The sequence below is a fragment of the Salmo salar genome, chromosome ssa26 (genome assembly GCF_905237065.1).
Source record: "Salmo salar chromosome ssa26, Ssal_v3.1, whole genome shotgun sequence".
NCBI lineage: Eukaryota > Metazoa > Chordata > Actinopteri > Salmoniformes > Salmonidae > Salmo > Salmo salar.
The window spans coordinates 4655417-4727505 of NC_059467.1; the positions used below are offsets into that span (position 1 = coordinate 4655417).

General features: G+C 41.7%; 1 long non-coding RNA gene across 2 annotated transcripts; it reads left to right on the forward strand.

The window, feature by feature from the left end:
• Positions 1–3111: 3111 nt before the first annotated feature.
• On the forward strand, positions 3112–55337 carry LOC106587050 (uncharacterized). 2 transcript variants are annotated; one of them, XR_001324350.2, is made up of 5 exons: positions 3112–3212; positions 5987–6102; positions 6226–6467; positions 54697–54792; positions 54986–55337. It is a non-coding gene; the product is annotated as an uncharacterized lncRNA (long non-coding RNA). The 2 variants fall into 2 exon arrangements; XR_001324351.2 differs by lacking the exons at positions 54697–54792; positions 54986–55337 and adding an exon at positions 6717–6958.
• The last annotated feature ends 16752 nt before the right edge of the window (positions 55338–72089 follow it).

Here is a 72089-nt window from a genome sequence, read left to right on the forward strand (position 1 = left end):
GACCATTTTGTCATGGTAATTAGGCTTCTCCAAGCTCTGATGCTGCTGATGGTCATTAGTAGCCTACCAAACTTGATAACTAAAGTGGCCAAATAACTACTTAAAATTAAGCACAGTAAATCCGCTTTCCACCGGGTGTAGAGCCTAACTGGCATACATATGCAGAGCGTAAGTTTGAAGTTTGGGGAAGATAATTTTCACCATAAAAATGCACCTTTATAAATAAAAGCATTACATGCATAATCGCATTTGCGGTCACATTTGACAATGGTGTTTTCCCACTAATGGAACATTCACGCTTATAGCCTACTGCCGCGTTTGCATTTCTGCACTTATAATGTGAAGAAATATCCTAATAGTTTATCAACATTTCAAGCTAAACATTCTGATCTGTTGTGTCAGCCTCATTGCGTAAAAACGTATTTTTTTTATGTTAGTGGTTGTATTAATTTGGGATCTAGCGCATTCCACAACTGTCCCAGACTATGTTTGGAATATTTATTTCTCACACAGAATAGGTCAACTTTTGTACTATGCCAGATAGTAGATTGACATAGACTAGTGATTTTGCTATTCGTTACCCCTAATCATCTTGTTGGCTGTCAAAAACTAAATCTGGACACTTCTTCCAATATCTTCAATATGCGCCTCGGAATTGGATAAAGACAAGCACAGTTGCGTCCCCAATGTGTCTGTTTTCACTTGTAGCCTGTGAGAAAGAACCGATCACGTGACAGAGATCCATGTGACAGAGACAAAGATCCATGAGTGAGGGGTGCAGACTTAGAATGTATTAAAAATGCAAACATATTGCCCAATGTTTGTATCACAACTTAAGTTAGATAAATAACTCTAAATTAATCTTATTGGAGTACCTGTTTCTTTGTTAACCGCTCAACACAGAATAGCCACTTGTGCGCACTCCCACAAATTGCATGGAGAAATATCCTTTATATTTTATTCAATTGTATTCTTCCTACTATAATATAATGCCATATGCCAGATCAGTACCTAACATAAGGTCAACTCAAGAGTATGCTATTCTGTTCTTCTGAAATAGACTACATTTTCTTCATATTATGTTTGTTTAGACCTGTCTAAAATAAATAATGGATTTATTTCGAAGTTCTAGGTCTAGGCTATATTACATGGATTCATTAGACTTTTTAAAATGTAGACATTTCAACGGTCTGCATCAGTAGCTTGTAGGCTGTGTGTGAAAGCCAGAAGATGCTAAATGTGTTTATGTTAATAAACGGTCATTTACCGTGAGACCAGCAGTTATTTGCTTGACAATAACCAGCTGATGAAATTTCGTGACCGCCACAGCCCTACACACACACACAGACTTATTTACTATTGCTAATACTGCACAAACAGTAAACACTTGCCACCCCAATCCCCCTTCCCTGATACATGCGCAAATATCATACCACTTATCCAAAAATGTTTATTCTATTGAGCCATTTACTTTATGTTTGTATTCTTGTATTTTCTTACTGTTGTTGCATTGTCGAGATGGAACCTGCAAATTAGCATTTCCTTGGAGGGTGCATAACATGTCCATAATAAAGCACTTCTCTGCCTTTTTAACAACACTATCAACAAGGTGGGTCCTACAGGCTTTAGTTTTGTCACACCTGGACTACTGTTCAGTCATGTGTTCAGAGGGACCTCTGAAAATTACAATTGGCTCAGAACAGGGCAGCACGGCTGGTCCTTAAATGTACATGGAGAGCTAACAATAATATGCATGTAAATCTCTCATGGCTCATAGTGGAGGAGAGATTGACTTCATCATTACTTGTTTTTGTAAGAAGTATTGACATGCTTAATGCACCGAAGTGTACTAGAACACAGCTCGGACACCCATGCATACCCCACAAGACATGCCACCAAATGTCTGTTCACAGTCCCCAAGTCTAGAACAGACTATGGGAGGCACACAGTACTACTGTACCTAATGCCATGGCTACATGGAACTCTATTCTACATCAGGTAACTGATGCAAAAAAACAGACAAAAATACACCTTATGGAACAGCGGGGACTGCGAAGAGAGACAGGCACAGACACATATGACACGCACTCTACACACACATGCACATGGATGTTGTATTGTAAATATGTGGTGGTGGTGTGGTGACCTGAGAGAACACACTGAATGTGTTGGGTAAGGTGTTATGAAATGTAATGTTATGTAGTATTTTTAACTGTATGTAACTGTCTCATGTTGCTGGACCCCAGGAAGAGTAGCTGCTGCCTTTGTGGCAGCTAATGGGGATCCATAATACATACAAAATGTGAATCCTGTACATGCGACTAATAAAACTAAGTTGGTTTGTGACTAACGTGGGAGATAATGTCTTAGCGTAGAGGTGATGGGTATGAATATTATGAATATCGAATAAGCGCGTGAGGATTTACTACTGAGGGACGGTGCTTTCAATGCTTCATAAAGTTTAATGCAGTGGAATATATGCGCGTTTGCATTTTAATACTCATGAATTGGCCTTTCTCCGATACCTGCAAGCTGTATCCCTACAACAGAGAGACGGATCGATGCACTAGCCCCAGTGATCATAAGTCTGAAACAGTGCTTAAAAGGGCACTTCCTGATTTGACCTCGTTTTAGATTTGGTTAATTAAGAAATGCCAGCAGCCATGGCTGAATTCAAACGTGAGTTGGTTTCGGGATGTGGGTGTGTTGCGTGTGCAGGAGGGAAGAGTTAGACAAATTATTTTGCCATTAGTTAAACCAAAGTTGCTTTAACACAAAAATAAGACAGTGCATTGTATCATATTTCTCAAATTCTCCTCACGAGAAACCACATAAGCTCATGTCTTACTCAGATCAGAGATTTCTAAATCTAATTTAATCTCTCCTGTATATGTCTACATGAATTAAACAATGAGATTAGAGCAAATAAAACTCAACATGAGTGTTGACTCCAAGGATTTTGATGCTCCTTCTCAAACATGTCAGTTTGCACAATAGTCTCACCGCTGAATTTTGTTACCAATAATTTTTAGGCCCAACCAGCGCCAACCAACCAGTACCACAACGTACGGGCGTGAGTATTTGAATTTCAGTGACAGTTCGAGAGCCAGTCACTGCAGTCTTTTTAAAAAAAAGTCAAGCCTCTCCGCAATAGCAGTGATTTCAACGAGAAGACGTCAACGTAGAATACTAATGACTTGAAAAGAACCGAGGTACCTCACAATTTTACAGCAAACATTTGATGTTTAGACACTGTTAGACCTGTGCAAATTGTTTGCTTTAAAATATTATTTATTAGCTAGTTACTGTCTCGTGAAATGTTGGTTGCCATACTAAATCTAATTTACCTAGCTGCTACCAGAGATTAAACATTTTATCAGGCTAACGTTAGCTAGCCGACTGAGTTGTTTAGAATAGTTAGGTTTTTTGCTAACTAGCTAGCTAACTTGCTAAATCAAACTGAGTAGTTAGCTAGACATGCTAACATAGTTATATCTAAACTAAGATGAGGTGAAGAATCTACCTAACATTCCATTTTGTTAAGGTAGCTAGTTTTCTAATACATAACTAGCGGGTTGAAAATATTGGTATAACATTAGCTTGTGAGACAAACACAGCTAACGTTACCTAGCATGTGACGTTGCCATGGTTTTGACGTCAGTGCAGGCTGGAGCAAGTTTTGCTACAGTATGCCAGAGGTAGCTAGGATTAACAATGCATGAATGCAACATTCTACCTATAAATGCATCAACGGGATTGTGTTTCGGAGTAATAGCCATGTCACGTTGTCGATGTCATTTCTTGACAGAAGGCTGTTGTAGTTTACAGCCGATTTAATTGATAAAGTTAAAACAAAGTGCATGTCTAGTTCTCTTGCGTCTATGCGGAGCAATGCTGGTAAAATAACCGGATACATTGTCTTGTTACCTCGAATTGTGAAATGTATAATTAACAAGTGTCCATTTAGTGTTAAGTTTAACTTCCAGTGCATATAGAAACTGTTTAGACAGTTTGACTTTTTCCACATTGTTACATTGCAGCCTTATTCTAAAATGTATTAAATCGTAATTTTTTCCCCAATTAGTCTACACACAATACCCCATAATGACAAAGCAAAAACACGTTGACATTTTTGCAAATGTATTTATTTTTTGTTGAAATATCACATTTACATAAGTATTCAGAACCTTTACTCAGTACTTTGTTGAAACTCCTTTGGCAGCCTCGAGTCTTAGGTATGATGATACATGTTTGGCGCACCTGTATTTGGTGAGTTTCTCCCCTGCAGATCCTCTCAAGCGCTGTCAGGTTGGATGGGGAGCGTTGCTGCACAGCCATTTTCAGGTCTCTCCAGAGATGTTCCATCGGGTTCAAGTCTAGGCTCTGGCTGGGCCACTCAAGGACATTTAGAGACTTGTCCCAAAGCCACTCCTGCGTTGTCTTGGCTGTGTGCTTAGGGTCGTAGTCCTGTTGGAAGGCGAACCTTCGCCCCAGTCCAAGGTCCTGAGCAGGTTCACTAGTATCTCTGTACTTTGCTCTGTTCATCTTTCCCTCAATCCTGACTAGTCTCCCAGTCCCTTCTGCTGAAAAACATCCCACAGCATGATGCTGCCACCACCATAGGGATGGTGCCAGGTTTCCTCCCGACATGACGCTTGGCTGCCCGGCCAAATCCTGTTTTCATCAGACCAGAGAATCTTGTTGCCATTGGTCTGAGTCCTTTAGGTACCTTTTGGCTAACTCCAAGCGGCTGTCATGTGCCTTTTACTGAGGAGTGGCTTCTGTCTGGCAAATTTACCATAAAGACCTGATTGGTGGAGTGTTGCAGAGATGGTTGTCCTTCTGGAAGGTTCTCCCATTGGGTTCCGATTGCTCAGTTTGGCCGGGCGGCCAGCTTTAGGAAGTCTTCCATTTAAGAATGATGGAGGCCACTGTGTTTTTGGGGACCTTCAAAGCTGCAGATATTTTTTGGTACCCTTCCCCAGATCTGTGCCTCGACACAATCCTATCTTAAAGTTCTACAGACATTTCCTTCTTTCTCATGGCATAAGTTTTGCTCTGACATGCACTGTCAACTGTGGGACCTTATATAAAGATGTTTGTGCCTTTCCAAATCAATTGAATTTACCACAGGTGGACTCCAATCAAGTTGTAGAAACATCTCAAGAATGATCAATGGAAACAGGATGCACCTGAGCTCAATTTCGAGTCTCATAGCAAAGTCTAAGGACGACGCAGAGAGTCAGGAAGCAGGTGCAGAGTTTAATAATAAGGAACATAGAGAGTTACAAAACAAGAGACGTGTCCGGACATGAACACAGAACCAATACTGACTGAGGTTGGCAAGGGCTATATGAAAGGAGAGTAATCAGGGTGGTGATGAAGTCCAGGTGTGCTTAATGATATGTAACAGGACTGGTGGTTAGTAGACTGGCAACGTTGAGTGCCGGAGGGATGGAGCAGGACTAAGCGTGGCACAAATGGTCTGAACACTTATGTAAATAAGGTATTTCAGTTTTATATTTTTAATACATGTGCAAACATTTCTAAAAACTTGTTTTTGCTTTGTCATTATGGGCTATTGTGTGTAGATTGAATACATTTTTTTTATGTAATCCATTTTAAAATAAGGCTGTAACGTTACAAAATGTGGAAAAGGTCAAGGGGTCTGAATACTTTCCCAGATGCACTGTATGTGTATAGGCTAGTTCTTATGATAGACATGTACAATACATGAGCAGCCAAACTAATGGGACTGCGAGGTAAAGTTAGGTAGAGAGGAGGAGCAGGAAAGCTTTTTTTTTACTCTTATGAATAATTTTGAAGCATAGAGGTGTTTTATGAGGACAATAAAAATGATTATACTCAATATTTTTGTACTCAATATTTTTGTACTGATAAGTATTTTAGAAAACTATGACAACCTTTTCTTAGGTATACTCTTAGGTGTGTGTGTGTGTGTGTGTGTGTGTGTGTGTGTGTGTAGGCCAGCAGAGGCGGAAGTATTATGACCTGATGAGTGGCTTCTACACGGCCCAGACTGTGCCCGCAGGAATGCCCTGACCGAGTGGTTTCAACCCCCAGCTCTCACAACCTGACAAGGTACGATCACCAAGGGCTCATCACAACCATCCAACTGCATGTAGTATTTGTAATTTACCTTTATGGTCTCTCCTGCTTGAGACTCTTTTGTGTAATGTATCTCTATTAAATCTCTTCTCACAGTTTCTGTGCAGTCTTCAGATATCTGGCAAAGGCTTTCCTCTGAGATATAGCTGGCTTGGCTGCCAGGATACTGGCACATCCCCGGGAGCATCACCCCCTGCTCTGTGGACATGAGCTTCATTGAGCAGCCTCTAGACATGCCCCCTCCTTACACCTCAGCTTCCTCCCTAGTAGGAGGAACCGCCTACACCCATCGCTCCGGGACTCTATTCTCACAACACTCGGGGCTACGCTGTTGCAAGGTGAGTCTGTCATGTCACCGCACATGAAGTTCTCTCAGGAAATACATTTCAATTGAAACACCCTATTGGTGTGACATTTTTTGGGGTCTTTTGAAAGATATTTAAAAAAAATATAACATGAGAATATGGCATAACAGTAGTCTTGAAAACCCAACACTAGGCAAGTGACTAGGGTCTGGTTTCAATGACGGACTCTTTTGGCAATTTCGATAAGGGAAAATAAATTGTTCCGGGTTGGGTCCTTTTCAGACAGACAACTCTACCCAACAAATCACGAGGCAGGCAATGCCAGAACGTTACAATTCGAAACCAATGTTTGAAGGCATAACCTTTGCAGTGGTTTTAGTGAAGGTAGTTGATACAAACTAGCCACTTGCTAAATGTACTCATTAAAGGGCGACTGCACTTCCTGATTTGGTCTCATTTTTATCAATGCTCATTAACCTCCCTGGGCGAGTGTCCCACCCTAGTCAACAGCCAGTGGAATCGCGTGGCGCGAAATACAAATGCTATAACTTCAATTTCTCAAACATGACTATTTTACACCATTTTAAAGACAAGACTCTCATTAACCTGTTGGGGGTAGGGGGCAGTATTTACACGGCCGGATAAAAAACGTACCCGATTTAATCTGGTTATTACTACTGCCCAGAAACTAGAATATGCATATAATTATTGGCTTTGGATAGAAAACACCCTAAAGTTTCTAAAACTGTTTGAATGGTATCTGTGAGTATAACAGAACTCATATGGCAGGCAAAAACCTGAGAAGATTCCTTACAGGAAGTGGCCTGTCTGACCATTCCTTGAGCTTCTTGACTCTGTTTATTGAAGACTGAGGATCTTTGCTGTAACGTGACACTTCCTACGGCTCCCATAGGCTCTCAGAAGGCGGGAAAAATCTGAATGATGTAATTCCAGCCCCAGGCTGAAACACATTTGCGCTTTTGGCAAGTGGCCGATCAGAGGACAATGGGCTTAGGCGTGTGCAAGAGTCGACCCCATGATTTATTTTCTTTCGTCTTTTTACCTAAACGCAGATTCCCGGTCAGAATATTATCGCTTTTTTACGAGAAAAATGGCATAAAAATGGATTTTAAACAGCGGTTGACATGCTTCGAAGTACGGTAATGGAATATTTAGAATTTTTTTGTCACAAAATGCGTCGTGCTCGTCACCCTTCTTTACCATTCGGATTGTGTCTTGAACGCATGAACAAAACGCCGCTATTTGGATATAACTATGGATTATTTTGAACCAAACCAACATTTGTTAATGAAGTAGAAGTCCTGGGAGTGCATTCTGACGAAGAACACCAAAGATAATAACATTTTTCTTATAGTAAATCTGACTTTGGTGAGTGCTAAACTTGCTGGGTGTCTAAATAGCTGGCTCTGTGATGCCGGGCTATCTACTGAGAATATTGCAAAATGTGCTTTCACCGAAAAGCTATTTTAAAATCGGACATATCGAGTGCATAGAGGAGTTCTGTATCTATAATTCTTAAAATAATTGTTATGCTTTTTGTGAACGTTTATCGTGACTAATTTAGTACATTTTTTGTAAATTCACCGGAAGTTTGCGGGGGGTATGCTAGTTCTGAACGTCACATGCTAATGTAAAAAGCTGTTTTTTGATATAAATATGAACTTGATTGAACAAAACATGCATGTATTGTATAACATAATGTCCTAGGTGTGTCATCTGATGAAGATCATCAAAGGTTAGTGCTGCATTTAGCTGTGGTTTGGATTTATGTGACATTATATGCTAGCTTGAAAAATGGGTGTCTGATTATTTCTGGCTGGGTACTCTGCTGACATAATCTAATGTTTTGCTTTCGTTGTAAAGCCTTTTTGAAATCGGACAGTGTGGTTAGATTAACGAGAGTCTTGTCTTTAAAATGGTGTAAAATAGTCATATGTTTGAGAAATTGAAGTAATAGCATTTCTAAGGTATTTGAATATCGCGCCACGGGATTCCACTGGCTGTTACGTAGGTGGGACGATTTTGTCCCGCCGACCCTAGAGAGGTTAATCTAACCACGATTTCAAAAAGGCTTTACAGCGAAAGCAAAACATTAGATTATGTCAGCAGAGTACCCTGCCAAAAATAATCATACAGCCATTTTCAAAGCAAGCATATATGTCACAAAAACCAAAACCACAGCTAAATGCAGCACTAACCTTTGATCTTCATCAGATGACACTCCTAGGACATAATGTTTTGTTCAATCAAGTTCAGATTTATATAAAAACCAGCTTTTCACATTAGCATGTGATGTTCAGAACTAGCATACCCACCAAAAACCTCCGGTGAATTTACTAAATTACTCATGATAAACGTTGACAAAATACACAACAATTATTTTAAGAATTATAGATACAGAACTCCTTTATGCAATCACTATGTCCGATTTTAAAAAAGCTTTTCGGCAAAAACACATTTTGCAATATTTTGAGTACATAGCTCGGCCATCACGGCTAGCTATTTTGACACCCACCAAGTTTGGGACTCAGAATTACTATTAGAAAAATTGGATTACCTTTGCTGTTCTTCGTCAGAATGCACTCCCAGGACTTCTACTTCAACAACCAATGTTGATTTGGTTCCAAATAATCCATAGTTATATTGAAATGGCTCCGTTTTGTTTGTGCGTTCAGGTCACTATCTGAAGGATGACGCGCAAGCGCATTTCGTGACAAAAAAATTCAAAATATTCCATTACCGTACTTAGAAGCATGTCAAACGCTGTTTAAAATCAGTTTTTATGCTATGTTTATCGTAAAATAGCGATAATATTCCAACCAGGCAACGTTGTATTCATTCAAAGGCTGAAAGAATTTTTTTTAGAATTCTCGTGAATGCGCATCTCAGTCTCGCTGTCCCCAGGCTGACCACTCACAAACAGAGCTGTTGTACTTTGCCCAGAGACAGCAGACAACCCATTCCACTTTCTGGCGGTTTTAGACAGCCAATGGGAGCCTTAGAAAGTGTCACGTTACAGCACAGATGCTGTATTTTCGATAGAGATGCAACAGAAGGACAACAAATTGTCAGACAGGGCACTTCCTGTATGGAATCTTCTCAGGTTTTGGCCTGCCATATGAGTTCTGTTATACTCACAGACACCATTCAAACGGTTTTAGAATCTTTAGGGTGTTTGCTATCCAAATCTACTAATTATATGCATATTCTCGTTTCTGGGCAAGAGAAGTAACCCGTTTAAATCGGGTACGTTTTTCTATCCGGCCGTGCAAATACTGCCCCCTAGCCCCAACAGGTTAAGAAATGCTAGCGGCCATTTCTAAAGGCAAATGAGAGTTGTCTTGGGATTGTGGTTTGATGTGGGTGTGTCTTTGGCATTCAATCAACACAAACAAGTGTATTCATGTAAATTAAGCTTTGCTTTGGAGAGAACAAAGTTTTGAAGTTCAGGACTTCTCCCATCCTTACTGACTCGCTATCTCAAGATGGTCAGCTAATTCAGTTCTATGTGTAGGTTAAAGCAGCTTGCTAGCATAGCTTGCTGATAACTACAGCTGGCTATCGAATCTAGCTAATATTTCTCTGCCAAATCAGTTATAACAAGAGACCGTGTCTGGAATGTGTTTCATAAGACACTTGTTCTACAACGCCTTGCTACGAAAGTAGCTTTCAACTTAGTTTCAAAGTTTCATCATGTCATGTAAACACGTTACCGATATAAACTGCGAGTTGAATGCCCACATGCCCTTCTGTTAGCTCAGCTGTCCTACAACACAATATTCTATAATTGGCTAGTTTAATCTCAAATCAAATGTATTTGTCACATGCTTCGTAAACAACAGGTGTAGGCTAACAGTGGGATGCTTACTTACGGGCCCTTCCCAAAAATGCAGAGAATAACATGAGGAATAAATGCACAATGAGTAACGATAACTTGGCTATATACACGGGGTACCGAGTCGATGTGCAGAGGTACGAGCTAATTGAGGTAGATACTTTATGGGCTCCCGAGTGGCGCAGCGGCACTGCATCTCAGTGCTAGAGGCATCACTACAGACCCTGGTTTGATTCCAGGCTGTATCACAAGGGCGGGGTCACAAAAAGCGTTGTCAGGTTTAAGGGTTTGGCCGGGGAAGGCAGTCATTGTAAATAAGGATTTGTTCTTAATTAGGGATAGGCGTTCTACTAGCGGGACCAGTTGACAACATCCGGTGAAATTGGAGGGTGCGCAATTCAAATAAATAATCATAATATTAAACATTCATGAACATACAAGTATCTTATATAATTTAAAGGCTTAAATTATTGTTAACCTAACTGCGTTGTCAGATTTACAATAGGCTTTACAGCGAAAGCATACCAAGCGATTGTCTGAGGACGGCGCCCCACATCAACATATTTTTCAACCAGCACAGGCTACATTAAATCACAAATAGCGATGTAATAAATCACTTACTTTTGAAGATCTTTCTCTGTTTGCAATCCCAAGGGTCCCAGCTACAACATGTATGATCATTTTGTTAGATAAAATCCTTCTTTATATCCTAAAAAGTCTAGTTAAATAAAAAAAACATAGGTAGGACTAAAGTGACAAGGCAACAGGATAGATGATAAACAGTAGCAGCAGTGTATGTGATGAGTCAAAAGAGTTAGTGCAAAAAGGGTCAACGCAGATAGTTAAATAGTTAGTCCAGGTAGCTATTGGTTAAGTCTTATGGCTTGGGGGTAGAAGCTGTTCTGGGTCCTGTTGTTTCCAGACTTGGTGCATCGGTTTCCACTTGCCGTGCGGTAGCAGAGAGAACAGTCTATGACCTGGGTGGCTAGTTTTTACAGCATTCCGCCTGGCATAGTGGATGGCAGGGATCCCAGACCCAGTGATGTACTGGGCCATTCACACTACCCTCTGTAGTGCCTTGCGGTTGGATGCCAAGCAGTTGCCATACCAAGCGGTTATGCAGCTAGTCAAGATGCTCTCAGTGGTTGCAGCTGTATAACTGAGGGCCCATGACTAATCTTTTCAGCCTCCTGAGGCGGGTGAGGCGTTGTCATGCCTTCTTCATGGCTGTGTTGGTTTGTGTGGACCATGATAATTCCTTAGTGATGTAGACACCGAGGAACTTCAAACTCTCGACCCGCTCCACTTCAGCCCCTGTCGATGTGGATGGGGGTGTGCTCAGCCCTCCATTTCCTGTAGTCTACGATCAGCACCTTTTGTCTTGCTGATGTTTAGGGAGAGATTGTTGTCCTGGCATCACACTGCCAAGTCACTGACCTCATCCTTATAGGTTGTCTCATCGTCGGTGATCAAGCCAACCACCGCCGTGTCACCTGAACTTAATGAGGGTGTGCGGCCGCGCAGTTGTGGGTGAACAGGGGTACAGGAGGGGATTAAGTACACACCCCTGAGGGGCTTCCGTGTTGAGGGTCTGCGTAGCGGATGTGTTGAAGCCTACTCATCACTTGGGGGCAACACGGCAGGAAGTCCAGTATCCAGTTGCAGAGGGAGGTTTTCAGTCCCAGGGTGCTAAGCTTAGTGATGAGCTTGGATGGCACTATGGCGTTAAACACTGAGCTATAGTCAATGAACAGCATTCTCACGTAGGTGTTCCTCTTGTCCAGGTGGGAGAGGGCAGTGTGGAGTGCAATAGAGAATGTGTCATCTGTGGCTCTGTTGTGGCTGTTGTGTCTCTGTTGTGGCGGTATGCAAATTGGAGTGGGCCCAGGGTGTCTGGGATAATGGTGTTAAAATGAGCCATGACCAGCCTTTGAAATAACTTCATGGCTACAGATGTGAGTGCTATGGAGCGATAGTAATTTAGACAGGTTACCTAAGCATTCTTGGGCACAGGAACTATGGTGGTCTGCATGAAACATGTACACTGACAATTCCTGTTAGAATTTTTGCTTTTAAGCAAGAATCAGGAGAATATAGTTATGGTCAGATTTGCCAAATGGAGGGGGTGAGGAAAAGCTTTGTGTGCGTTTCTGTGTGGAATAAAGGTTATATTGATTTTTTTTTGCCTCTAGTTTCACAGGTAACAAGCTGAGAAAAATTTGTTAACCTCTCTAGGGTAGGTGGCACCAAATCGTCCCACCTATGTAACAGCCAGTGTAATCCCGTGGCGCGTTATTCAAAAACCTCAAATTCAAAAACTTCAATTTTTCAAACGTATGACTATTTTACACCATTTTAAAGACAAGACTCTCGTTAATCTAACCACACTGTCCGATTTCAAAAAGGCTTTACAACGAAAGCAAAACATTAGATTATGTCAGCAGAGTACCCAGCCAGAAATAATCAGACACCCATTTTTCAAGCTAGCATATAATGTCACATAAACGCAAACCACAGCTAAATGCAGCACTAACCTTTGATGATCTTCATCAGATGACAACCCTAGGACATTATGTTATACAATACATGCATGTTTTGTTCAATCAAGTTCACATTTATATCAAAAACCAGCTTTTTACATTAGCATGTGACTAGCATGTGACTAGCATTCCCACCGAACACTGCCGGTGAATTTACTAAATTAGTCACGATAAAAGTTCACAAAAAGCATAACAATTATTTTAAGAATTATAGATACAGAACTCCTCTATGCACTCGATATGTCCGATTTTAAAATAGCTTTTCGGTGAAAGCACATTTTGCAATATTCTCAGTAGATAGCCCGGCATCACAGGGCTAGCTATTTAGACACCCAGCAAGTCAGATTTACTCTAAGAACATTTTTATTACCTTTGCTGTCTTCGTCAGAATGCACTCCCAGGACTTCTACTTCAATAACAAATGTTGGTTTGGTTCAAAATAATCCATAGTTATATCCAAACAGCGGCGTTTTGTTCGTGCGTTCAAGACACTATCCGAAAGGGTAAATAAGGGTGACGAGCATGGCGCAATTCGTGACCAAAAATGTCTAAATATTCCATTACCGTACTTCGAAGCATGTCAACCGCTGTTTAAAATCAATTTTTATGCCATTTTTCTCATAAAAAAGCGATAATATTCCGACCGGGAATCTGCGTTTAGGTAAACAGACGAAAGAAAATAAAGCATTCGGTCGACTCGGGCACGCGCCTAAGCCCATAGTACTCTGATCGGCCACTTGCCAAAAGCGATAATGTGTTTCAGCCAGAGGCTGCCTCGATATCGTTCAGCTTTTTCCCGGGGTCTGAGAGCCTATGGGAGCCGTAGGAAGTGTCACGTTAGAGCAAAGATCCTCATTCTTCAATAAAAAGAGCCAAGATGAAACACAACTTGTCAGACAGGCCACTTCCTGCATGGAATCTTCTCAGGTTTTGGCCTGCCATTTGAGTTCTGTTACACTCACAGACACCATTCAAACAGTTTTAGAAACTTTAGGGTATTTTCTATTCAAAGCCAATAATTATATGCATATTCTAGTTACTGGGCAGGAGTAGTAACCAGATTAAATCGGGTACGTTTTTTATCCGGCCGTGTCAATACTGCCCCCTAGCCCTAACAGGTTAACAAGGATTTCAATTTCCTTGCATTCAAATCGCCAGCCACGAGCCGGCTATGGATGTGCATTTTCTTTTTTTTGCTTGTTGAATACGGTCTTAGTGCCACCATCGGTTTGTGGTGGATCTTTTTAAAACAATTGTTTTTCTTTCTTTTTTTCTTGGTGGTATAGTCTGCAGCTTATCATTAGGCATTCTAACCCAGGCTAGCAAAACCTCAAGACTTTGTATTTATTAAGGATCCCATTACCATTAGAGATTGCGTACCAGGTGTTGTAGAGAAAGGCACACACATCTCTCCCCTTAAAATAAAATCTAACTTTATTTGTCACATGCGCCGAATACACCGTGTAGACCTTACCATGAAATACTTACTTACAAGCCCTTAGTTAAAAAAATATTTACCGAATAAATTATAAAAAGTAACACAAAATAACAATAACGAGGCTATATACAGGGGGTACCGGTACTGAGTCAATGTGCGGGGGTACTGGTTAGTCGAGGTAATTTGTTCATGTAGATATGGGTGTTGTGACTATGCATAGAAAATAAACAGTGAGTAGCAGCAGTGTAAAAACAAATAAAGTAATGTAAATAATCCGGTGGCCATTTGGTTAATTGTTCAGCAGTCTTATGGCTTGGGGATAGAAGTTGTTCAGGAGCCTTTTGGTCCTCCACTACAGCCCCCGTCAATGAGAAGGGGGGCATTCTCGGTCCTCCTTTTCCTGTAGTTCACAATCATCTCCTTTGTCTTGGTCACATTGAGGGAGAGGTTGTTGTCCTGGCACCACACTACCAGGTCTCTGACCTTCTCCCTATAGGCTGTCTCATCATTGTCGGTGATGAGGCCTACCACTGTTGTGTCGTCAGCAAACTTAATGATGGTGTTGGAGTCGCATTTGACCATGCTGTTGTGGGTGAACAGGGAGTACAGGAGGGGACAAAGCACACACCCCTGAGGGGACCCAGTGTTTAGGATCAGTGTAGCAGATGTGTTGTTATCTACCCTTACCACCTGGGGGCGGCCCGTCAGGAAGTCCAGGATTCAGTTGCAGAAGGAGGTTTTTAGTCCCAGGTCCTTAGCTTAGTAGTGATGAGCTTTGTGGGCACTATGGTGTTGAACGCTGAGCTGTAGTCAATGAACAGCATTCTCCCATAGGTGTTCCTTTTGTCCAGGTGGGAAAGGGTCGTGAGGAGTGCGATTGAGATTGCATCTGTTGGGGCGAATTGGAGTGGGTCTAGGGTTTCCGGGAGGATGCTATTGATGTGGGTCATGACCAGCCTTTCAACGCACTTCATGGCTACAGACGTGAGGGCTACGGGGCGGTAAACATTTAGGCAGGTTACCTTCGCTTCCTTGGGCAAAGGGACAATGGTGGTCTGCTTGAAATATGTAGGTATTAGACTCAGTCAGGGAGAGGTTGAAAATGTCAGTGAACACACTTGCCAGTTGGTCCACGCATGCTTTGAGTACACGTCCTGGTTATCCATCTTGCCCTGCGGCTTTGAATGTTGACCTGTTTAAAGGTCTTGTTCACATCGGCTACCGAGAGCGTCGGTAGCCAGAACAGTCGTCCAGAACAGCTGGTGCTCTCATGCATGCTTCAGTGTTGCTTGCCTTGAAGCGAGCATAAAAGACATTTAGTTCGTCTGGTAGGCTCGCGTCACTGGGCAGTTCGCGGCTGGGTTTCCCATTGTAGTCCATAATAGTTTTCAAGCCCTGCCACATCTGGCGAGCGTCAGAGCAGGTGTAGTAGGATTCAATCTTAATGCTGTATTGATGCTTTGCTTGTTTGATGGTTCGTCTGAGGGTGTAGCGGGATGTCTTTTAAGCGTCCGGATTAGTATCCCACTCCTTGAAAGCGGCAGCTTTAGCTCAATGCGGATGTTGCCTGTAATCCATGGCTTCTGGTTGGGATATGTACGTACGGTCACTGTGGGGATGACGTCGTCGATGCACTTATTGATGAAGCCGATGACTGAGGTGGTATACTTCTCAATTCCATTTGATGAATCCCAGAACATATTCCAATCTGTGCTAGCAAAACAGTCCAGTGGCGTAGCATCCACGTCATCTGACCACATCCGTATTGAGCAAGTCACTGGTACTTCCTGTTTTAGTTTATCTTTTTGAACAGGAATCAGGAGGATAGAATTATGGTCAGATTTGCCAAATGGAGGGCAGGGGAGAGCTTTGTATGCATCTGTGTGTGGAGTAGAGGTGGTATTTATTTTTCTTTTTTCCCCCTAGTTACACATGTGACATGCTGGTAGAAATTAGGTGAAATGGATTGTTTGCCTGCATTAAAGTCCCTGGCCACTAGGAGCGCTGCTTCTGGATGAGCATTTTCTTGTTTGCTTATGGCCTTATCCAGCTGGTTTAGTGTGGTCTTAGTGCCCACAGTGGTTTGTGGTGGTAAATAGATGGCTACGAATAATATAGATAGTGTTCTACATTTTATCATAATATACTCTACCTCAGGCGAGCAATGCCTTGAGACTTTTTAATATAAAATATTGCGCACCAGCTGTTTGACAAATAGACACCCCGCCCCTCGTCTTACCAGACGTAGCTTTTCTGTCCTGCCGGTGCATGGAAATCCCGTCAGGTCTATGTTATCCGTGTCATCATTCAGCCACGACTCGATGCAACATAAGATATGACAGTTTTTAATGTCCCGTTGATAGTATAATCTTGATCGTAGGGCATCCATTTTATTTTCCAATGATTCCACGTTGGCCAATAGATCGGGTGGCAGTTTACTCACTCGTCTACGAATTCTCAGAAGGCAGCCTGATCTCCACCCCATTTTTCTCCATCTTTTCTTCACGCAAATGATAGGGATTTGGGCCCATTCCCAATAAAACAGTATATCCTTCACGTTGAACGCATTAAAGAAAGATTATTCTTCCAGTTCGAGTTGAGTAATCGCTGTTCTGATGGCCAGAAATTATTTTTGGTCATAAGAGATGGTAGCAGCAACGTAATGTACAAAATAAGTTTAAAAAAAGTTACAAACAAAATAGCAGTTGGTTAAGAGCATGTAAAACGTCAGACATCTCCTCCGGCGCAATTCTACCTTATTCTCTTGAGCCATCTCTTCCTCTTTCGAGTCCAGGAAATTAGGGCCTGGTCCGGAATGAGCAGTACATCCACAGCTGTTGACTCATTGAAGTATAACTCTTGATCCAAATTGAGGTGTGTGTGATCCGCTGTTCTGATGTCCAGAAGCTGTTTAGGAAATGATGGCAGAAATATTATGTCAATATTAAGATGGCAGCTGTCCACTGCACAGTCATACAGTAGACAGCTGGTCTCTCCTTATGTACGCTGTTAGATCTTTCCCGGGAAACAAATCCCAGAACTAATATCCCTACAGATGTAGGCTACATATGGACATTGCACAAACATCAGCCAGCTTAAGTGTAAATAATGCATCAACAAAGACAAAACATTTTCTGCTCTAAATATCATATTGATGTGATTATAAAGACAGTATGCCTACACTTTACCTAACAAATCAAAATCATTTGTGTGTGTATAGTATAAATTCAGCTATCTAACTAGAATGGTATTTCTATGTCAATGGTCTTTTTGACGAAATCTAAGGATTTGGGTGTCTAACACACTGACATGCACAGCTCGCTGGGTGAGGTTCTGTCAAGTCTCCAGTAGGTGAAGAAGTCCCTTCCATCTATGTAGTGTATTACAGGTTATGGACATGTGCAGGAGGGGTGGAGTTTGACACTCCATCCTGTATATGGCATACAGTAGTTTGCCTCGTGTCCAGCAGGCAGAGTTCAATAACTACAGGCAGATGTGAGAGGCAGGAGGACGGCAGTCTTCTCATACTGAGTCGCCTACAGAGTAATATGAGAAGAATGCAATTGCAGAACTTATGTAGATATTTTAAACAAAGTGTTTTGATAACTTTAAAGTGTAACAGCTCCATGTAGAATAAACCATCCCTCACATAATACTGTGGAAGCAGTGTTCTGCTAATATAACAATTGGCAAATATTACACTTGTCTTTAATCTTTTATTGTCATTCAGACCCTGTACCTATCAACATTTTGTCTGGTGGTGCTGGGGCATATCTTCCTCTGACATGGTACATCACATGACACGTTAGCTTGATGTATTTAGCTAGCTACAGTATCATTCCCCTTTCATCTGTGGTGTCATAGCTAGCCTGGCTCGCTAGCATTATCAAATAATGTTGTATAACCAAAAGTAGCTACTAGCTGGCTTGTACTAGCTATCTACTTAGCTAACGTACTCCCAAACACCTGTGGTTTAATGGTAAAGAGGCAGCGGAAGTGACCTGGTCAGAAGTAATCCATTCCTGGCCATCTGGCAATACAGTTGAAATGCAATATGGAATCCCATTTTCAGTCCTATTTGCAAAATGTGCGTGTTGCACCCATATGCAGACTTGACAACAAATGTACACATGGCAGTTCGGTGCGGACCACAACGTGTTGTTTCTGGGGAATTGGGCATCATTGGCAAAATGGGGCATGTAAGTAATCCCACACCCAGTAAGTCGTGAAGAAGTCACTTACAAAACTCTGTTTTGGACGAGAGTGACCATGACCAAAATTATCCTATGGACACTTTGTAGTCAATTTTGACACTTGAATGTTTCTGACTCATATCGATGCCACATAGGCCGTTTAAAACCAGGGAGGTTGGTTCTAGGGGGCAGTTGACCTTTAAAAAAAAACTCTGATCTCCATCTTGCTAGCTACTATTTTGTATTTTATTCAAGCGGATAAGGTAGTGACGTAGTTTCTCTATGCCAAACTGATGTTCCATGCACCTCCTCAAAAGACCCCTATCACAGGGGTCGCCCCATATGCCCCCTTACATACTTACAAACCCCCAATCTACCCTAGACATCCTAATGCTGGAGGGGTTGGACATGATACACCACCCTGCGATTCCTCCCCTGCACTCCAGGAAGACAGGGACATAGAGAGGGGCATAGATTGGGACAGGGGCTCATCTCTAAAAGGCCAACTCCTCCTCCAAGTATTCCCACCACTCAGATCGAGAGTCTACAGACTGGACAGCATAAGCTCAGAGACCATGGCAGACACCATAACCACCACTCACACCACCCACAGCAGCAACCACAGGTGTATACAGTTTGTGAATAGTGCAAGGTAAAATGCATTGTTCTATTGATACGAGATGAGAATAACAGTGACAAAGGTTTAGCCTCTTCTTGGTATCATAATACTTTGTCTTGGCATTATTTTGTGGATTATATTTTGGCATTGTGACAACCCTAATAATTAATGTAATTTCATATGGGTTTTGCTGCGTTTCAGGTGAAACCCGGATCCATATTGACATAAGATCAAATCAATTCAAATTGTATTGGTCACATACACATATTTATTGTGTGTGTAGCAAAATGCTTGTGTTCCTAGCTCCAACAGTACAGTAGTATCTAACAATGCACACAAATCTTAATGAAATTCAGAAATATATAAACATTAGTATGAGCAATGTCAGTGACATTTCTGAGCTAATAACGTTCTGAGCGAATAATGTAAAAAATAACACACACAAACAAATACTGCAAAGTTGCTTAGGAGCTAGAAGCAGAGTGTCTGTCGGTGCCATCATCATGTTTGCAATCATCTGTTTGAGTGTTCATGTGTTAGTGACAGCACTTTCAATGTCACACCAATTTTAGACAAGGGTGTTTGCAATAACCTTTCTCAGTGTTTATTGGGAGTTTTACTATGCCTGGAGGTAGAGGTTGTTCCAGTTACGAGCTGGTATGTTCTGAATGACGTCTTTTTAGACAGGCCTCGCAGGCATTTTGCAGGGAGTTTTCCACTTTGGCTCTCGGTCTAAACAAGGTTAGTGACAGCACTTTCAATTTCACACCAATTTTAGACAAGGCCAATTTGGACTATTTTGTTATTTTACAAGCAATCTAACCTCTTCCAGTTTTTTCTTTTTTTTTCTCCAATGTGGTTAGACGATGTAAACATTTTAAAAAGCATTAGTTGTTAACGTTTAAAGAATATTTTGTCGTGATACTCGAAAGTAATGTTTAATGCATGCACATTTATTTATTTATATTAGTACCAGTCAAAAGTTTGGACACCTACTCATTCCAGGATTTTTCTTTATTTGTACTATTTTCTACATCGTAGAATAATAGTGAAGGCATCAAAACTATGAAATAACACATGGGATCATGTAGTGACCGAAAAAGTGTTAAACAAATCAAAATGTGTTTTATATTTGAAATTCTTCAGTTGCCACTCTTTGCCTTGATGACAGCTTTGCACACTCTGGCATTCTCTCAACCAGCTTCACTTGGAATGCTTTTCCAACAGTCTTGAAGGAGTTCCAACATATACCTATTTATTGTTTGAGGTTTGTTTCTTACTGTAAGTGTGTGTGTCTTCAGAGTGCAGCATGCAATGGTTATTGGGTCTATTTTACCTTGGGGCTCCTAGTGTGTGTGTGTGTGTGTGTGTGTGTGTGTGGAGCAACATTTAGCCATCACAACACACAGGACAACATTGCCATTTTACTCTACAAATAATTGTTTTACTATGGGTAAGTTTCCTACCCACTTCGGAACAGCCTGAGCGGTGTCTGTGACAAGTTAAATAGCGCCACAGACAAGATGTATCAATATTGAATGGACACTTGTTAAAAATGCACCTTGTCTGAGGTTGTGTGAATTTGTCAGGTCTTTGTTAGAGAGCAGTGGTAGGGGTTGATTTGTTTTAGAGGTTTGTTTCTTACATGTGTTTTTAATAAGAGTGTATGGAAAAACACAAGTACATACACAACAGAGGAAGGGAAAGTGACTGTAGTCTAGACTGGGGCAAAATACTGTAGTACAGTATATTCTGAGGAGAAAGAGGATGAGCAGGCCATGGCGGCGTGGCTGGGAGGGGAGCTGAGTGACCCCAGTGGGCCGTCATGGAGGGGCAGGGTCCTTCCTGCAGTCCACGAAGATTGGCCGGGGCTTAGTTTGTGAAGCGTGTATGGTGCAAATGGGGCTTGTTCAGAGGCTGAAGCTGCAGGGGTGCCTGAAGAGACAAACCAGCTGTGTGTGTGTGTGTGTATAAACCAAATGTTTCACAAATTGTCAATAATAAACATGTTTCTACATTTCATACAATTCTTTGCTTTTATTTGTTGGCGAGTCATTCTTCATTTGTAGCTGAATCGTTCTAATGGCTGGAATCCCGTTAGCGGGATCGATATGACAACAGGCAGTGAAAGTGCAGGGCGCCAAATTCAAAACAACAAAAATCTCATAATTAACATTTCTCAAACATACAAGTATTATACACCATTTTAAAGCTTTACTTCTTGTTAATCCAGCCACAGTGTCTGATTTCAAAAAGGCTTTACGGCGAAAGCAAACCATATGATTAAGTTAGGTTCGCGCCTATACACAAAAAATACAGCCATTTTCCAGCCAAAGTGAGGAGTCACAAAAAGCAGAAATAGACATAATTAATCACTAACCTTTGATCTTCATCAGATGACACTCATAGGACTTCATGTTACATAATACATGTATGTTTTGTTCGATAAAGTTCATATTTATATCCAAATATCTTTACATTGGCGCGTTATGTTCAGTAATGTTTTGCCTCCAAAACATCCGGTGATTTTTGCAGAGAGCCACATCAATTTACAGAAATACTCATAAATGTTGATGAAAATACAAGTGTTATGCATGGAACTTTAGATAAACTCCTCCTTAATGCAACCACTGTGTCAGATTTCAAAAAAGCTTTACCAAAAAAGCACACCATGCAATAATCTGTGTACAAAGCTCAGACACAACATGCCATACAATATCTGCCATGTTGGAGTCAACAATAGTCAGAAATAGCATTATAAATATTCACTTACCTTTGATCTTCATCAGAATGCACTCCCAGGAATCCCAGTTCCACAATAAATGTTTGTTTTGTTCGATAAAGTCCATCCTTTATGTCCAAATACCTCCTTTTTGTTTGTGCCTTCAGTTCACAAATCCAAATTCACGACACGCAGGTCAGACTAACTCAAATTCCATTACAGTTCGTAGAAAGATGTCAAATGATGTATGGAATCAATCTTTAGGATGTTTTTATCATAAATCTGCAATAAAGTTTCAACCGGAGAAATCCTTTGTCTTCAGAAATGTGATGGAACTGAGCTACCTCACGTGAGCGCGCATGGCTGAGGCTCATGCCCTGCTGGCAGGCCTCTCACTCAATGAGCTCTTATTCCCACTTCACAGTAGAAGCCTCAAACAAGGTTCTAAAGACTGTTGACATCTAGTGGAAGCCTTAGGAAGTGCAAATGACCCCACAGACACTGTAGTTTGGATAGGCAATCACTTGGAAAAACTACAAATCACTTCCTGTTTGGATTTTTTTCTCAGGTTTTTGCCTGCCATATGAGTTCTGTTATACACAGACATCATTCAAACAGTTTTAGAAACTTCAGTGTTTTCTATCCAAATCTACTAATAATATGCATATCTTCGTTTCTGGGAGTGAGGAGCAGGCAGTTTACTCTGGGCACGTCAGTCATCCAAGCTACTCAATACTGCCACCATCCATATGAAGTTAACTTTGACTTCAGTCCACAAGAAACAGCCACAGATGGCAAATATTTAAGATATAAACAGGATAACAGAACTATAGTGCATTAACAAAACTTCTATGTTATGATTACGCTACCATGTTATGATTATATTAACTCAGGTGATTTTTAATTCACCCATTTCAATAAAAGAAATTGACCATAGGTGTTATTCAGAATTTGTTTCCCTCCTTTTCCTTCCCCATGTTTCTCCTTCTTCCTTCCCCCTACTATTGTTCCCCAGCTTTGGTGCTTGCGATGTCAAAATAGTGGGTTCAATTCTCGAGACCAACCATACTTTAAAAAAAATATATGCAAAGTCACTTTGGTTACAATTGTCTGCTAAATGGCGCATATATATGAATTATTTTGCATATATATGAATTATTTTGCATTGTAATTTAAATAATCTAGCATTCATTACAGACACGAGAAAGTTCTGAAATGTTCTCCTGATGGCTGTCTGCCCACCAGCAGGAAAAACATTGCCTACCAGAAAATACATCCTATTGCATTTTAATGTAAAAACATATACTTTTTCTTCTCCATCTGTTCATGGTTTTCAGTAATTGATCATTGGAAGTGATGGTAAGGTAGATAGAGACATTGAGCTGAGGGTTGCAGCACGAGAGAGGAAATTCTCTTGGTAGTTGCTATAACAATGTGAGGTTGCCCGTGACAACCTTTTCTCTAGGTTGTTCATGGCAACTAATACATCAGCAGGATTCCATGGGTAAAAACGGGGAAACAGAAAGATTGAAAAGTCACAAATAATAACCGTCACATGGAGAGAGGCCTTTTGGCCGTATCTCAATGGCTGTAGGCCTATGGCCACCTTTTGGCATGCTTGCAAATCAAATCACATTATATTGGTCACATACACGTGTTTAGCAGATGTTATTGCCGGTGTAGCGAAATGCTTGTGTTTCTAGCTCCGACAGTGCAGTAATATCTAACAATTTCACATATACCAATACAATCTAAGGAATGGAATTAAGAATATATATGGATGAGCAATGTCAGAGCGGCATAAACTAAGATGCAGTAGAATAGTATGGAATACAGTGTATTCACATATGAGATGAGTAATGCAAAATATGTAAACATTATTAAAGTGGCCAGCGATTTCAAGTCTATGTATATGTGCTAGTGATGGCAATGAAACAGTCTGATGGCCTTGAGATCTAAGCTGTTTTTCAGTCTCTCGGTCCCAGCTCTGATGCACCTGTACTGACCTTGCCTTCAGGATGATAGCGGGTGAACAGGCAGTGGCTCGGGTGGTGGTTGTGATTGATATTTTGGGCCTTCCAGTGACATCGGGTGCTGTAAGTGTCCTGGAGTGCAGGTAGTTTGCCCCCGGTGATGCGTTGGGCAGACCACACCACCCTCTGGAGAGCCCTGCGGTTGCGGGCGGTGCAGTTGCCATACCAAGCGGTGATACAGCCCGACAGGATGATCTCAATTGTGCATCTGTAATAGTTTGAGGGTGTTAGGTGCCAAGCCAAATTTCTTCAGCCTTCTGAGGTTGAAGAGGCACTGTTGTGACTTCTTCACCGCACTGTCTGTGTGGGTGGACCATTTTTCAGTTTGTCCATGATGTTTACACCGAGGAACTTGAAGCTTTCCACCATCTCCACTGCGGTCCTGTCGGTGTGGATAGGTGGGTGCTCCCTCTGCTATTTCCTGAAGCCCACGATCATCTCCTTTTTGTTTTGTTGACGTTGAGTGAGAGGTTATTATTTTCCTTGCACCCCACTCCCAGAGCCCTCTCCTCTCTGTAGGCTGTCTCGTCATTGTTGGTAATCAAGCCTACTACTGTTGTCGCCTGCGAACTTGATGATTGAGTTGGAGGCGCACTTGGCCACGCAGTCATGGGTGAACAGGGAGTACAGGAGGGGGCTGAGCACGCGCCCTTGTGGGGCCCCAGTGTTGAAGATCAGCGAAGTGGAGGTGTTGAAGTTCAGGACCCAGTTACACAGGGCAGGGTTCAGACCCAGGGCCTCAAGCTTAATGATGAGCTTGGAGGGTACTGTGGTGTTGAATGCTGAGCTATAATATATTTGGGCGGTAAGAAAATTGAAGTGGGTCTAGGGTGACAGGTAAAGTAGAGGTGATATGATCCTTGACTAGTCTCTCAAAGCACTTCATGATGACAGAAGTGACTGCTACAGGGCAATAGTCATTTAGTTCAATTACCTCTGCGTTCTTGGGTACAGGAACAATGGCGGCCATCTTGAAGCATGTGGGGACAGCAGACTGGGGTAGGGAGAGATTGAATATGTCCGTAAACACACCAGCCAGCTGGTCTGCGCATGCTCTGAGGGCGTGCCTAAGGATGTCGTCTGGGCCGGCAGCCTTGCGAGGGTTAACGTGCTTAAATGGCTTACTCAAGTCGGCCACGGAGAAGGAGAGCCCACAGCCCTCGGTAGCAGGCCGCGTCAGTGGCACTGTTATCCTCAAAGCCAGTGAAGTTGTTTAGCTTGTCCGGGAGCAAGACGTTGGTATCCGCAATGTGGCTGGTTTTCCCTTTGTAATCCGTGATTGTCTGTAGGCCCTGCCACACGTCTCTTGTTTTAACAGCTGAATTGCAACTCCACTTTGTCTCTGTACTAACGTTTTGCCTGTTTGATTGCCTTGAGGGAATAACTACATTGTTTGTATTCCACCATATTCCCAGTCACCTTGATATGATTAACGGCGGGTGGTTCACACTTTCAGCTCTATCAATGATTTCTGATTTTGGTAGGTTTTAAAAGTCACAGTGGGAAGAGATTTTCGATGTACCAATTCCATGGCATATTGTTTATGAACTGGTACAAAAAACTACACTTGATTCAACACTTAGAGTTTTCCCATTTAAAATACACTGCTCAAAAAAATAAAGGGAACACTTAAACAACACATCCTAGATCTGAAGGAAAGAAATAATCTTATTAAATACTTTTTTCTTTACATAGTTGAATGTGCTGACAACAAAATCACACAAAAATAATCAATGGAAATCCAATTTATCAACCCATGGAGGTCTGGATTTGGAGTCACACACAAAATTAAAGTGGAAAACCACACTACAGGCTGATCCAACTTTGATGTAATGTCCTTAAAACAAGTCAAAATGAGGCTCAGTAGTGTGTGTGTGTATGTGTGGCCTCCACGTGCCTGTATGACCTCCCTACAACGCCTGGGCATGCTCCTGATGAGGTGGCGGATGGTTGCCTGAGGGATCTCCTCCCAGACCTGGACTAAAGCATGGATGGAGCGAGACATGATGTCCCAGATGTGCTCAATTGGATTCAGGTCTGGGGAACGGGCGGGCCAGTCCATAGCATCAATGCCTTCCTCTTGCAGGAACTGCTGACACACTCCAGCCACATGAGGTCTAGCATTGTCTTGCATTAGGAGGAACCTAGGGCCAACCGCACCAGCATATGGTCTCACAAGGGGTCTGAGGATCTCATCTCGGTACCTAATGGCAGTCAGGCTACCTCTGGCAAGCACATGGAGGGCTTTGCGGCCCCCCAAAGAAATGCCACCCCACAACATGACTGACCCACCGCCAAACCGGTCATGCTGGAGGATGTTGCAGGCAGCAGAACGTTCTCCACGGCGTCTCCAGACTCTGTCACGTCTGTCACGTGCTCAGTGTGAACCTGCTTTCATCTGTGAAGAGCACAGGGCGCCAGTGGCGAATTTGCCAATCTTGGTGTTCTCTGGCAAATGCCAAACGTCCTGCACGGTGTTGGGCTGTAAGCACAACCCCCACCTGTGGACGTCGGGCCCTCATACCACCCTCATGGAGTCTGTTTCTGACCGTTTGAGCAGACACATGCACATTTGTGGCCTGCTGGAGGTCATTTTGCAGGGCTCTGGCAGTGCTCCTCCTACTCGTCCTTGCACAAAGGCGGAGGTAGCGGTCCTGCTGCTGGGTTGTTGCCCTCCTACGGCCTCCTCCACGTCTCCTGATGTACTGGCCTGTCTCCTGGTAGCGCCTCCATGCTCTGGACACTACGCTGACAGACACAGCAAACCTTCTTGCCACAGCTCGCATTGATGTGCCATCCTGGATGAGCTGCACTACCTGAGCCACTTGTGTGGGTTGTAGACTCCATCTCATGCTACCACTAGAGTAAAGCACCGCCAGCATTCAAAAGTGACCAAAACTTCAGCCAGGAAGCATAGGAACTGAGAAGTGGTCTGTGGTCTCCACCTGCAGAACCACTCCTTTATTGGGGGTGTCTTGCTTATTGCCTATAATGTCCACCTGTTGTCTATTCCATTTGCACAACAGCATGTGAAATTTATTGTCAATCAGTGTTGCTTCCTAAGTGGACAGTTTGATTTCACAGAAGTGTGATTGACTTGGAGTTACATTGTGTTGTTTAAGTGTTCCCTTTATTTTTTTGAGCATTATATTATATAAAATTCTTGCCACCAACAGAATGCAACAATCTCAGCTCTGTATGTTTTTGCTGCGAAGAGACAGAATCAATAGGGGCAATACCAGAATAAATTTTCTATGTAGCTTGTTTCTGGTCACAGGTTCAGGAATGGTTAAAAAATCACAACATGCACTTAAAATTAACCTTACAAATGGCAACATTGGGCGATTTGGAAAACCAAACGAGTTTGGTCTATGGTGATAGGTGGAATGGGCTGAGTGGCTGAGGGTTGGGATTAAAGAGCTTATGTTTCGTAAAGTATTGTTAGTGACAGCTTTATATAAAAGTACCATGTACGCAAAATATATAAGTAAAATGTATAGCAAAAAAGCTGTAAAAACCCTAAAAGAGATTTGTCCTCCGAGGGAGGGGGAGTGGTGAAGGGGTTCCATCTTTTTTTTTTTTTTAAAAGGCACAGTGGGAACAATATACGCTATACACTACCTGATGAACTCAGTCACCATGTCAGTGTATACGTCAATGTTATTCTCGGAGGCTAACCAGAACATATCCCAGTCCGCATGATCAAAACAATCTTGAAGCATGGATTCCGATTGGTCAGACCAGCATTGAATAAACCTTAGCACGGGTAGTCCCTATTTGAGTTTCTGCCTATAGGAAGGGATGAGCAAAATGGAGTCATGATCCGATTTGCCGAAGGGAGGGACGGGGGACAGCCTTGTAGGCATCCTGGAAGTTGGAGTAGCAGTGGTAGTGTTTTAGCAGTGCGAGTACTACAGTCAATGTGTTGATAGAACTTCGGAAGCATTTTCCTCAAATTTGCTTTGAAAATCCCCAGCTACGATAAATGCGGCCTCAGGATATGTGATTTCCAGTTTGCACAAAGTCCAGTGTAGTTCCTTGAGGGCCGTCGTGGAATCGGCTTGAGGGGGAATATACACGCCTGTGACTATAACCTAAGAAAATTCTCTTGTGAGGTAATATGGTCGGCATTTGATTGTGAGGTCTACTTTATTGTCCAGAGACTGAACATTAGCGAGTAATATATTCAGAAGCAGTGGATGATGTGCACTACTCCTGAGTTGGATTAAAAGTCCACTCCGAATACCTCTTCTCTGCCGGTGGCGTCTTGGAGCAGCCTCTGAGAGAAGCTCAATTGAACTGGGGGGTAAAAACAAAGGATCCAAAAGTTGTATTCCTTGTCGTAATGCTGGTGTGTTACCGCCACTTCTGGCGGCATGTAATAAAATTAACTTTCTAGGCTAATACTGGAAGAAATAACACACAAAATACTGCAAAGTTGCTAAGGAGCTAGAAGCAGAGCTTCTGGCTGTCGGTGCCATCTTGCAATGGTCCAAGCCGGCTGCCCTGCTGCACACCACACGCAACCAAATGTGCATTAGAGGCTTCCATTATAGAAAATTCTCTGTTCTATTGGATAGGTAACTGTCTATCCATGATAAGGCAGAGGATGTTAACTTTTTATTTACATTTACATTTACATTTAAGTCATTTAGCAGACGCTCTTATCCAGAGCGACTTACAAATTGGTGCATTCACCTTATGATATCCAGTGGAACAACCACTTTACAATAGTGCATCTAAATCTTTTAAGGGGGGGGGTTAGAAGGATTACTTTATCCTATCCTAGGTATTCCTTAAAGAGGTGGGGTTTCAGGTGTCTCCGGAAGGTGGTGATTGACTCCGCTGTCCTGGCGTCGTGAGGGAGCTTGTTCCACCATTGGGGTGCCAGAGCAGCGAACAGTTTTGACTGGGCTGAGCGGGAACTGTGCTTCCTCAGAGGTAGGGGGGCCAGCAGGCCAGAGGTGGATGAACGCAGTGCCCTTGTTTGGGTGTAGGGCCTGATCAGAGCCTGAAGGTATGGAGGTGCCATTCCCTTCACAGCTCCGTAGGCAATCACCATGGTCTTGTAGCGGATGCGAGCTTCAACTGGAAGCCAGTGGAGAGAGCAGAGGAGCGGGGTGACGTGAGAGAACTTGGCAAGGTTGAACACCAGACGGGCTGCGGCGTTTTGGATGAGTTGTAGGGGTTTAATGGCACAGGCAGGGAGCCCAGCCATCAGCGAGTTGCAGTAATCTAGACGGGAGATGACAAGTGCCTGGATTAGGACCTGCGCCGCTTCCTGTGTGAGGCAGGGTCGTACTCTGCAAATGTTGTAGAGCATGAACCTACAGGATCGGGTCACCGCCTTGATGTTAGTGGAGAACGACAGGGTGTTGTCCAGGATCATGCCAAGGTTCTTAGCACTCTGGGAGGAGGACACAAGGGAGTTGTCAACCGTGATGGCGAGATCATGGAACGGGCAGTCCTTCCCCGGGAGGAAGAGCAGCTCCGTCTTGCCGAGGTTCAGCTTGAGGTGGTGATCCGTCATCCACACTGATATGTCTGACAGACATGCAGAGATGCGATTCGCCGCCTGGTTATCAGAAGGGGGAAAGGAGAAGATTAATTGTGTGTCGTCTGCATAGCAATGATAGGAGAGACCATGTGAGGATATGACAGAGCCAAGTGACTTGGTGTATAGCGAGAATAGGAGAGGGCCTAGAACAGAGCCCTGGGGGACACCAGTGGTGAGAGCGCATGGTGCGGAGACAGATTCTCGCCACGCCACCTGGTAGGAGCGACCTGTCAGGTAGGACGCAATCCAAGCGTGGGCCGCGCCGGAGATGCCCAACTATGGCTTGGGAGCAGTATTTCGATGTCTGGATGAGAAGCGTGCCTAAAGTAAACTGCCTGTTACTCAGGCTCAGAAGCTAGGATATGCATATAGTTGGCAGATTTGGATAGAAAACACTAACATTTCCAAAACTGTTAAAATAATGTCTGTGAGTATAAAACCTGTGGAAAATCCATCCAGAAAGTGGAATTTCTTTTGATGTGGGTATTTTCAATTCAATGCCTATAGAGTATCTAATGGGTTAGGACCCAGATTGCAGTTCCTATGGCTTCCACTAGATGTCAACAGTCTTTAGACATTGTTTCAGGCTTGTTTTCTGAAAAATGAAGAAGAATGAGACCTTTTTGTCAGTGTTCTGAGGAAGAATGCAGTGCTGGTTTTGCGCGTTACCGAGAGTGCGCACTTCGTTGTTTTTCCTTTCTATTGAATACGCTATTGTCCGGTTTAAATATTATCGATTATTTAGACAATTGAGAACCTGAGGATTAATTATAAACATCGTTTGACATGTTTCGACGAACTTTACCGGTACTATTAGGATGTATTCATCTGCGTGTTTTGACCGCCTTGGAGCCAGTGGATTACTGAACAAAAACGCGCCAACAAAACTGAGTTTTTGGGATATAAAGAGGGACTTTATTGAACAAAACAAACATTTATTGTGTAGCTGGGACTCTTGTCTCTGCAACCATATGAAGATCTTCAAATGTAAGTTAACCTCTATGGGCTAGGTGGGACGCTAGCGTGCCACCCGTGGTGCACTCCATCAACAGCAGGTACATTTCAAGAGCGGCAAATTTGAATCCAAATAAATGTCAAAATTCAAATTTTTCAAAAATACAACTATTTTACACCATTTGAAAGATAAACATCTCCTTAATCTAACCACGTTTTACGATTTCAAAAAGGTTTTACGGCGAAAGCATAAATTTAGAGTATGTTAGGACAGTACATTTACAAGAGTTGTGTGTAATGTTTTGTCAAGTCAAAGACAGGGTCACCAAAACCATAAAACCAGCTAAAATGATGCACTAACCTTTTACAATCTCCATCAGATGACACTCCTAGGACATTATGTTAGACAATGCATGTATTTTTAGTTCTATCAAGTTCATATTTATATCCAAAAACAGCGTTTTACTATGGCATTGATGTTGAGGAAATCGTTTCCCTCCAATAACCGGCAGTCAAGTCAGCGTCACAAATTAAATAATTAAAATTAGAAAACATTGGTAAAATATTATATTGTCATTTAAAGAATTATAGATTTACATCTCTTGAACGCAATCAACTTGCCAGATTTAAAAATAACCTTACTGGGAAATCACACTTTGCAATAATCTGAGCACTGCGCCCAGAAAAATACGCGTTGCGATACAGACTAGACGTCATGTTGGGGAGATCTAAAATCGAAAATACTATGTAAATAATCCATTACCTTTGATTCTCTTCGTCAGATGTCACTTCCAGGTATCACAGGTCCATAACGAATGTAGTTTTGTTCAAAAAAGCTCATCATTTATGTCCAAAAATCTCCGTCTTGTTAGCACATGATCTAAGCCAGCCGGACTTCTCGTCATGAACGAGGGGAAAAATATATTTCCGTTCGTTCAAACATGTCAAACGTTGTATAGCATAAATCATTAGGGCCTTTTTTAACCAGAACATGAATAATATTCAAGGTGGACGAATGCATACTCTTTTATAACGTATTGGAACGAGGGTACCCAACATGAACTCGCGCGCCAGGTGTCTAATGGGACATCATCGTTCCATGGCTCTTGTTCGGTCAGATCTCCCTCCAGAAGACTCAAAACACTTTGTAAAGGCTGGTGACATCTAGTGGAAGCAATAGGAAGTGCCAAAATATTCCTCAGCCCCTGTGTTTTTCAATGGGATAGGTTTAAAGTCAATACAACACATCAGGTATCCACTTCCTGTCAGAAAATGTCTCAGGGTTTTGCCTGCCAAATGAGTTCTGTTATACTCACAGACACCATTCAAACAGTTTTAGAAACTTTAGAGTGTTTTCTATCCATATATAATAAGTATATGCATATTCTAGTTACTGGGTAGGATTAGTAACCAGATTAAATCGGGTACATTTTTTTTATCCAGACGTGCAAATGCTGCCCCCTAGCCCTAACAGGTTAATTCTATCGCTATTTCTGACTTTTGTAATTCCTTTACTTGGTTGTAAAATGTTTGTATGCTTTTGTAAGCGGGGCGCTGTCCTCAGATAATCGCATGGTATGCTTTCGCCGTAAAGCTATTTTGAAATCTGACAAAGCGGCTGAAGTTAATCTTTAAGCCGATGTATAACAGTTGTATTTTTTATGAATGTTTATTATGACAATTTCTGTATTTTGAATTTGGCGCTCTGCAATTTCACCAGATGTTGTGGAGGTGGGTTGCTTGCGGAACGCCTGCGTTTTCGCAGCAATATGTTATGAGCTTTGTCTTCGCCTGCCCTGCTATGCTCTCCGGCACGAGATCGACGTGCTCTACACTTTGGTGTTGAGGAGGAGCAGCCTCAGGATGAACATTCACAAGCAGATGTTCAGTCACTGTATGAATATTAAATATGGGTTAAGCATATTCATTTTTTTCCCCTCTAGTAAAACTTGTTGTTCAACCAACCACCACCAATACTGCAATAAAATAGACAACTATTACATATTGGCCTATGTGTTTTCTTGCTGTGTTTTCATCCAGTAAAACTGTTAAAGAGTGTATGCTAGCATACAAAAGCTGGCCTCAATCTTCAGCTCGAAAGATGTCCAGTTCCAGTTATGATATTGGCAAATACTGTTTGTGGTTTCTGAAAGTACAGAATAAAGAGGAATTATTAGTAATTAGAATACAAGGATATAGCAATAAATCAATATTACAAAGTAACAAACACTGCTATAAAAACTGTATATTGCATTGACAAAATCACAAATTTGACTTACAACAGTAAGAAACAGCAACTTTTGAGCTCCACAGGGGGGCAAGGCAGGGCAGAATAGAACAGAGCTATGCTAAATAGGCCAAATGAAAACAAACCATGGTCATATTTTTTATTTATTTAACTAGGCATGTCATTTAAAAAAAGCCAGACTATGGTTTGCAACTGCACATGGGGACAAAGATTGTACTTGTTGGAGAAATGTCCTCTGGTCTGATGAAACAAAAATAGAACTGTTTGGCCATAATGACCATCGTTATGTTTGGAGGAAAAAGGGGGAGGCTTGCAAGCCGAAGAACACCATCCCAACAGTGAAGAATGGGGTTGGCAGCATCGTGGGAGTGCTTTGCTGCAGGAGGGACTGGTGCACTTCACAAAATAGATGGCATCATGAGGGAGGAAAATGATGTGGATATATATTGAAGCAACATCTCAAGACATCAGTCAGGAAGTTGGTCTTCCAAATGGACAATGACCCCAAGCATACTTCCAAAGTTGTGGCAAAATGGCTTAAGGACAACAAAGTCAAGGTGTTAGTGGCCATCACAAAGCCCTGACCTCAATCCTATAGAAAATTTGTGGGCAGAACTGAAAAAGCGTGTGCGATCAAGGAGGCCTACAAACTGACTCAGTTACACCAGCTCTGTTTATTTATTTATTTATTTTATTTCACCTTTATTTAACCAGGTAGGCAAGTTGAGAACAAGTTCTCATTTACATTTGCGACCTGGCCAAGATAAAGCAAAGCAGTTCGACACATACAACAACACAGTTACACATGGAGTAAAACAAATGTGAGCAAATGAGGTGAGATAAGGGAGGTAAAGGCAAAAAAGGCCATGGTGGCAAAGTAAATACAATATAGCAAGTAAAACACTGGAATGGTAGATTTGTAGTGGAAGAAAGTGAAAAGTAGAAATAGAAATAATGGGGTGCAAAGGAGCAAAATAAATAAATACAGTAGGGGAAGAGGTAGTTGTTTGGGCTAAATTATAGATGGGCTATGTACAGGTGCAGTGATCTGTGAGCTGCTCTGACAGCTGGTGCTTAAAGCTAGTGAGGCAGATAAGTGTTTCGAGTTTCAGAGATTTTTGTAGTTCGTTCCAGTCATTGGCAGCAGAGAACTGGAAGGAGAGACGGAGAAAGGAGGAATTGGCTTTAGGGGTGACCAGAGAGATATACCTGCTGGAGCGCGTGCTACAGGTGGGTGCTGCTATGGTGACCAGTGAGCTGAGATAAGGGGGGACTTTATCAGGAGGAATGGGCCAAAATTCACCCAATTTATTGTAGGAAGCTTGTGGAAGGCTACCCGAAACATCTGACCCAAGTTAAACAATTTAAAGGCAATGCTACCAAATACTAATTGAGTGTGTGTAAACTTCTGACCCGCTGGGAATGTGATCAAAGAAATAAAAGCTGAAATATATCATTCTCTCTCTTATTCTGACATTTCACATTCTTAAAATAAAGTGGGGATCCTAACTTACCTAAAACAGAGATTTTATACTTGGATTAAAATGTCAAGAATTGTGAAAAACTGAGTTCAATGTATTTGGCAACGGTGTATGTAAACTTCCGACTTCAAGTGTATGTACCGGTATGTTGTTAGCTAGCTACCTAATGTTAGTTGGCCACTTATACATCAAACTTGCCAGTATATTAACTACAGGATATCTAACTACCTACCCAACATTTATTTACTTATTATTCCCGTCATTCTTAGCTAAGCTAAATGTATAGTTGTTGTGCGTTCTCAATGGACTTCCAGGTGCTTTCGTAAATTTGCTCTGGCTATTTACTCTGATTTCAGAGCACTCTCGTCTGAGTGTACCGGACCGCAGAATAATTAATTTACGAGCGCTCAACACAAGTTGAATATGGCCGATTGTCAGTAAACGTCGGTAAAAAAAAGCTTAGTTAAATTGTTACCTGCAGCACATTTACAGTCACCAACGCTCTGGATAACATCAAAACAGCCTTTCCAGCTCTGTCAGTTTCTTGATCTGTTCACGATCAATTTTCACTGAAGCAGCAACCACAGCCTTCCAAATGCTGTTCAAATAGGTGTATTGTCTTCTCTCACTGTAAATCTCACTTTTGGAGAAGGGCCCACAAGTTCTCAATAGGATTTAAGTCAGGTGAGGAAGGGGGCCAGGTCGTTATTCAGGCATCTTTGAGGCCCTTGCTGGCTAGCCAAGCAGTGGAGTCCTTGGATGCATGTGATGGAGCAGTGTCCTGCATAAAGATCATGGCCTTCTAGAATGCTGAGGACTTCTTCCTGTACCACTGTTTGACGAAAGAATCTTCCAGAAACTGGCAGTAGGTTTGGGAGTTGAGTTTCAGTCCATCTTCAACCCGAAAAGGTCCAACTACCTCATCCTCAATGATAGCAGCCCATACCAGTACCCCTCCTTCACCTTGCTGGCATCTGACTCAAAGTGGTGCCCTGTGTCCATTATTGATCCAGCCATGGGCCCATCCATTTGGTCCATCAAGAGTCACTTTAATTTCATCTGTCCATAAAACCTTTGAAAAATCTGTCTTCAGGTATTTCTTTGCCCAATCTTGACGCTTCAACTTGTGAATCTTATTCAGTTGTGGTCTTGTTTCAGTCTTCTTGACCTTGGCCATGTCTCTGAGCACTTGACACCTTGTACTTTTGAACATTCCAGGTAGGTTGCAGTTCTGGAATACGGTGGCACTGGAGGATAATGGGTTCCTGGTAGTTTTCATGTTTAATTCTTCTCAAGTCTTTTGCAGTTAATTTGCGCCCCAGTTGACTATTCACAACAAAACGTTTGATTGTCCGGTGGTCACGCCTCAATAGTTTAGCTATTTAAAGAGTGTCGCATCCGTCTGAAAGGCATTTTACATTTTTGGCTTTTCAGTGTCAGTTAAATCTCTTTTTTGGCCCGTTTTACCTGAGGTAATGAGGCTGCCTAATAATTATGCACGCCTTGATATAAGGTGTTATTCACTTTCGCCACACCCTCCCTCATTACACAAATACATATCACCTGAAAATGATTAAATCCAATAAGCATTCAAGTTTATATGGTTTAGAATTCGAAAATGTGAATAGAAATAATGATAATATCAGAATACTCACTTGCCTAATAATTGTGCACGCAGTGTACAAATAGATTGTCAGCCAAGGAGGAAATTCTTTCCACAATCTTGTGCATAGTAAAATACATGACCACATCAGTACAAATAATCAAATACAGTGTCAAGAAGCCGGGTAAACATAACAGTGAGAAGACAACAATGTGTCAACTGTTGTGTGTTGACTGTTAGATCCCTATTAAAACATGCTAATCTTCAGCCATTTTGTGTGATGCATGCTGTTGTCATCACAAAGTTCTACTGTAACGTTATTAGACCTAATCATTCATTAACCCCTATCTGACTGAGGAGAGGATATGCATAGTGAATGTGTGCGTGTGTGAGGGAGAGTGAGTAGGGCCATCGTTCATTAGAGTAAAGCACAATCAGCGGTAAACTAAGCATGGAGGCCTGGCTCATTATGGTTTATTTAAAACAACACAGCACCTCATTCCAAATCTACTCTCTGCCATATGTATACAGTAATTAGTGAAGTGAGGAGGAGGTGGTGAGCTGCTCTGTGTGTGCGTTCGTGTGTGTGTCTGCCAAAAGTACCTGTGTGTGTGCGTGCGTGTTTGTGAGTGAGCATGTGTGTATGACGATTTTCATTTTGCGTTTTGCCTCAGTTCTGCCCCTACAACTAAGGATCTAATCAATCTGCCGGCTATTAAGTTTGTTAATTGATAATGCATACTAATTAGCTCTGGCTCTGTTTCCACGGTTACACAGAGACGGTGATTGTAGGCAGGGCTCCAAATGGACTTTTAAAGCAGCGAGCGTGAGGTGAAAGCCACCAGGCCATCACACACATGTGGAGGCTCCTCAGAGGAGGAAGGGGAGGACCATCCTTCTCAGTGAATTTCATAAAAATTAAAATTGTGAAACATTTCAAGAGTTTTTTAAAATTTGTTGATCAAACTATACGGAATATATTCACGTCACCAGATAAATTATTAAAACACACAGTTTTGCAATGAAGGTCTACAGTAGCCTCAGCAGCACTCTGAAGGGTAGAACCATGGTGTGGCCTGAGGACAGCTAGCTTCCGTCCTCCCATGGGTACATTGAATTCAATTCAAAACCTCGGAGGCTCATGGTTATCACCCCCTTTCATAGACTTACACAGTAATTATGACAACTTACGGAGGACATCCTTCAACCTATCAGAGCTATTGCAGCATGAACTGATATGTTGTCCACCCAATCAAAGGATCAGAGAATGAATTTAGTACTGAAAGCATAAGTCACAGCTAGCTAGCACTGCAATGCATATAATGTGGTGAGTAGTTGGCTCAAAGAGAGAGAAAGACAATAGTTGAAGAGTTTTGGATGAATTAATTTCTTCAAAAATGAAGGAGAAGAGAGCAATATTTTGTCATGTTTTTAACTTTCACTTACATGGCTAGCAAATGCAGTTACCTAGTTTGGCCTACTCAGACACCTGGCTCAAACGGAGGGATGCTATGTTAGCTAGCTGGCAATGATTATCCTACACTGGAACTCTTCTAAGTCAAGGTAAGCTTTTGGTTTTAATTATTTATTGCCATATGGGCCCGCCGGTGTAACTGCTAAACTGCTTACTGACTGTACACTGTACTGCGTGATTGTAGTGGGTTTACTATCACGTTCGATTTTTAAGCTACGTTGACTATGACGTTACTTTAGGTATGATGACTATGATGAAGGCTGTTTGTTGCGGTCAGCAATTATTATATAGTTTGGCTTGCAAAGGTTTGTTCGCCTGGTCACAGACAGCTGATGTGTTGTGAATTGAGTTCCACAAGCGAAGGGAAAAGCTGAGAGGAGGAGAGCGTGTAGATGCGAGAAGGAATACAACATGGCTGCTATGAAAGTGAACTGTGTTTACGTGTGATCAGGAGTGTATTCATTCCGCCGATTCTGTTGAAAAACGTTTCTTAAACTGAAGCAAACGGAACGAAACTGGGATAAACATACCTGGATTAGGCCAATACAGACTCTCGTTTGGAACTTTTAATGATTACACACATTTTTCTCTTCACCTGTGTGCACCTACAGTGCGTTGTAAACTTTTATTCACAGGCTAGGTTGTAGCAACCTCATGATGGGTATAGGCTACACACACACACAGACACACACACACACACACACACACACACACACACACACACAGTACCAGTCAAACGTTTGGACACCTACTCATTCAAGGGTTTTTCTTTATTATTTTTTTTATTATTTTCTACATTGTAGAAGAATAGTGAAGACGTCAAAAATATGTAATAACACATTTGGAATCATGTAGTAATGATGAAAAAAATTGTTAAACAAATGAAAATATATTTAATTTTTGAGATTCTTCAAAGTAGCCATCCTTTGCCTTGATGACAGCTTTGCACACTCTTGGCATTCTCTCACCCAGCTTCACCTGGAATGCTTTTCCAACAGTCTTGAAGGAGTTCCCACATATGCTGAGCACTTGTTGGCTGCTTTTCCTTCACTCTGCAGTACAACTCATCCCAAACCATCTCAATTGGCTTGAGTTCAGGTGATTGTGGAGGCCAGGTCATCTGATGCAACACTTCATCACTCTCCTTCTTGGTCAAATAGCCCTTACGCAGCCTGGAGGTGTGTTGGATCATTGTCCTGTTGAAAAATAAATGATAGTCCCACTATGCGCAAACCAGATGGGATGGCATAGTGCTGTGGTAGCCATGCTGGTTAAGTGTGCCTTGACTACTAAAAATATAAAAAATATATTTATATAAATGCTATTAGTCAATCTGTTTAAAAATTATGTATTTCATCTACACTACATGACCAAAATCATTAATATGGAGTTGTTCCCCCAATGATGCTACCACAGCCTTCACTCTTCTCGGAAGGTTTTCCACTAGATGTTGGAAAATTGCTGCGGTAACTTTCTTCCGTTCAGACACAACAGCATTAGTGAGGTCGGGCACTGATGTTGGGCGATTAGGCCTGGCTTGCAGTCAGCGTTCCAATTCATCCCAAAGGTGTTCGATGGGGTTGAGGTCAGGGCTCTGTGTAAACCAGTCAAGTTCTTCTACAACAATCTCGACAAACCATTTTTGTATGGAGCTCGCTTTGTGCACAGGGCCATTGTCATGCTGGAACTGGAAAGGGCCTTCCCCAAACTGTTGCCACAAAGTTGGAAGCATAATCGTCTAGAATGTCATTGTATGCTGTAGCGTTAAGATTTACCTTCACGGAAACTAAGGGGCCTAGCCTGAACCATGAACTTTACAGTTGGACAGTAGAATTCTCCTGGCATCCGCCAAACCCAGCTCTGTCGGACTGCCAGATGATGAAGCATGATTCATCACTCCAGAGAACGCATTTCCACTGTTCCATAGTCCAATGATGACGAGCTTTACACCACTCCAACCAACGCTTGGCATTGCGCATCCTCATCTTAGGCCTGTGTGCGGCTGCTCAGCCATGGAAACCCATTTCATGAAGCTCTCAACGAACAGTTCTTGTCCTGACCTTGCTTCCAGAGGGAGTTCGGAAGTCGGTAGTGAGTGTTGCAACCGAGGACAGATGATTTTTACGCGCTAAACGCTTCAGCACTTGGTGGTCACGTTCTGTGAGCTTGTGTTGCCTACCACTTCACGGCTGAGCCGTTGTTGCTCCTAGACCAAGGGGGGGGGCAAAGTACGGCCCGCGTGCCGAACCTCGCCCATCTTGCACTTCAATCCGGCCCCCGAGACAATACATTTTAGTCTTTTTTTTATTATAATAATTTTATTATATAATTTCTCCCCAATTTCATGGTATCCAATTGGTAGTTAGTCTTGTCCCATCGCTGCTACTCCCGTACGGACTTGGGAGAGGCGAAGGGGTGAGAGCCGTGTTTCCTCTGAAACACGACCCAGCCAAGCCGCACTGCTTCTTGACACAATGCCCGCTAAACCCAAAAGCCAGCTGCACCAATGTGTTGGAGGAAACACTGTACACCTGGCGACCGTGTCAGCATGCATGCGCATGGCCCGCTACAGGAGTCGCTAGAGCGCGATGGGACAAGGAAATCTCGGCCTGCCAAACACTCTCCTAGCCCGGACAACGCTGGGCCAATTGTGCACCACGTCATGGGTCTCCCAGTCACGGCCAGCTGTGACACAGCCTGGGATTGAACTCGGGTCTGTAGTGATGCCACAAGCACTGCGATGCAGTTCCTTAGACCGCTGCACCAAGGGCAGAAATTTCATGAATTGACTTTTGGAAATGTGGCATCCTATGGCGGTGCCAGGTTGAAAATCACTGAGCACTTCAGGAAGGCCATTCTACTGACAATGTTTGTCTATGGAGATTGCATGGAGTTGTGCTCGATTTTATACACCTGTCAGCAACGGTGTGGTTGAAATAGCCGAATCCACTAATTTGCAAGTGTGTCCACATACTTTTGTATATATAGTGCATATTCGGATGATACTATTATGTACTCAGTTTCCCCAACTGCTGACATGGCTGTGACAAGATTTTGCAGTTGTGCTGGAAGCCCTTATTGATTTAAAACTTGTACATATTATGGACAAAACTAAATGCATGTTGTTTTCAAGTTCTCGTAAGATTGTCTCAGATGGGGTAAATCTTCACTCATTGGATGGTTCTATAATCGAATGAGTCCCTGCATACAAATACCTTGGTATTTGGATTGACAACGATTGATCGGAACAGGAGACAAAGGGCTGTGAGACATGGGTTTGATTCTAGACACATGAAAAGTGGGATGTATACTGAGGGTACGGGGCAACAGAAGACAAACAGTAGAGGGGCTAATGATCTTGGAGATTGGGAAAGGGCCGATAAACCGGGGGAAAGTTCCTGGGTGGACAGCCATACCCTCTGTCCGAGACAATACCAGGAAGCCAAGGTCCGGTGGCGGTCCACTTCTCGTCAATACCTGGAGGTGGTCTTGAGAAGAGCAGACCGCACTCTCTTCCAGGTATGATGACAGCGGCAGACAAACATCTGGGCCGAGGGTATGCCGACTTCTTCCTCTTGCTCCGGGAAGAGTGGGGGCTGATAACCCAGGGAACACTCAAAGGGCGAGAGACCCGTGGCAGAACAAGGAAGGGTGTTGTGGGTATATTCAACCCACACTAGTTGCTGGCTCCAGGTTGTGGGGTTGGCGGAGACCAGGCAACGAAGAGTCATCTCCAGGTCTTGGTTGGGTCGCTCCGACTGGCCGTTGGGCTTGGGGTGGAACCCAGAGGACAGGTTGGCCGACAACCCAATGAGTGTGCAGAACACCTTCCAGAACCAGGACGTGAACTGAGGACCCCGGTCGGAGAACATGTCCACTGGGAGTCCATGGATCTGGAAGATGTGCTGCACCATGAGCTGGGCCGTGTCATTGGCAGAGGGTAGCTTGGGGAGAGGAATGAAGTGGGCAGCTTTGGAAAACCAGTCCACTACTGTCAGGATGGTGGTGTTGCCATCAGACGGGGGGAGACCCATGACAAAGTCCAGGGATATGTGAGACCAGGGACAGTGAAGAAAAGGCAAAGGTTGAAGGAGACCAGCCGGAGCTTGCCGGGGATTCTTGTTCTGCACACAAATCGTCCATGTAGCAACGACCGCAGAGACGTCAGGAACCGTGGTAGGCCACCAAAAGCGTTGTCACACAAAGGCCATGGTCCGAACGGGAGCCTGGGTGGCAGACAAGCTTGGAGGAGTGGGCCCACTCCAGAAAATAGGATCAGACAGCGTCAGGAACAAACATCCGTTATCTGGGAACACTGCGCCTCACCAATGTGCTTCCCTATTCCCCAGAGTGCCGTTGCCAGGCACAAGGTGGGAAGTATGGTGTTTGGTTCCGGGGGTGTAGCCGTGGTCCTATAGCGGCGTGACAGTGCTTCCGACTTGACATTCTTGGATACCGGTCGGTATGATGGGGAGAAGTTGAACCAGGTGAAAAGCAGGGCCCACCTAGCTTGCCTGGAATTGAGACGCTTGGTGGTGCGAAGATATTCCAGGTCCTTCTGGTCTGTCCACACAATGAACGGATGTTCCGCCCACTCCAGCCAGTGCCCACTCCAGCCAACGCCATCTTCACCGTGAGAAGCTCACGATTGCCCACATCGTATTTCCTCTCCGTGGCATTGAGGCAATGGGCGAAGGCGCAGGGATGAAACTTGAGGTCCAGAGGCGATGTCATTTACAAAATAGCCTCCAACATTCTACTCAGCAAATTGGATGCAGTCTATCAGTCACCAAAGGATGGATGCAGTTTTGTCACCAAAGCCCCATATACTACCCACCACTACGACCTGTATGCTCTCGTTGGCTGGACCTCGCTTCATATTCATCGCCAAACCCACTGGCTCCAGGTCATCTATAAGTCTTTGCTAGGTAAAGCCCCACCTTATCTCAGCTCACTGGTCACCATAGCAGCACCCACCCGTAGCATGCGCTCCAGCAGGTATATTTCATGGTCACCCCCAAAGCCGATTTAAAAATAACCTTACTGGGAAATCACACTTTGCAATAATCTGAGCACTGCGCCCAGAAAAATACGCTTTGCGATACAGACTAACCGCCATGTTGGAGAGATCTAAAATCGAAAATACTATGTAAATAATCCATTACCTTTGATTCTCTTCATCAGATGTCACTTCCAGGAATCCCAGGTCCATAACAAATGTAGTTTTGTTCGAAAAAGCTCATAATTTATGTCCAAAAAGCTCCGTGTTGTTAGCACATGATCTATGCCAGCCGGACTTCTCGTCATGAACGAGGGGAAAAAAAATATTTACGTTCGTTCAAACATGTCAAACGTTGTATAGCATAAATCATTAGTGCCTTTTTTAACCAGAACATGAATAATATTCAAGGCGGACGTTTGCATTCTCTTTTAAAACGTTTTGGAACGAGAGTACCCAAAATGAACTCGCGCGCCAGAGTCTAATCGGCCACCACCGTTCCAAGGCTCTTGTTCGTTCAGTTCTCACAGTATAAGACTCAAAACACTTTCTAAAGACTGGTGACATCTAGTGGAAGCCATAGGAAGTGCTCAACAATTAATAAGCCCCTGTGTGTTTCAATGGCATAGGCTTAAAGGTAATTCAACACATCAGGTATCCACTTCCTGTCAGAATTTGTCTCAGGGTTTTGACTGCCATATGAGTTCTGTTATACTTACAGACACCATTCAAACAGTTTTAGAAAATTCAGAGTGTTTTCTATCCAAACCTGAACAATAATATGCATATTCTAGCTTCTGAGTTGGTGTAGGAGGCAGTTAAAAATGGGCACATATTTTTTTCAAAATTCTCAATACTGCCCCCTAGCCCCAAGAGGTTTTAAACCCCTGGATGCCATTTTTCATAGTGCCCTTCTTTTTATGAAAGGAGACAGTTGTATTACTCGTCACTGTATTCTTTACTAAAAGGTTGGCTGGACCTCTTTGAAGTCACGTAGTTCACATCATTACGCTATTTTTGTTTACAAAGCCCTGCTCCACAAACTTCTGACTTAATATCACTGTTAAGATTTAAAAATACAAGTTATCTAACCCGTTTACAGGGTTTGTTAACTCCGGAGACTCCCTTGGTGTCTAGTGAGTTAGGTAGATCTGCCTTTGGTTTCCGTGCTCCTTGCATGTAGAATGAATCTACAACGCACTTTAAAATTGAAGGATTTGGTGCCTCTAGGACATTTCAGACGGTTGTTAGGGGACATTTTTACTGAAGAATGTGTCTGTTATTTATTATTGTGTTTAGCTTTTTGTGTGTTGTTGTGCACAATAATAATGTGTATATGAATGTGTAGTTTAATGTGTTCATTGCATTTTGATGTGTATTGTGACGCTATACAGGGCTCATCTGGAAAAGAGACCTTGTTCTCAGCATTGACTGTCAAAATAAAGAAAAACATTTTTTTTTTTGAAATACAAATAATACACTGAGGTTCAAAGTGGCAATGCAACCTCGAAGGCAAATGGAGAAATTTGCCATAAATGCAGGCAACAGAGATTAAGAAGTGTGTTGCCGTTTTAATTATGGAGTGTTTTGCCGCCTGTTAGCTGTCAGTCAAACTGTGTAAATGTTAAACCGAATTTAAGCTTAGGCATTAACTGAGTGGTTAGGGTTAAGGTTTGGGATAACCCTTACAAAAAAAGACGTGTAAAAAATTACGTGAGAATAAACAAATGGTTTTGAACCATAACCGACTCATGTCCGCTACAGTTTCACCTGTGCATTTTCCCATTTCAATGTCAATTTAAACAGAATAAATAAGGAGATACGGAGAGTTATCTTCTTTTCACTGGGTTTCTCAGAATACTGACTGTTCAAATCAAATTCATCTCTTTTTGCAAAATTATATGTTGACATTACATGTAACAAAAACCAATGGACAGCTCACAATAACATAAGCAAAATATCAAGATAGGATAAAACATTATCTATTAACATTAGATAAACATTTCATAAAAAGTAATCTTCTAAATTACCTATCATTAGTGTGGTTCACATCTACACATTTATAACAGAAATAAAATGTAATTCTCAATGACTTGCTTACAAAAGTGAGCTACAGTGAGGGAAAAAAGTATTTGATCCCCTGCTGACTTTGTATGTTTGCCCACTGACAAAGAAATGATCAGTCTATAATTTTAATAGTAGGTTTATTTGAACAGTGAGAGACAGAATAACAAAAGAATCCAGAAAAACGCATGTCAAAAATTTTATAAATTGATTTGCATTTTAATGAGGGAAATAAGTATTTGACCCCCTCTGCAAAACATGACTTAGTACTTTGTGGCAAAACCCTTGTTGGCAATCAGAGGTCAGATGTATCTTGTAGTTGGCCACCAGGTTTGCACACATCTCAGGAGGGATTTTGTCCCACTCCTCTTTGCAGATCTTCTCCAAGTCATTAAGGTTTCGAGGCTGACGTTTGGCAACTCGAACCTTCAGCTCCCTCCACAGATTTTCTATGGGATTAAGGTCTGGAGACTGGCTAGGCCACTCCAGGACCTTAATGTGCTTCTTCTTGAGCCACGCCTTTGTTGCCTTGGCTGTGTGTTTTGGGTCATTGTCATGCTGGAATACCCATTTTCAATGCCCTGGCTGAGGGAAGGAGGTTCTCACCCAAGATTTGATGGTACATGGCCCCGTCCATCGTCCCTTTGATGCGGTGAAGTTGTCCTGTCCCCTTAGCAGAAAAACACCCCCAAAGCATAATGTTTCCACCTCCATGTTTGGTGGAGATGGTGTTCTTGGGGTCATAGGCAGCATTCCTCCTCCTCCTCCAAACACAGCGAGTTGAGTTGATGCCAAAGAGCTCCATTTTGGTCTCATCTGACCACAACACTTTCACCCAGTTGTCCTCTGAATCATTTCAGATGTTCATTGGCAAACTTCAGACGGGCATGTATATGTGCTTTCTTGAGCAGGGGGACCTTGCGGGCGCTGCAGGATTTCAGTCCTTCACGGCGTAGTGTGTTACCAATTGTTTTCTTGCATGGAGCCCCAGGCCGAGGGAGATTGACAGTTATTTTGTGTTTCTTCCATTTGCGAATAATCGCACCAAGCTGCTTGGCGATGGTGTTGTAGCCCATTCCAGCCTTGTTTAGGTCTACAATCTTGTCCCTGACGTCCTTGGAGAGCTCTTTGGTCTTGGCCATGGTGGAGAGTTTGGAATCTGATTGATTGCTTCTGTGGACAGGTGTCTTTTATACAGGTAACAAACTGAGATTAGGAGCACTCCCTTTAAGAGTGTGCTCCTAATCTCAGCTCGTTACCTGTATAAAAGACACCTGGGAGCCAGAAATCTTTCTGATTGAAAGGGGGTCAAATACTTATTTCCCTCATTAAAATGCAAATCAATTTATAACATTTTTGACGTGTTTTTCTTGATTTTTGTTGTTATTCTGTTCAAATAAACCTACCATTAAAATTATAGACTGATCATTTCTTTGTCAGTGGGCAAATGTACAAAATCAGCAAGGGATCAAATACTTTTTTCCCTCACTGTAGCTAGTAACTTTTTCACTCCGTCAAAACAAACAAACAAACATCAAAACAAAGTCAAAATGACCAGAAAAGTCTTCACAGTTTAGTTAAACATGTTATCTCCATGCATACAAATTGGACAACAGGATAAAAAAAGGAGACATGGAAGAGCTAGCTTCTCTGTTCTTTTCATTGGACTTCTTCCAACTATCAAGGATCAACATATGAAGAAGAGAGGTGTGCGCCTGCAGCAGTAACACATGCAGTGCCTCCCCCTAGTGGTAGCGCTAAGTGTTCATGTATATCAATGCAACACCATGGAGGACTACAATAATAATGTGTGAATGGCTCATAAATAAGAAATAATCATATTTAACACACTTAAATCAACATACTCAACTAACATATTTAGAAATTCCACATGTGGAAACATTGCTACTGTAACATGTTCATCACCATCTTTTGACATTTGACTATTTCACCGCCACATGCAACTTGCAGTTACACATGTGAAAGTATGATTTTAACCTCTATGGGCTAGGCGGGACGTAATCGTCCCACCTACGTAACAGCCAGTGTAATCCAGTGGCGCGATTTTCAAATACCTTAAAAATCCTATTACTTCAATTTCTCAAACATATGACTATTTTACAGCTATTTAAAGAAAAGACTCTCGTTAATCTAACCACACTGTCCAATTTCAAAAAGGCTTTACAACGAAAGGAAAACATTAGATTATGTCAGCAGAGTACCCAGCCAGAAATAATCAGACACCCATTTTTCAAGCTAGCATATAATGTCACAAAAACCCAGAAGACAGCTAAATGCAGCACTAACCTTTGATGATCTTCATCAGATGACACACCTAGGACATTATGTTATACAATACATGCATGTTTTGTTCAATCAAGTTCATATTTATATCAAAAAACAGTTTTTTACATTAGCATGTGACGTTCAGAACTAGCATATCCCCTGCAAACTTCCGGGGAATTTACTAACAATTTACTAAATTACTCACGATAAACGTTCACAAAAAGCATAACAATTATTTTAAGAATTATAGATACAGAACTCCTCTATGCACTCGATATGTCCGATTTTAAAATAGCTTTTTGGTGAAAGCACATTTTGCAATATTCTAAGTACATAGCCCAGCCATCACGGGCTAGCTATTAAGACACCCGGCAAGTTTAGCCTTCACCAAAATCAGATTTACTATTATAAAAGTTTGATTGCCTTTTGTTGTCTTCGTCAGAATGCACTCCCAGGACTGCTACTTCAATAACAAATGTTGGTTTGGTCCAAAATAATCCATCGTTATATCCGAATAGCGGCGTTTTGTTCGTGCGTCCCAGACACTATCCGAAATGGTAAATCAGGGTCTTGCGCATGGCGCAATTCGTGACAAAAAAATCTAAATATTCCAATACCGTACCTCGAAGCATGTCAACCGCTGTTTAAAATCAATTTTTATGCAATTTATCTCGTAAAAAAGCGATAATATTCCGACCGGGAATCTCCTTTTCGGCAAACAGAGGAAAAATCACAAAGACGGGGGCGACCAGTGCACGCGCCTAAGCCCACAGTCCCTTGATCGGCCACTTGAGAAAGGCGATAATGTGTTTCAGCCTGGGGCTGAAATGACGACATTCAGGTTTTTCCCTGGCTCTGAGAGCCTATTGGAGCCGTGGGAATTGTCACGTTACCGCAGAGATCCTTTGTAATTCAATGAGATGTCAAAGAAAGACAATAAATGGTCAGACAGGCCACTTCCTGTAAAGGAATCTCTCAGGTTTTGACCTGCCATTTGAGTTCTGTTATACTCACAGACACCATTCAAACAGTTTTAGAAACTTTGGAGTGTTTTCTATCCAAAGCCAATAATTATATGCATATTCTAGTTACTGGGCAGGAGTAGTAACCAGATTAAATCGGGTACGTTTTTTATCCAGCCGTGTCAATACTGCCCCCTAGCCCTAACAGGTTAACAGGGAGTTTTCTTACATGTGAAACTGCAAATTATATTTTCACATGATTGGTTATCACATGTGAAACTGCATATTTGACTTCCAAATGTGAAACTGCATTTTCGATTTTGTGAAAACATGAAAACGTTATTCTCCTCACGTGAAAAGGTGGTGTTAACGTGCGGACTCTAAACTCACATGTGAACAACTGACCTCACAACTGACCTTGTTTTCACATGTCAAAATGTCAGCTCAACATAAAAACAGCTGTCACAGGTGAAAATGCAATTTCACATGTAAAAATGTGATGTTAATTCATGTATCTTAGTCATTGGCAAACACACCTTCTGGTGAAACCAATGAAGTGTATTGATTTTCAAAAATAGCTTGCATTCCCTTTGAAATAAATGTTATTTCCTCCCTAATCACTCCATCCTTGACTCAATCTTTAACTATCTTCCAATGCAAATGAGCAAAATAAATTAACATTGAAAACAATAGGCCACTGTAGCAGGGAACATAGATTACTCACAGAGTGCTGAAATGACAGATATCATCAATTTAAGTGATAATAAAGGCATAATAACAATCTAAATATTGCAGCATCTTTACGGTTGAAGCTGGGCAAAAACTGTCCATTAATCTGAAGCCTAATGGGAGATTTGAAATACAAAGCAGTTAGCAGAGGCCCTGCATTACCCAACATTCTCATTCACTCGACTTGCCAATATTTTAAAGCCATCTATCCTGTCATTTTTTGTCTGCAGATAGACAGACAGACACATGCACACACCCATGCACTCACATGGTAAACCTCTCCTCTCTCCCTCCTATCTTCTCAGGGAGGGACCCTGTGATAGAGTTATCAGCTTTAAAACACACTTATCTCTACTTGTGAACAAACCCACACACCATGCCTCACACACCAAACCCCCTAAATGATTAGCTGTATATCTTTGCACAAGGTCAAAGGGATACAGAAGGTACATTAAAATCTGAAGGGTCAGCGCTTTTTACTTTCTATCTTCTTTATACCTCCCTGAGCAAGATACAAAGAAGAAGGGAGAGATGGGGGGAGGTGGGGTGCCCAGGGAAAGAGGGACAGAGAGAGACACAGAGAAAGACACACTGAGTATACAAAACATGAAGAACACCAGCTCTTTCCATGACATACACTGACCAGGGGAATTCAGGTGAAAGCTATGATCCCTTATCGATGTCAATTCTAAATCCACTGCAAACAGTGTGGCTTAAGGGGAGGAGACAGGTTAAAGAATGATTTTTAAGCCTTGAGACAATTGAGACATGGATTGTGTATGTGTGCCTTTCAGAGGTTGAATGAATGCTAGGTCAGGTGAACAAAAGGACTTGAGTTACTGTATGTTGTTACACCATGAGACGTTAATCATGAAACATACACCCCTGCCCTTCTTCTTCCCGGAGAGATGTTTATTCCTGTCGGCGCGACACACAAAGAATCCAGGTGGCTGTACCGACTCCGACAGCATATCGCGAAAGAACCATGTTTCCGTGAAACAGTATGTTACAATCCCTGATGTCTCTCTGGAAATGAATCCTTGCCCTAATTTCGTCTACCTTGTTATCTAGAGACTGGACATGAGAGAGTAATATACCCGGAAGCTAACTACCAATTGGATACCACAAAATTGGGGAATAAAGGGCTAAAATAAAAATAGGTAACCCTTTATAACATGGCTATTTTAAAAGATATCACAAAGACCTACATAAGTGTTACTAATGCTCTCCTCTTTCTGGGGGACCGAGTTTTCAAATCAGTGGAATGCCCGATGGAAGCTAAGGAGATGGAGAAACTTCTGGTGTTTGATTGCAAATAATGCAGAGGTAGTCAAAAAAAGAATACACAGAAGAAGGCTGTTGTATAAAACACCTGTCTCCGGATTATATCTTCAAACTAAGGGCAACCATGGACTCCATGATGGAGAATGAGAAACGTTCATCCATGTATACGGGTAAGAGATTCTACCTAGCAACATTTTCAGATATTATACGTGTCTAATTTTGTCAGAAAGTCGTTTTCATTGCAAGTTAAAGCATACTGTTAGCTAGCTAGCTAATGTTAGCTGGCTGGCTCGCTAGCTAACGTTACGTGTACGATCTGTGTAGTAATATTATTTGGATCTCAGAGCCATTTGCATTCCTAGTTATTGCCTGACGTTAGCTAGCCAGCTAACATTGAACCTAGGTAGTTGGTTAGCTTTCGCTAGCAGCAGATTCATGTAGGGTAGTAACGTTATACATTGTTATTATGGTACATTGTTTAGCTAGCCAGTGTAAGAATATTCAAAGATAAATACACAACGCAGGAGACTAAAGGTCAAGAGGGAATTAATGATGAATGGAAATATTTTTTTTTCTGTAATGGGGAACTGAAGATTAAGTGATTTCACTCACTGTAGTAGTGGACGTGTACAGTGGTGAGTCATCAGTATACAGAGACACACTTTACTCAAAGCCAGTGGCATGTCATTAGTCAAGATTGAAATAAGTAAAGGACCTAGACAGCTGCTCTGGGAAATTCCTGATTCTACCTCGATTATTTTGGAGAGGCTTCCTTATGAACGGGTAACTCTTTATCCACAATATAGCAGGAGGTGTAAAGCCATAATACATACATTTTTCCATCAACAGACTATGATCGATAATGTCAAAAGCTGCCTGAAGTCTAACAAACAAGTTCTCAATGTTTTTATCATCAATTTCTCTCAGCCAATCATCAGTTATTGTGTAAGTGCCGTGCTTATTGAATGTCCTATAAGCGTGCTTAAAGTCTGTTGTTAATTTGTTTACAATAAAATAGCATTGTATCTGGTCAAAGATTATTTCTCAAAGTCTACTAAGGGTTGGTAACATGCTGATTGGTCAGCTATTTGAGCCAATAAAGGGGGCTTTACTATTCTTGGGTAGTGGAATGACTTTTGTTTCCCTCCAGGCCTGAGGGCACACACTTTCTAGTAGGCTTACACTGAAAATACGGCAAACAGGAGTGGCAATATCATCCGCTATTATTCTCAGTACTTTTCCATCCATGTTGTCAGACCTCGCTTGTCATTGTTGATAGACAACAATAATTTTTTCACCTCCTCCACACTCACTTTACGGAATTCAAAATTACAATGCTTGTCTTTCATAATTTGATCAGTTGTACTTGGATGTGTAATGTCAGTGTTTGTTGCTGGCATGTCATAGTTAAGTTTGATTATCTTGTCAAAGGATTTATCTAAGTTATTTTCAGATATTGTCAGAATATGAACATTACTAACACATTTTTGATTTTATGAACCTTATTCCTTATGTTAACCTGGGCTATTTTTAACACTTTTCTGGGATGCTTGATTGTTTTCATTGCTTTATTGGAAAGTTTAGCAGAAGTAGACATGCTCATGTTATTTACTGTATGTTAATGCAGGGTGATCTGTACACAGTGGACTTCCTATGAGGGCACACCGCCTCAGTGCTAACAGTATAACTCTGGTTCATAGGCACATGATTACTGCATACAATAGCTGTAGGATCAGCAGAGGCATTCAGGGCAGTTAGAGGGACATAAATTAGGTTACTTACATTGTGTCTTCCAATGCCCTTGGGATGATGTACATTTGCTGAAGCATTATGACAACTCAGCGACACAATGGTAGGGATTAATTGAGCTGGGCTTGGGTCATTAATAAGTCACTGTCTTAATGCAGCCTTATAATGCTGTGAAAGGTTCCAGGAACCCAAATGATTTGGGTGGATCCCATCCTCCTTATAAAATTAGCTTTATTTTCAGAAAGTTTCAAACTTGTCAATAAATGTTAGTCCCACTAACCTGCAATAGTCACGTATCAAGTTATGGAGGGCTAAAAGTCTGCTGAAATGTTCTATGCCACAATATAGGGAGGGCACAGGGCAAGATATTGTGGGGCATTTGTTGGTGTCAAGCAGAGACCCAATCAGTTCTTTAAAATCCATCTTCAGCTGTTTTGAGCTGCCCTACATAATCTAATTGAATCCCACATAAACTATGATAGACTCAGTTTCCTGATGCAGGTTAACATGTTTGGGAGCAGCTTAGCAGTTGCAGACACAGGCAGTCTCAGCGATGAAGGTGCAGATAGATCATGCACCAGGGAGCCGAAGCTATTCCTCTTGTCAGTCTGCTCCTGACCTCTCGCAGACACTGCAGTCAGCTTAGCAGCATGCCGCTGCCTTTGGTTTCCACGACTTGTGACATGGGACCAGCGCTGATTGGAACAATCCTCTTGCTGTTCTCCGTCTACTTCACAAAAAAATGGAGGAGCAGATGGAGATGATATCCTTGGCAGGCAAGTTCCAAGGCAGCACAGGCCATTCGGATAGGGACAGATGACAAGGCGGGGACACATCCATCAAGCCCGAGCGGCATCTAGCCACAGGAGTTGAGAACGAGAAGGTTTAAATTTGAATTTGCTTGCTTAGGATAGCCACCTCATTCCTGTAATCCACCACAAGCAAACAATTTCCCCATTAGAACTCTGGATTGTCAATATTGTCCTGGACAAAAGGGCTGGAAATGTTCATTTGCTATTCCAGGCAAAGCGAGCTCCATTGCAACCTAGCTAGCTAGCTGGCTAGTTGGTAGCAGGTTTTGACACAAACACTTATGAACAAAATAAAATTAAAACAAAAAACATTGGAAACAACAGGCCGAAACAACAGGTTAAGGCGCAGGAGGTATGCAAGTTACCTAGCTAGCTAATAAGCTAGAAACAAACCAAAACATTGTTTAGAAAGTTGCTTTTAGTTGCCTGGTTTGCTAGAATGACATATCAAAATCAAATCAAATCAAATGTATTTATATAGCCCTTCTTACATCAGCTGAGATATCAAAGTGCTGTACAGAAACCCAGCCTAAAACCTATATACTGAATACATTTTTAAACGGATGGGTTTATTGGTGTTAAAATACACCAGTTATGCTATTTTGGACTACCAGGCTGCTGATGTCATGCAGCCTGTCGTTTTTATGTTTATACTTTTTCATAATGACAACGACAAGTTTGATGTCGGACGACAATAGGATGTCCATGATGTCACTGTGATAACTGTATACAGACATGTTAACCTGTCTGGGCTAGGGGGCAGTATTTTCACGGCCGGATAAAAAATGTGCCCGATTTAAACTGGTTACTACTCTTGCCCAGAAACGGGAATATGCATATTATTAGTAGATTTGGATAGAACACACTCTGAAGTTTCTAAAACTGTTTGAATGGTGTCTGTGAGTATAACAGAACTCATATGGCAGGCAAAAACCTGAGAAAATTCCAAGCAGGAAGTGGCCTGTCTGACAATTTGTAGTTCTTCTTTCTAGTCCCTTTCGAAACTATATATATAGTATCTCTGGGGTTACGTTGCACTTTCTAAGGCTTCCATTGGCTCTCTAAAGCCTTCAGAAAGCAGATTGAGGCGCCTCCTGTCTCTGGGCAGAGTATGGTAGCTCAGTTTGTCAGTGGTCTGCCTGGTGACTAAGAGATTGGATATGCGCATTCACGAGACCACGCTGTTTTTCATTTTCCTCTTTGAATGAATACACTATTGTCCGGTTGGAATATTATCGCTATTTTACGAGAAAAATACCATAGAAATTGATTTTAAACAGCGTTTGACATGCTTCTAAGTACGGTAATGGAACATTTTGATTTTTTTTGTCTCGAAATGCGCTCGCGCGTTACCCTTTAGATAGTGACCTGAACGCATGAACAAAACGGAGGTATTTGGACATAACTATGGATTATTTGGGAAAAAAACATTTATTGTGGAAGTAGCAGTCCTGGGAGTGCATTCTGACGAAGATCAGCAAAGGTAATAAAATTTTTCTAATACTAATTCTGAGTTTAGTGTGCCCCGAAGTTGGCGGGTGTCAAAATAGCTAGCCATGATGGCTGAGCTATGTACTCAGAATATTGCAAAATGTGCTTTCGCCGGAAAAGCTATTTTAAAATCTGACATAGCGATTGCCTAAAGGAGTTCTGTATCTATAATTCTTAAAATAATTGTTATGTATTTTGTCAACGTTTATGATGAGTAATTTAGTAAATTAACCGGAAGTTTTCGGTGGGTATGCTAGTTCTGAACATGCCACGCCAATGTAAAAAGCGGTTTTTGATATAAATATGAACTTGATTGAACAAAACATGCATGTATTGTATAACATAATGTCCTAGGAGTGTCATCTGATGAAGATCATCAAAGGTTAGTGCTTCATTTAGCTGTGTTTTGGGTTTCTGTGACATATATGCTTGCTTGGAAAATGTCTGTGTGATTATTTTGGGCAATGTACTCTCCTAACATAATCTAATGTTTTGCTTTCACTGTAAAGCCTTTTTGAAATCGGACAATGTGGTTAGATAAACGAGAGTCTTATCTTTAACATGGTGCAAAATAGTAATATGTTTGAAAAATTGAAGTTTTCGGTTTTTCGAGGAGTTTGTATTTCGCGCCACGCCCTATCATTGGACATTGGAGCGGTGTTCCGCTAGCGGAACGTCTAGATGTAAGAAGTTAAAGAGCAACTGCCCCTAAAAACCCAACTAATCCCCTTGAAAATGGCCTATGTGGCATCGATATCAGTCAGAAACATTTATTCTAGTATCAAGATAGACTACAAAGTGTAAATACGGAAGAAAAAGAAATGTATGCACTCAGTGCTGTAAGTCGCTCTGGATAAGAGCATCTGCTAAATGACTAAAATGTAAATGTAAATAAGATCATTTGGGTAATAAAGTCAGTCTTGTCTAAAATAGAGTTTAGAACCTGAGTGTGTCACAAAAAATACATGAAGGTTGGGTTTGGACTACAATTATGTAAACAATTCAGGACCACTTTTGCCAAGCTCCATGTGAAAATTGCCCCTCCACTCACTGCGCTTCCCGTCATTGAATGTGGCTCCGTTGTTCATCTCCCCCAATGCGTTCAAAGGATCACGGTCGTTTGAGACTCAAAAGCCTTATACGGTTCAACAATGCATGCTTCCAGCAGGATGACCTGCCGACTATGTTTTGCATGCCCTGCCGAAGGACCTTAGTACACTACCATGTGGAATAGGTGGTTGCAGTTCGTTGGTCCCCAATGGTGGTGAGTATACCGGTAGCTAGACCATAGACTGCCGGTTTTGTATCTGGTTATGAATATTTTGATAATCATTATCACCATCATCGCTAGCATAGCTGACATTCGTCTGACCTCATGACACTGTTTTTTGTCATATATCACCTATTCTAACTGCCATTGGTAATAGAACAGTGACTATGTGTGTATGTGTTCACAGATACCAGTATGGAGCCAACACTTGGGAGATTTGCAAGAGTGATGGTGTCCAGACTGACAGACAGGCTTGATGCTGATGTCTCTGAATGTAGAGAGAACTTGCATTCAGTAATAAAATTATACAAGACAATTCTATAACATTTTATAGTATTTTCTTATTATTGAATCGAATGGTATGACGACTGACATGTTTGGCAAGGTAGCCCAGACAAAATGTTGATAGATCCAGTATCTGTGAATGACAATAAAAGATGAAAGACAAGTGTAATATTTGCATATTGTTATATGAGCAGAACACTGCTTCTACAATATTATGTGAAGAATGTATTATTCTACATGGAACTGTTTTTTTTGTTGGTGTTTTACCACCTTTTTCTCCCCAATTTCGTGATATCCATTTGTGATCTTGTCTCATCAGTGCAACTCCCCAACGGGCTCAGGAGAGGTGAAGGTCGAGTCATGTGTCCTCCAAAACATGACCCGCCAAACCTCGCTCCTTAATACCCACCCGCTTAACCCGGAAGCCAGCTGCACCAATGTGTCGGAGGAAACACTGTTCAACTGACGACCGGAAGTCAGCCTGCAGGCACCCGGCCCGCCTCAAGGAGTCGCTAGAGCGCGATGAGCCAAGTAAAGCCCCACAGGCCAACCCTCCCCTAAACCAGACGATGCTGGGCCAATTGTGCGCTGCCCTAAGGGACTCCGGTCACGTCTGGTTGTGACACAGCTTGGGATCGAACCCGGGTCTGTAATGACGCCTCAAGCACCGCAAGGCAGTGCCTTAGACCGCTACGCCACTCGAGAGGCCCTACATGGAACTGTTACACTTGAAAGTTATCAAAACACTTTGGTTAGAATATCTACATAAGTTCAGCAATTGCATTCTTCTCATATTGCTCTGTAATGAGAAGAGTGCCATCCTCCTGCATCTCTGCCTGCAGTTACTGTACTCTGCCTGCTGGACCAATGAGGCAAACTCTGTCATATCCAGGATGGAGTGGCATGCACTCCACCCCTCCTGCCACATGACTGCACATGTCCATAACCCGTAATACATTACAAAGATGGAAGGGACTTCATCACCCACTGGAAACTTGAAGAGCTGTGCATGTCAGTGTGTTAGACAGCCAAATCCTTAGATGTGGGAAAATAGACCATAGAAATAGAAATGCCATTTTAGTTCTGGTTAGACAGCTGAAGTTGTACTCTACACCAACTGATTTTGATTTGTTAGGTAAAGTGTAGGCATACTGTCTTGATAAGCACATCAATATGATATTTACAGCAGAAAATGTTATGTGTTCGGAACATCCATAGAATTTTGGTTGATGTATCTACACTCAAGCTGGGTGATGTTTGTGCAATGTCCACATGTATCCTACACCTGTGGGGATATTAGTTATGGGATTCGTCTCATGGGAAAGATCTAACAGCTGACTGAAGAACGCGGGCAATTAACTCGCAGTAGTTTTGAATTTCCATGGTAACATGACGTGATGAAACGTTAAGTCTAAGTTACAAGCTACTTTCGTAAGATGTGGTATAACGTCTTATGAAACACATTCCAGACACTGGCTCTTGCTATCTTGCCATAAATTATTTGACAGAGAAATATCAGTTAAATAGGATAGTTGCTGAAGCAATCACCAAGCTATGCTAGCTAGCTGCTGTCAGCTTGGCTAAACACAAGGTCAGTTCAGGCTTTAGCCTACACATAGATCTGAATCAGCTGACCATCTTGAGATGGCGAGGCAGTCAGGAGGGGAAGTCCTCAAACTTGTTCTCTCCATAGCAAAGCTAGCTTAGCTTATCTTGCTGTACTCACTACTGAAACGTGTTTGTTGTGATTGAATGGCAAAGACACACCTAAGAAACACCCACATCAAACCTCTCCCCCCCAATGCAAATCTTGTTTGGTTTCAGTCATGGCCGCTGCATTTGTTAATGACCAAGACAAAAAAATGAGGCCAAATCAGGAGGTGCAGTTCTCCTTTAAGCTTGCCAGCTTTGAGTGCACAACGGTCCATCAGTTCTCAAAGTAGCTATCCACTCCGATTGATCACCCTGGTCTTTCCACATCCTTCATACAACTCCCTTTTGGCTGGCCAAACATATTTTCTTAGCAGATAATCTCCCGTTGACAACATAGTTCTATACTTTTTGAAAAAAGGGTCCCAAAATGGTTAATCGGCTGTCCCCATAGGATAACTATTTTTGGTTCACTGTAGAACTCGATTGAGTTCCATGTAGAACTATCTGTGTAAAGAGTTCTACATGGAACCAAAAGGGTTCTCATATGTGGACAGCCGAAGAACCCTTTTAGGTTCTAGATAGGGATTTATTTTTGGGGGGAGCTGGTTTGGTTTCTTTTGGCATATCGCTTGGTTGTTGGTGTTGTTGGCAGATCTGAGTTGTTGTTTTCGTATCGATGTTGACAGGTCACTGCTTTCGTTTGTTCATTCTGTCCTTACGAATACAGAAAAGATTTGCTAAGTTGTTGATAACAGTCTAATGGACTTTTATCATCCAGTTATGGTGCTTGAGAGAGTTTAACCTCAATCGGAGGGACACTTTTCCTTTTAGGTTGTCATGTTTTCTTGGAGAAGTATATTAATGGTCTATTTCAGACTCTGTTGAATATTAATGAGAGTGTAGGTAAACTTTTGTGTTAGTTTCGTAATATCCACCATGATTGTTTGTTTGACTGGGGTCCCCCGGAAAGGCAAGTGTCACCTTCGCTTACGTACTGTATGTGTCCCATTTAGAGCGTCCAGACCAAATGTCCTGCAAAATGCAATCCGACCAATGGAATTTCTATGCGGCCACAAAGGCCAAACCGGGGTTGAACGTCACCGTCTAATCGTCATAGCATCTCATCTGATCCTTGCCACTTTATTATGGTCAATTAGAGCTATTTCAATGAAAAAAATTGTATATATTGTAGGCTAATTTTAATCAGAGTAATCACATTAAGCATATGTGTTTACACAGTCTTTGTAGGTCTGTTAAACAAAAATTATGATGAATTTGAAAAATATGCACTTTGTTAGTCAGTTTTTTTGAATGGGTGCCAATTATGTATCTAACCTATATTGTACCTCAGACTGTAGCACAGAGTACAGTTTCATTCTGGAATTCTAAGTGTTCTATTTCCAGACTTCTTAGTTTTCCACACTGGAATTAATTTAATTGTTCCATTCCTGAATTTTCTGGTTTTATGCCGGATTTTCTGTATTCTATTCAGGCATTCTCAGTTTTGTTTTAAAGAATTTTCAGTGTTCTCTGTAATTCTAGAATCAATTCTGGAATGTTTTATTAAGAATATCTCAGTGTTTATTCCAGAGTTCAACAGTTGAAGGACTCAGGTAGAATAAACAGTAGACACTGCCGGAGTTGATGAAAAACTCTCTCTCTCCCTTTCTTTCCCTTCCCATAATTGTGCGTGTGTATGCCTGTGCATGTACAGGCTATTGTGTGTGTGCTTGCATGTGTGTGACTATGTGTGTGTGTGAGGGGGCAGAGCAGCCAGCTGGGTTGTAGGAGTAATAAAGAAGGAGAATCAATAGGCCATGCAATAGAGCCAAGGTGCTGCCATCTATCACGCCGCCTCCCTGACTCCCATCATTCATCATGCCCAATGAGGCAGCAAATAGGAAAATGACTATTTGTATCAAACACATCTGCACTCATCCACTGAGGTATTTTATTCCCATTAACTCTCAAAGTAAAATACCCCGGTTTTCCAGCTGCTGTGTTTTGTGTGTGTGTGTTTAAATATTTGTTGGGGCTGGCAATTGAAGAATTAGTACATAGGAGCACATTTTATGTCTGTTGTTTCTTTGCTGAGAAAACAATGTGTTAAGACCCTCTCTCTGCATCCAACATAAATTCCTATGAATATTCCCCTCGCTCTCTCTATCTCTCTGAGAGAGCCCCCTCCCTCCTCTCTGTCTGCTGTGAATATTTCAGAGTTGTAAGTAGCCATCATTTTACCCAGGCAAGCTTCTCATTTCCCCATAAATTAGCCCAGATGCTGGTCTGCATGGACTGGGGCTTGCGTGTGTGTGTGCGTGAGTGTGTGCGTTTGTGTGTGGCTGTGGCTAGCTGGGGTGGAAAGGGGAGTACTGTGGTCATTATGGTCTAATATCCCATGAAATGGTGGAATCATTATGCTCTCTGTTTAATGAGTTGCGTGTGAATATTACAGAAAGATGTATTTTGTCTGATATCTCCTATAAGTCACTAACAGTGTTTTAGTTACATGAAATCTTATTTAAATCTGTTCATATACATCCCCAGGAAGAATATTACACCTTTTTTATATTTTCTGATAAGCGAGCACTTAGATATGGTCATTTTGACATTGTCATACATTCATAGAATGTTTGGGAATGACGTAGAGTAAGGCATTTGTGAATATTCTATTGCAATATAGAGTGGGAAAGCGGCCATGCATTTCGACAATCAATAAACACTGCACTAAATAAAACCTAATAAAAACATCTGTCTTGCCCAGTACCGGAGTATGCACAGACCGGTGCGCAATAGCCAATCAGAGCTACTGTAGGCCTATATGCAAATAAGCCATTTGCAACATGAGCCTGCACATCATTCACTTTGAACTGGACTGTGTGTTTACAGGCAGTAGCAACAGCACAATTTTAGATTCACTGCACTGTATACTCCTCTGTAAACTGGCCATCTCTGTTTACCCGATGCAAAACCCACTGATTGATGCTTATTTATAAAACCTTCTTAGGCCTCACTCCCCCCTATCTGAGATAACTACTCCAACCCTCATCCTCCACATACAACAACAATTCTGACAGTCTCATTCTGTTAAAGGTCCCGAAAGCGCACACATCCCTGTGTCGTTCCTCTTTTCAGTTCACTGCAGCTAGCGACTGGAACAATCTGCAAAAAAACACTCCAACTGGACAGTTTGATCTCCATCTCTTCATTCAAAGACTCAATCATGGACCCTCTTACTGACACTTGTAGCTGCTTCGTGTGATATATTGTTGTTTCTTCCTTTTTCTTCCTACCAAGGCAGCAGCTACTCTTCCTGGGATCCAGCAACATTAAGGCAGTTATATACAATAACAAATATTGCATTACATTACATTTCATAACACTTTTCACAACACATTACGTTTGTGCCCTCAGGCCACTACTATACTACCACATACAGTTGAAGGCGGAAGTCTACATACACTTAGGTTGGAGTCATTAAAACTAGTTTTTCAACCACTCCACAAATGTCTTGTTAACGAACTATAGTTTTGGCAAGTTGGTTAGGACATCTACTTTGTGCATGACACAAGTCATTTTTCAATTAGCAGCACATTTGCCAGTCGTTTGTACAGTCAGACTTATTTGCCATTCCTTTTGCCTTATCCCTCTCAACCATACATCTTTTTTTCAATTCCTCATCAATCCACGGGATTGAACAGTTTTTACAATCATTGTCTTAATGGGTGCATGCTTTTTAGTGACTAGATTTCATAAATGTGTTAAGTGCAGCGTCTGGTTGCTCCTCATCAAATAAAATAAAATGTTATTTGCCACATGGTTAGCAGATGTTAATGTGAGTGTAGCGAAATGCTTGTGCTTCTAGTTCCGACCATGCAGTAATATGTAACAAGTAATCTAACCTAACAATTTCACAACAACTACCTTATACACACAAGTGTAAAGGAATGAATAAGAATATGTACATAAAAATATATGAATGAGTGATGGCCGAACGGCATAGGCAAGATGCAGTAGATGTAATAGAGTACAGTATATACATATGAGATGAGTAATGTAGGGTATGTAAACATTATATAAAGTGGCATTGTTTAAAGTGGCTAGTGATACATTTATTACATCAATTTTTTCATTATTAACCTCTTGGGGCTAGGTGGGACGCTAGCGTGCCACCCGTGGTGCACTCCATCAACAGCAGGTGCATTTCAAGAGCGGCAAATTTGAATCCAAATAAATGTCAAAATTCAAATTTTTCAAAAATACAACTATGTTACACCATTTGAAAGATAAACATCTCCTTAATCTAACCACGTTTTACGATTTCAAAAAGGTTTTACGGCGAAAGCATAAATTTAGAGTATGTTAGGACAGTACATTTACAAGAGTTGTGTGTAATGTTTTGTCAAGTCAAAGACAGGGTCACCAAAACCATAAAACCAGCTAAAATGATACACTAACCTTTTACAATCTCCATCAGATGACACTCCTAGGACATTATGTTAGACAATGCATGCATTTTTAGTTCTATCAAGTTCATATTTATATACAAAAACAGCGTTTTACTATGGCATTGATGTTGAGGAAATCGTTTCCCTCCAATAACCGGCAGTCAAGTCAGCGTCACAAATTAAATAATTAAAATTAGAAAACATTGGTAAAATATTATATTGTCATTTAAAGAATTATAGATTTACATCTTTTGAACGCAATCAACTTGCCAGATTTAAAAATAACCTTACTGGGAAATCACACTTTGCAATAATCTGAGCACTGTGCCCAGAAAAATACGCGTTGCGATACAGACTAGACGTCATGTTGGGGAGATCTAAAATCGAAAATACTATGTAAATAATCCATTACCTTTGATTCTCTTCATCAGATGTCACTTCCAGGTATCACAGGTCCATAACGAATGTAGTTTTGTTCAAAAAAGCTCATCATTTATGTCCAAAAATCTCCGTCTCGTTAGCACATGATGTAAGCCAGCCGGACTTCTCGTCATGAACGAGGGGAAAAATATATTTCCGTTCGTTCAAACATGTCAAACGTTGTATAGCATAAATCATTAGGGCCTTTTTTAACCAGAACATGAATAATATTCAAGGTGGACGAATGCATAGCCTTTTATAACGTATTGGAACGAGGGTACCCAACATGAAGTAGCGCCAGGTGTCTAATGGGACATCACCGTTCCATGGCTCTTGTTCGGTCAGATCTCCCTCCAGAAGACTCAAAACACTTTGTAAAGGCTGGTGACATCTAGTGGAAGCAATAGGAAGTGCCAAAATATTCCTAAACCCCTGTGTTTTTCAATGGGATAGGTTTAAACTCAATACAACACATCAGGTATCCACTTCCTGTCAGAAAATGTCTCAGGGTTTTGCCTGCCAAATGAGTTCTGTTATACTCACAGACACCATTCAAACAGTTTTGGAAACTTTAGAGTGTTTTCTATCCATATATAATAAGTATATGCATATTCTAGTTACTGGGTAGGATTAGTAACCAGATTAAATCGGGTACATTTTTTTTATCCAGACGTGCAAATGCTGCCCCCTAGACCCAACAGGTTAAAGAGGCTAGAGATGAGTCAGTATGTTGGTAGCAGCCACTCAATGTTAGTGATGGCTTTTAACAGTCTGATGGCCTTGAGATAGAAGCTGTTTTTCAGTCTCTCGGTCCCCGCTTTGATGCACCTGTACTGACCTCGCCTTCTGGATGAAAGCGGGGTGAACAGGCAGTGGCTCGGGTGGTTGTTGTCCTTGACGATCTTTTTGGCCTTCCTGTGACATCGGGTGGTGTAGGTGTCCTGGAGGGCAGGTAGTTTGCTCCCGGTGATGCGTTGTGCAGACCTCACTACCCTCTGGAGAGCCTTGTGGTTGTGGGTGGAGCAGTTGCCGTACCAGGTGGTGATACAGCCCGAAAGGATGCTCTCGATTGTGCATCTGTAAAAGTTTGAGTGTTTTTGGTGACAAGCCGAATTTCTTCAGCCTCCTGAGGTTGAAGAGGCACTGCTATGCCTTCTTCACCACGTTGTCTGTGTGGGTGGACCATTTCAGTTTGTCCGTGACGTGTACGCCGAGGAACCTTCTCCACTACTGTCCCGTTGATGTGGATATGTGGTGCTCCCTCTGCTGTTTCTTGTAGTCCACGATCATCTCCTTTGTTTTGTTGACATTGAGTGTGAGGTTATTTTCCTGACACCACACTCCGAGGGCCCTCACCTCCTCCCTGTAGGCCGTCTCGTCGTTGTTGGTAATCAAATCTACCACTGTAGTGTCGTCTGCAAACTTGATGATTGAGTTGGAGGCGTGCATGGCCACGCAGTCATGGGTGAACAGGGAGTACAGGAGAAGGCTGAGAACGCACCCTTGTGGGGCCCCAGTGTTGAGGATCAGCGGGGTGTAGATGTTGTTACCTACCCTCACCACCTGAGGGCGGCCCGTCAGGAAGTCCAGGACCCAGTTGCACAGGACGGGGTCGAGGCCCAGGGTCTCAAGCTTAATGACGAGTTTGGAGGGTACAATGGTGTTAAATGCTGAGCTGTAGTCGATGAACAGAATTCTAACATAGGTATTCCTCTTGTCCAGATGGGTTAGGGCAGTGTGCAGTGTGATTGCGATTGCGTCGTCTGTGGACCTATTGGGACGGTAAGCAAATTGCAGTGGGTCTAGGGTGTCAGGTAGGGTGGAGGTGATATGGTCCTTGACTAGTCTCTCAAAGCACTTCATGATGACGGAAGTGAGTGCTACGGGGCGATACTCATTTAGCTCAGATACCTTAGCTTTCTTGGGAACAGGAACAATGGTGGCCCTCTTGAAGCATGTGGGAACAGCAGACTGGGATAGGGATTGATTGAATATGTCCGTAAACACACCAGCCAGCTGGTCTGCGCATGCTCTGAGGACGTGGCTGGGGATGCCATCTGGGCCGACAGCCTTGCGAGGGTTAACACGTTTAAATGTTTTACTCACGTTGGCTACAGTGAAGGAGAGCCCGCAGGTTTTGGTAGCGGGCCGTGTCATTGGCACTGTGTTGTCCTCAAAGTGAGCAAAGAAGTTGTTTAGTTTGTCTGGGAGCAAGACATCGTGGTCCGTGACGGGGCTGGTTTTCCTTTTGTAGTCAGTGATTGACTGTAGACCCTGCCACATACCTCTCATGTCTGAGCCGTTGCATTGCGACTCTACTTTGTCTCTATACTGACGCTTAGCTTGTTTGATTGCCTTGCAGAGGGAATAGCTACACTGTTTGTATTCGGTCATGTTTCCGGTCACCTTGCCCTGATTGAAAGCCATGGTTTGCACTTTCAGTTTTGCACGAATGCTGCCATCAATCCACGGTTTCTGGTTGGGGAATGTTTTAATAGACGCTGTGGGTACAACATCACCGATGCACTTGCTAATAAACTCGCTCACCGAATCAGCGTATTCATCAATGTTATTGTCCGACGCTATGCGGAACATATCCCTGTCCACGTGACCGACGCAATCTTGAAGCATGGAATCCGATTGGTCGGACCAGCGTTGAACAGACCTAAGCACGGGCGCTTCCTGTTTTAGTTTCTGTCTATAGGCTGGGAGCAACAAAATGGAGTCGTGGTCAGATTTTCCGAAAGGAGAGCGGGGGAGGGCTTTATATGCGTCGCGGAAGTTAGAATAACAATGATTCAGGGTTTTGCCAGCTCGGGTTGTGCATTCGATATGCTGATAAAATTTAGGGAGCCTTGTTTTCAGATTAGCCTTGTTAAAATCCCCAGCAACAATAAATGCAGCCTCAGGATATGTGGTTTCCAGTTTATATAGAGTCAAATGAAGTTCTTTCAGGGCCGTCAATGTGTCTGATTGGGGCGGGATATACACGACTGTGATTATGATCAAAGATAATTCTCTTGGTAGATAATGTGGTCGGCATTTGATTTTAAGGAATTCTAGGTCAGGTGAACAAAAGGACTTGAGTTCCTGTATGTTGTTATGATCACACCGCGTCTTGTTAATCATAAGGCATACACCCCCGCCCTTCTTCTTACCAGAGAGATGTTTGTTTCTGTCGGCGCGATGCGTGAAGAAGCCAGGTGGCTGTACCGAGTCTGACGTATCCCGAGTGAGCCATGTTTCCATGAAACAAAGAACGTTGCAATCTCTGATGTCTCTTTGGAAGGCAACCCTCGGATTTCGTCTACCTTGTTGTCAAGAGACTGGACATTGGCGAGTAGTATGCTCGGGAGCGGTGCGCAATGTGCCCGTCTACGGAGCCTGACCAGAAGACCGCTCCGTCTGCCCCTTCTGCAGCGCCGTTGTTTTGTGTCGCCGGCTGGGATCCGATCCATTGTCCTGGGTGGTGGACCAATCAGAGGATCTGCCTCGGGAATGTTGTACTCCTGGTCGTAATGTTGGTGAGTTGACGTTGCTCTTATATCCAATTGTTCCTCCCGACTGTATGTAATAAAACCTAATATTTCCTGGGGTAACAATGTAAGAAATAACACATAAAAAAACTAAATACTGCACAGTTTCCTAGGAACGCGAAGCGAGGCGGCCATCTCTGTCGGCGCCGGATGTTATGTCATTACAGACCACAGACGATTAAATATTGTTTACATCACCAACATAGTAATCACTACAAAATGTATTTTATGACACCTTATACACTATATTAGGCCCATCCTTTAGAGCTTTGGTTTTCCTAGATATAGCTACTATATTGTGATCACTATATCCGATGGATGTGGATACTGCTTTAAAACCGAATTCTGCAGCATTTGTAAAAATGTAACCAATACATGTTGATGATTTCATTCCTGGCATGTTTGTACATACCCGGGTAGGTTGACTGAACCAGGTTGCAGACACTGGTTAAAGTTTGAAGCTTTTTCTTGAGCTTGATGAAAGCCAGTCAATATTTAGGTCAATCAGAAAATATACCTCTCTGTTGATATCACATACATTATCAAGCATTTCACACATATTATCCAGATACTGACTGTTAGCACTTGCTGGTCTATAGCAGCTTCCCACCCGAATTGGCTTTAGGTGAGGCAGGTGAACCTGTAGCCATATAACTTCAAAAGTATTTAACAAGAGATCCTCTCTAAGTGTTACATGAATATGGCTCTGAATATAGACCGACACACCGCCCCATTGGCCTTTCTGTCTTTTATGCAGATGTTAATAACCATGTATTGCTACCACTGTATCATCAAAGGTATTATCTAAGTGAGTGTCAAAGATTGTCAGAATATGAATGTCATCTGTCACTAGCAAATTATTTATTTCATGAAACTTGCTACATATGATAACGTGGTTTATTTCTAGCACTTTTCAGGGATGCTTGATTGTTTTCATTGCTTTACTGGGAAGCTTAGCTGAAGCAGCTATGCTCATGTTATTTATGTTAGTGCAGGATGAGCTGTACACAGTGGACTTCCTACGAGGGCACACAGCCTCAGTGCTAACAGTTCATAGGCACATAATTACTGCATACAATATCTGTAGGATCAGCAGAGGCATTCAGGCAGTTAGAGGGACATAAATTAGTTTACTTTCATTGTGTCTTCAAATGCCCCTGGGATAATGTACATTTGCTGAAGCATTATGACAACTCAGCGACACTTGGCAGACAAGTTACAGTTAGGACAGATGACAAGGTGGGGATACAGCCATCAAGCCTGAATGGTGTCCAGCCACATGGACGAGAAAGATCTAATTACCTTTTTCCCCATAAGTTTGCAGATAATTTAAATGTGCTTGCTATGGATAGCAACCTCATTCCTGTAATTCTCCGCAAGCAAACAATTGTCGCATTGGAACTCCGGATTATCAATATTGTCCTGGACGAGTCAGAATATGAATGTCATCTGTTACTTGCAAGTTATTGATTTCATGCACCTTGTATCTGATGCTACATATGTTAATGTGGGCTATGTTTTGCACTTTTCTGGGTTGCTTGATTGTTTTTATTGCTTTACTGTGAAGCTTATCAGAAGTAGACATTACAATGTTATTTATGTTTGAACTGAGCAGGGTGAGCTTTGCACAGTGGACTTCCTACTAGTGAACACCGCCTCAGTGCTAACTGTATAACTCTGGTGCATACACATGATTACTGTATACAATAGCTGAAGGATCGACAGAGGCATTCAGGGTAGTTAGAGGGACATAAATTACATTACTTACATTGTTGTCTGTGCATAGCAATGTTTGTACTATGTGTTGTGACTTTGCTTTCATTAATCTGAGGACTGTTATTTATTTAATCAATTTGTTTAATTGTTACGCAATTAAAGTAATCATGCAGCAATTAACACATTAGGATTTGGGGAACCACGGAAGAGGTTGTTTAAAGAGTTACCATCTCCTGAATTAAACTCTAAAGGTCTTTACCTATCACATTCATAAAACAGTCAACGTATTAACCTCTCTGGGCTAGGCAGGACGAATTCGTCCCACCTACTCAACAGCCAGTTGAATCCTGTGGCGCGTTATTAAAATACCTTAGAAATGCTATTACTTCAATTCCTCAAACATGTGACTATTTTACAGCATTTTAAAGACAAGACTCTCGTTAATCTAACCACACTGTCCGATTTCAAAAAGGCTTTACAACGAAAGCAAAACATTAGATTATGTCAGCAGAGTACCCAGCCAGAAATAATCAGACACCCATTTTTCAAGCTAGCATATAATGTCACATAAACCCAGAAGACAGCTAAATGCAGCACTAACCTTTGATGATCTTCATCAGATGACACACCTAGGACATTATGTTATACAATACATGCATGTTTTGTTCAATCAAGTTCATATTTATATCAAAAAACAGCTTTTTACATTAGCATGTGACGTTCAGAACTAGCAAACCCCCCGCAAACCTCCGGTGAATTTACTAAATTACTCACGATAAACGTTCACAAAAAACATAACAATTATTTTAAGAATTATAGATACAGAACTCCTTTGTGCAATCGAGGTGTCCGATTTTAAAATAGCTTTTCGGTGAAAGCACATTTTGCAATATTCTCAGTAGATAGCCCAGCCATCACGGCTAGCTATTTAGACACCCACCAAGTTTAGCCCTGACCAAAGTCAGATTTACTATTACAAAAGTTTGATTACCTTTGATGTTCTTCGTCAGAATGCACTCCCAGGACTGCTACTTCAATTACAAATGTTGGTTTGTCCCAAAATAATCCATCGTTATATCCAAATAGCAGCATTTTGTTCGTGCGTTCTAGACACTATCCGAAGTGTAAATAAGGGTCACGAGCATGGCGCAATTCATGACAAAAGAATTCTAAATATTCCATTACCGTACTTCGAAGCATGTCAACCGCTGTTTAAAATCCATTTTTATGCCATTTTTCTCGTAAAAAAAGCGATAATATTCCGACCGGGAATCTGCATTTAGGTAAACAGAGGAAAGAAAACAAAGCATTCGGTCGACGCGGGCACGAGCCTGAGTCTCACAGTACTGTAACCAGCCACTACCCAAACGCACTACTTTTTTTCAGCCAAAGCCTGCAAAGCCACGATTCAGCTTTTTGCCGCCTTCTGAGAGCCTATGGGAGCCGTAAGAAGTGTCACATTATAGCAGAAATCCTCAGTCTTCAATAAACAGAGGCAAGAAGAACGACACCTTGTCAGACAGGCCACTTCCTGCATGAAATCTTCTCAGATTTTTGCCTGCCATATGAGTTCTGTTATACTCACAGACACCATTCAAACAGTTTTAGAAACTTTAGGGTGTTTTCTATCCAAAGCCAATAATTATATGCATATTCTAGTTACTGGGCAGGAGTAGTAACCAGATTAAATCGGGTACGTTTTTTATCCAGCCGTGTCAATACTGCCCCCTAGCCCTAACAGGTTAATCATCACCTCTTACCATATCAATATTCTGAACAGTTGTATCCTCATGCATCTGCAAAAACCCCAGCCTCATTCATAATTCAGTACTACACAAATGTGTTTAATTATTTATTTACTAGCTAATTACTGTAAATAATAACACAGACTAAACATACACCCTTTACATGGGACAAAATTCCCTAGTGGACTGGCAAAATATGGCGTCTTAAACACAACGAATGAAGAGGGCTGGGGAGGAGAGAGCGAGAGACAAAGGGACACTTATCGTGGATACATTTTAGAACTATTCTCACATTAACTTCTTTCGGATCATTGGGATGCTAGCATCCCACCTCGACAACAGAGCGTGAAATTCAAAATACAAAAGTAGTAATATCAAACATTCATGAAAATACAAGTGTTATACACCATTCTTTAGCTTAGAATCTTGGTAATCGAACCGCTTTGTCAATTTACAATAGGATTTACGGCGAAAGCATAGCATTTGATCGTCTGAGGACAGTGCCTCACCCACTTCCTGTATTAACATGAATTCATAACCTGCACAGGTGTTACAAAACTCAAAAATAGCGATAAAATAAATCACTTACCTTTGATAATCTTCATCTTTTTGCAATCCAAAGGGTCCCAGTTACACAATCAATGGTCGTTTTGTTCGATAAAGTCCTTCTTTATATCCCAAAAATGTCCATTTATTTGGTGCGTTTGATTCAGAAATCCACCTGTTCCAACTCGCCCAACATGCCTACAAAGGAATCTAAAAAGTTACCTGTAAACTTCGTCCAAACAATTCAAACAATGTTTCTAATCCAACCTCAGGTACCCTAATATGTAAATAATTGATGCAATTTTAGACGGAATATACTGTGTTCAATACTGGAGAAAATGAACGAGGAGTGCACACTCATTCACGCGAGCCAAAAGACTAGAGTCCTTCTGAGGGATACTTTGAAAGAATACGAATACTTATTTTTCAAAGAACAAGCATGAAACAATTTCTAAAGACTGTTGACATCTAGTGGAAGCCATAGGAACTGCAATCTGAGTCCTAATTATTAGACTTTCCCATAGAAAAACATTGAAAAGTCCAATGTCCTCAAAAAAAGAAATCCTGGATGGATTGTCCTCGGGGTTTCACCTGCCAAATCAGTTCTGTTATACTCACGGACATTATTTTAACAGTTTTAGAAGCTTTAGAGTGCTTTCTATCCAATACTACCAAGCATATGCATATCCTAGCTTCTGGGCCTGAGTAACAGGCAGTTTACTTTTTGCACCTCAGTCATCCAAACTTCCGAATACTGTCCCCTAGCTTTAAAAAGTTAATCATATACTTTGCACACGAACCGTCGCCCGTTTGGAATAAGAAATCATGAATGTATTTACGTGTGTGTGCCTTTGTTCGTTGTGTAGTTTTCTAGCTCTCACTCTACTGATAGCTACTTAAGTCACTCTGGATAAGAGCGTCTGCTAAATTACTAAAATGTAAGTTAATTCTAAGTATTTTTTTCTACTAAAAGTGTAAAATTAATAGCTGTACAGAAAGACTCATGTGAAGACAAATTACAGAGTAGGAACTTCTTGATGCTTTTAAAGCCTTTAAGTCTGTAAAAACTCTAGGGCTGAATGGCATACCAGTTGAGATATGTTAAACCTTTTTTTGATGTACTCACAGGTCCACTATTAACATGTTTTAACAACTCCTATAAAAATGGTAGACTATCAGATACAAATGTCTGATTACACTATTACTGAAACAGGACCCAGGTGGTAAATATAAAGATCCAGTCCACCTACAAAACTGGAAGGCCCTAAAACTTCAGTGTTGTGATGCAAAAAAATCTATCAAAATGCATAGCGCATAAAATTAAAAAGGTATCGGATATTATTCATCAAAATCAGACAGGTTTTTTTGCATGGATGATACATTGGAGATAATATACTGGAAACATAACACTAGGATACATCTGGGAAACCAAGCCAGGTATTCATAGCTGATTTTGAAAAGGCCTTTGAAAAAGTTAGACTAGAATTTATATATAAATGCCTGGACTATTTTAATTTTGGAGAATCTCTTATACAATGGGTTAAAGTTATGTATAGTAACCCCAGGTGTAAAATAGTAATGGCTACTTCTTAGAAAGTATAAAACTCTCAAGAGGAGTGCCACTATCGGCATATATATTTATTATGGCTATCTAAATGTTAGCTTTTAAAATTAGATCCAACTATAATATCAAGGGGCTAGAAATCCAGGGCTTTAAACAAAGTTGTCATTGTACGTTGACAACTCACATTTTATTTTAAATCTGCAATTTGGATCCCTGCACAGCCTCATAGAAGATCTAGATAATTTATCTAACCTCTATGGATTACAACCTAACTTAGTGTACCATATTACATATTGGATAGCAAAAATAAACAAAAAACTTTTACATTAGTGTGAAGTTTACCAATAAAATGGTCTGAAGGTGAAGTGCACATATTCGGTATTCATATCCCGAATGAAAGAAACGATCTCACTACAATACATTTAGCAAAAATAGATAATATCATGCTACCAGGGAAAGATATTAAATACCTGTCTATTTGTGGAAAATATGTAAAGCTGCGCCATACAGGTTGCAAAATAGTTGGGAAGAGATTTTTCTATGGCACATGGTTTATGAACTGATACACAAATCAACGCTGGATTCAAAACCAAGAGTTTTTCCATTTAAATGATTATACAAAATTCTTGCAACCAATAGGATGTTATGTATATGAGGGATACAACCATCCCAGCACTGCAGATTTTGCTGCAAAGAGACAGAATCATTAGATCACTTTTTTTGGTACTGTAGCTTGTTTTTGGTCGCAGGTTCAGGAATAGCTGAAGAATTGCAACATTTACCTAGAGCTAACTGCAAATATCACTGCTGGCTGACTTGAAAGCCATACTCAATCGATCAATAATATACTGCAATAATACTCTTAGCAAAAATGTTAATCTTTAATTCAATCAGTAGAAACTATGAGAATAGAACAGTTCAGAACGTGTGTGAAACATTACAGCACAGTTGAAAAATATATGGCAATTAGAAATCAAAACTGGATGGTTTTCAGAGATAGATGGGAGGAATTGAGGGTAGCAAAAAATTACTAAAAAAGAACTAATGTAGAAATGTACCATGTCAGTAAAATGCATATAGTATATATAAGCTGGAAGTAGAAGCATAAAATAAGCATAAATATTGCTGTCCATTATTGTACTCTAATTAAGGGAGGGGTGGGTAGGTTTAGGGGAAAATAATAAAGATGGAAAATGTATCTTTAAAAATAAATTATATTTAAGATTAGAAATGATGCCGACATTTACATTGATAAAACCCACAATTTATCTGCAATATTAATGCTGATCACCCCCCCCCAAAAAAAAATATTAAATAAAAAACCAATACATAAACCCTCTCAAACTTTTTCAGCTTGCAGTTGGCCGTCAAAATTGCA